The sequence below is a fragment of the Girardinichthys multiradiatus genome, chromosome 9, assembly GCF_021462225.1.
Source record: "Girardinichthys multiradiatus isolate DD_20200921_A chromosome 9, DD_fGirMul_XY1, whole genome shotgun sequence".
NCBI classification, from domain to species: Eukaryota; Metazoa; Chordata; class Actinopteri; order Cyprinodontiformes; family Goodeidae; genus Girardinichthys; species Girardinichthys multiradiatus.
This window is the reverse complement of record NC_061802.1, coordinates 21572076-21643316: the sequence shown is the minus strand read 5'-3', so window position 1 is coordinate 21643316 and position 71241 is coordinate 21572076. Positions and strand designations below refer to the sequence as shown.

Below are 71241 nucleotides of genomic sequence, written 5' to 3'. Positions count from 1 at the left end.
TTGTGTGAACACACATTAAGGACAGGAGGCACTGATTTGGTTAGATGTCTTGTTCAGGTATTTAAATTGCCGTTTATTGTTGCCTATTAAAAAAGAAAAAAAACTCTTCAGAAATAACTTCCTACGTTTATAGCTTGTCTTCCCAACACTAAAGATTGTTACAATCAAAGGTGTGGAGTCATTGTAGGAAGTAATTGTGTGTTCTTTAGCAAGTGGTGTTTTGCCACTGCTTTTATTTCTTTCAATTTCTTCAAAAACAGGATCAATTTTGAAATGTGCCAAGACCATTTTTTGTACCATTGTGGAATTTACAATGCATTTGAAAGGCATTCATACCCTTTGATTTTATTATAACCCACAACTTGAATGTGTGTTATGTCACAGAGCAACACCGAGTGGTATGTAGTTTATTGGTACTTGTGACCTTTATTGAACAGTAATTTGACAGGAAAGCGGGTGATGAGAGAAGGTGAAGACATGTCTCTGCACATGTTGCACCTGCTCTACCATCTGAGACATCCAGTAACCCTGTGGTGAATACTTTCTGAATTAATATTTCAATATTTGTTTTTTTCGAAGACTGTTCAAATTGTAATCTGAAGATTCAAAGTACAGTATCTTTTAGGGAATGTGTCCACATCTGAAGACGACATTTTTCCCCATTCTTCTTCATCAGATTGGATGGATGGTTTCAAGTCCTGCTACAGAGCCTCATTTGGATTTTGGTCTGGGCTTTCTAACACACAAACATGTTTTGATGAAACCGTTCCATTGTAGCTCTGGCTGTATTTTTACTGTAATTGACCTGCAGAGAGGTGAAACTCCACCCCAGTCTCATGTCTTTTTTGCCCCTAATAAGTTTGCTTTCAGTAATGACTTGTATTTAGTTCCAACCATCTCCCCATAAACCCTGACCTGCTGCCACATCCCTGCTCAAGAAAAGCATCCACACAGCATGATGCAGTTTGGTCAGAGCTTCTTCTATATGCTTGGTGTAAAGGGGACTTCTTTCTTACAGCATTGTTTTTTTCCTGCCACCATTCAATAAAGGTCAGATTTGGTTACCCTATTCTGGTTACCCTGGATTGTTTATGGGTATCAGTGAAGAGGGCTAATATACAGATTTACACCACACTTTTCATTAAAAAAATCTTGAAACTTGTATGCCTTTCCTTTCATTTCACAATTATGCACTACTTTGTATTGGTCCATCACATAAAATCCCATTAGAACACATGGAAGATTGCGGTTGTGAAATCTATCGCCATGGATAATTAGAAGAGGAGGATGTTGCTGTGTCATGGTATCTTGCTGTTTTTTACGTCTTTCCTTTGTTAAAAAAAAATCTCACAGTGAAAGTTATCAAGTGAGTCACCATAGTGAATCATAGTTGATCCAGAGAATAAACAAACAACTGATTAGAGGCAAACTTTTTCCAACTGGATCTTGTGAGGGTGAGAACGTTGAGTGGGGGGACCACCTCTGCATGTAATAATTGTAATTTGGCCTTAAGTAGCTTAGCCAGCAAGGAGATGGAAAGGGAGCGGCGTGCTGGAAATAAGGAGCAGCAAGGGGGAAGGAATACAACAGATTATCAGTTTGGAGTGTGCACCCTCTCCTTCTCTCTTCACCCCCTGCCTTGACAGTCTTTCACCCAAATCAAAGCCAACATTCACCTCAGGTCAGCCATATCTAATGTTACCAGACCCTTCCTGGCACAGAGTTACCGAATAAAGGTGCACCTCCCCATTCATGCTGCCTGCACTCTCTGTAGGTGTGCTAATGAACATTACCGACTGGTTCACTGAAAGGCTGCGGACACTAGCTGCTGGCATTCATCCTTCCCCAGCCCCTGCAGTTTCCCTATGGGCTGAAAAACCTCATGGAAAGTGTTTTCTTTTACAGGCCTGTGCCTTTTTAGGTGTGTACTCTTTTCGCCTAAGAAACAGGAAATAACTTTGCTCTTAATGTGTGTTACGTACCCATGTGTTAGGCAGCAGATCAGGGTTTTTATGTGATAGACCAGCACAAAGTAGTGCATAATTGTGAAGTGAAAGAAAAAACATACAGTTTTCATTATTTTTAAAAATTAAATCGCAGAAAACTTTGCCTGCATATGCATTTAGCCTTATTTAATCTGACACCCGTAAATTAAAAATACGATGCAGCCAATTGCCTTCAGGCATCACCTAATTGCTACATAGAGTCCACCTATGTGTGATATGATCTCAGTATAAATACATCAGTTTTGTTAAGAAACATTAATTTACAAACAGCCTCATGAACTCTGAAGGAGCTGCAGAAAAAGATTTGTTGACAGAACACCTATTAGTCAGACACGCCACAAATCTGGCCAAAATTGCTTGTAAACATTTTGGTTTACATGCAGGATGCTTCATGTTCCAAAGAAGTAATACTTTACATCACCCTAAACATCCCTATTTTGAAACATAGTTTTTTAATCTACTGGAACTGGGAAAGTGTTTAGAGTTAATGGGAAGAAGGATGGAGTTACATGGACAGAAAATCGTGCAAGGAAACTTGTTAAAGGTGGCAAACTTAAATCTGGGGCTCACCTACTTAAAAGACGACGGCACTAAACAAGCAGCCAACAGTGGAGTGGTTGAAATCAAAGCATTTACATGTATCATAATGAGGCAGTCAACATCCAGACGAAAATCCAGTTGAGAATCCGTATCAACACATGAAAATGATGTTTACAGATTATATTGATCCAATATGACTGAGCCTGATGTGTTTTGTAAGTAAACGATGGGCACAATCTTTAGTTTTTAGAAAACCTGGAAGAGACATGCAACTGTAATCACTGTCAAATGTGGATCTGCAAAATACTACTGAATACAAATGCATGCGTTGTAATGTGCCAAAAAGTTCAATAGATATGAATACTTTTGCAAGATCATGTATCATTTCCTCACTTTAAAAAAGTCTTGCTTTAAAATGTTTTTCATCGATAGTTCTTCTGAATTTCAAAAACCTTTTCTTTGGATTTATTTTATCCAGTCCAGAAAACCTGGAAGACTGTTGATGAAAACCACTTAAAAAGATGACAAGAAAGTAAAACATAAAGAAATAAAGCACAAAGCTGTATGTATGCAATTTGACTGTGTCTGACCTGTGAAAACTCATCCTACCATGAAGATGCTGAATGTACAAGAAAACCTGAAACTCCTCTGCCTGCTCAGACAATAATATCACTCGAACTTGATCCAAGCACGAATGTGCCTAGTTGTGTCACTTCTAAAACTTCCTGAAGGAAATCTAACCCGAGTTATACATTTGTTGTGGTCGTGACTTTTCAGGATGTGGCTTTTCTGGGAGATCTGGATCTCAGATGAGACACCTAGCCAAAGCCAGTCTTTGTTTGTTATTAGGCCTGCTTTCTTTGATGGGTTTCAAACGTTCTGCATTTTCATGTTTCGATGTGAAACTATATGGTTATCCCAGTTATGTTAAAAGCAGCTATTGATATGACTATATTGGTAGGAGCTGAGCTAAAGCACATGTGAGTGTAGCAAGAGACAGATGGATCAGCACACAGGGGAAGTGTAAGTTACACACTCCAAAGATTTTTCAGACAATGTGCTACTGGATGTTTTGGCTTGACGACAGTCTGCTGAAGATTCACCGCAGGCATGTCTATATGCATCTGCATGTGTGGGCGTATGTGTCTGGATGATGTGTCTCCATGGTAAGCATGGTTTGACAAAGCCCCCCATTGCCGGCATGCAGGAACATGACACATAGTTCCTCCAGCATATCCTCACAAACCACAAAGACACAGCATTAATGATAAGCACCTGGATTCCCACAAGCTCCCAGTTAGCTCCAATTGGCAGTAACTGATAAATTGGGATGAGTGGGAATTAGACTGCGGGGCCTCAGTGAAAGAACCCTTTTCACTTCAGGATGGAAGAGAGAGGCTGCAAAGAGAGATGAAGAGAGCCTTTATGTTGGCTGTGTTCACATGAGAGCAGACCGCACGCTTCAGAAGGAAGCAGATAGAAGAGCAGAGAGAGGGACAGTGTCTTTCCCAGACAGCGCATAAGAATTCAATCCACTCCCACACGTCTCTGCTGGTGTGTGGCCTCCACACACACACACACACGCTACATGTGTCCATGTTCTTTCCCTCATCATAACATCAACTCTTCACTTTCCCAATCTGGGACACGCTCCCCGCCGACTTTGATGCATTTCATTGCTCGATCTGTTCGACAATAATCTTTTTCACCCCTCAGAAGGAGTGGGCCATGGGAAGAAAGACCCCTGCTCTCCAGGCTTTTGCTTCATCTCTACTGCCCCAACTCTTCATTGAGACCAAATTGCTTTGCTGGCACCAAGGCGCAGATCAGCTCCGGCTGAACGGAGATGGGGGACCAAATCCCTCTCATGCGCAACAAAACAACACTGTAGCCTTTTCACTTTGACTGCCCATAAGGAAAGGCCTTTTTCTTGGCCGTGGTGGACACAGAGTCCATCTATCCATGGGCTACCCCACAGATGTTGACACTGGTTGTTGTGGGTTAAGATGCCCCTCTAAAGACCATTGTTTCCCTTGTGTCTTCTCTGTTATTGAGTTTTTTTCCTCTCCTCATAGATGGCAGCCGGAGCTGGAGAAGGCAGAATGCGGTGAAAGACCTCCAGATAGCCGTCAGCGCTCCAGGGGGCTTTCTGCCCAGAGAGACCCCAGCAAAGGACTTAATTGTGGGTAGCAGCAGGCAGCCACAAAGTGCTATATGCTGGGGTATTGTGTGGCTGGATAGACCCGAGTTCCTCTCCCAAACAGGGTCAAAGGTTAGCCCCCCTGTTGCTGCTCCATACCTGCCCTGGCCGGTCCCCCCCCTTCCACTTTCACAGGCCTGGAGAGACGGAGGCTCAAACAATAGAAACCAGTCACCACACTACCGTGGAGACTCTTAGGGACGAGAGGTAGCAGAGCGAAGAGACTAATTCAGTGCACTATCCACTTGTCGATGAATAGGTAATTCAATTAATGAACACATGAGAGAGTAACAGGTCAGGTCGATTAGAGGCTCCTCTCTGCTTTTCACAGGGCCACATCTCAGCACTTAAGTGTGATAAGAATCTTATAACACGCTCACAACAAAAACCCTTTTGATTACATCTCCACTATCAGCACTGTGAATGTGGGTTAGGATCATAAAGGTGGTGTACGTGTGTGCGGGTGGCTGTGCGTGTGCGGCGAGTCTGCTGAGCCAGGCATCACCCCTATTGACGTGTTTTGAAATCCTCGTGGATTCAGGGAATGTTCAGGCATGTATGCTCCGTCAGCACATAGATTTTCAGTTTTGCCAAATGCTGACATTGCCTAGTACTTTTTCCATGTTTTTTCATTTAATGTATTTAAGCACTACAATAGTAATATAACTAGGGCAGATTGTACAGTACTCTGTCTATGAAACATGTTATACAATAAAAACCATCAGAAGTAGAGAAATATATAGTTTATCACTGAAGCTATGACTGCCATGTAAACAAGCAGCAGCCATATTAGATACTGAGATCAGTTATATGACAAGCCTCCGACTGTTCCACTTTGAATTTTGACTGCAGCACATTTTGCAGGATGCTGGTACTTAAACTTAAACTCTGAGAAACAGTGGTTGAGGTAAAATCAATTTCATGTGTTAAAATGGCCCAGTCAAAGTCCTAAATAAAATTGAGAATCTGTAGCAAGACTTGAAAAGTTATAATTACAGAAACTCTCCATCCAATCTGACTGAGGTTGAGCTATTTTTCAAAGCTCAACCTGGGCAGAAATCAGCATCTACATTTCCACAGCTGGTAGAGACATACCCCAAAAAGACTTGCAGCTGGAGTTGTAGTGAAAGGTACAAAGTATTTACTCAGAAGGTGTGATAGAATACAAATGCATACCACATTTTTCATTTCAAAGCAATTGTCACAATTGTGCACTTTTTAGTGTTGCATATCATGCTAATAAAATACAGTTTTTGTTTGAAACAGGACAAAATGTGAAAACATTCAATAGGTGTTAGTGGGAATCTATAATCAAGGTAAAAATAAAATAAAATTGATGATTAATATGAATAAAGGTGGTTTTATACTGCCTCAGAGTTAATAAGCAAGCACAATTAAACACAAACCAAACTAAGCTAACCTTTCTGTTTCACATGATGCCTTCCTGCTGAACTGTATACACTTTCTCAATATAAACAGCAATTACTATTGTTGAAAATTAAACAAAATCCCCTCCTCTATTTCAGTGGGTAATTAAAATTGAAATTTTATGACAAGTTAGATCCCTGCTGTAATTCCAAAATGAGACAAAAAATATAAACAGATTGATGAAAACCCCTCAATGGTTCTTTGATATTGGTTAAACCACCTGCCTGACTCAGTGAGGGTGAAGACTTGCCCTCCCATGGACGAAGCGACCATACAGCGTTTCTGACAGGGAAGGTTGGTGCTGTCAGTAGTGATGTATGACAGAAAGCGGCATCTCTGACCTCACTTTAACAGTAGATTAACCCGCTCCCCAGGCAGGGCCGGACGGGCTCTTAAAGTCTGACCCCTGTCCTCCGACACCACCACATGGGGCCTCTTTCACTTCTAAACTCTTCAGAATGCCACAGTGCATCCATCCCCCCAACCCCTTCACTAAATTTTATGCATTCTCTATCGCCTTGTTCGACAGGCCTGAGTGTCCAGTTAGAGTTTTCTCTAATAGGGGAGCTTGATCTGGAGTTGCAAGTAGCTTTCCCTGCCGCCTCCTCCAGCGTCCCACTGCTAGAAATTTGTAGCCTCCCTCCGGGTGTCTCTTTGGGAGTGTCAGCGATGGGGCCCCTGATGGGAGATTTGTTGATATGATAACTCGATTAGGCCTCAGGATGGATGACGTTTTGGCAGAAAGCCCGTCAGCCTCACCCAGGGAGCCACTGGCTCGTCTCCTTAACCTCTCCTCAGGAGGCAGCAATTAGAGGTAGTAATTGGTGAATTAACAACACTGCTAGATGTTTTCCCTGCTTTCTCTCACTTTCTGTGGCTTGTGGGTGGAACTGAAGTCAAGACAATGAAGACTAGCACCTGAATGAATTACTTTTGCTTTGTTGAAACCTTTCCACCCGCTGTGAAAACACAGAGTTACTTCTTGCAGATGAGAAGGTTGGCAATGGTTGCTGGGTTTTCTTATTGCTTTATTTTATGTGACTGCATGCCTGGAGTTCAGAGAGGATAATTCAATTAACGTGGCCAAGGCCATCAATTCAAAACCTGGCCATTTTATCTCCGACATTTGCATCATAAAACGTCACCAGACAGCCGAAGGTCCTCTGATGTTTTAGGCTTTTAAAAATATTACGACTGCATTTTCAAACAAGGCCATTACCTCGACAACATAGCGTCGTCTTTGTATTCTCGTCAAAATAGTTGGCTTAATAGATGACTTATTGTCAGCTCATTGCAAAATGTAAGCTGAGTCTGTCAGTATTTTAAAAATGTGTTTTCATCTCTAAATAATAAAGAGTTTACAGAATAGGTCTGAGGTTATTCACTTATACGGTGAGAGAAATTTCATACAAATAATAAAATAACGAATATTTAAATTTTGCTTTGTTGTTTTCTGCCTAAAACATCCAATTGCATAAAAGTAGGCCAGGTTGTGTATTTTGAGGTATTTTTCATTTTTCCCTTTTTTTATCTTAAGTTGTCAGTGGGTTTTTTTCTGCATGTCTTGCCATTGACTCCCTTTCAACGCATTTTTGAAAACATTACAAATGCTATTTGATTTTTGCTTTTAGTTTTCAATTCTTTGTATTGAAATCCCTTCAGATTTTGTGGTTTTACCGTGACTGCACCTCCCCCATAGAACCACAAAGGAGGGGTCCACCCTTCGCCTGCTCCCTTATTCAGGGGTCACCACAGCAAGTCAAGACAACTTGCAAACAGACTTGGCAGAATTGTACGCAGAATGCCCCAGCTGACGCAACTGGGAATCAAACTCGTGTTCCCTGTATCAAGACACGGATTTATCCTGCTAAGAGAGCCTTAAACATAACATATACCAGTTATATATATACGGTATAACTGTATAGCCGGAATCCCCCTAGATGCCAGAAAATGTGACAATATTTTTATGTATGTACAAAATAAAACGACACCAGAGGGATACACTTTTATTTTGCAAATTTTATTTTAATCAAAGTTTCTAGATTTTCATATTGATAATAATAGAAATCAGTCTGACATAAGTATAGTTTTAATACTAAATGAAATTTGACACATGAAGTTACTCGTTGATATAAAAATGTATTCTCCAGAGAAGCATCAATCAGGCTTTTTCTGGTCGATACTGATTTCCGGTTTTCTGTGAAGTAAAAAAGAGAAAGATTGAGTCATGGATTCATTGAGAGAGGCAGCAGTTTTGAATTTAACAAAAAATGAAATTAAAACATTTGCCCCTAACCTTTATCTGATTTTTGTTAAACTCAAAATGTGCATCACAGGACATGCTGTTGGTTGAAACATTAATTAATCAATATTTATGGGAGTTTTGATGCAATTGTTCAGCAGAAAAAAAGCTGACTTTTTAATATTTTACCTACCGATTACCGATCAGAGCCAATTAGAAGAAAGTGCGTTAATTCTGGTCTCTGATCAACTGAATGGTGCATCTCGATCATTTCCCCTCTTCTTAATAAGCTGTTTATAGTTCTTCATGTCTTAGCTGCTTGCTTTCTTGGCCTTTTGAGGTCCTGCAGTTATCTTCCTCCACTTGACTCCACAGAGCTTGTCCTCCCTGCTGACCCCCTGACCCTTCACATACTGTGGGTTTACTCTTACATATTGAAGGTGTAACCATTTGTGCCCCCCACCGCCTCAGTCCCCAACCCTTACTTTCTTTAGGAACAAGCTGTACGTGTCTGGGCCCGCTGGGCTGGAACAGTTGCTTACAGTGGACTGTTTGTTTTGATTTGTAAACGTCTAACCCCAGGAGAAATGTTGGAAGAGAAGGACTCCTGGAGGACACCTTTCTTTTTCTTTCTTTCTTTTCTGATGATCCTTGCTTCAGTGAGCTGCAGTTCTGTGCTCCTACAACTTTTAACACAATGAGCTTTGAGGATTTATGTGTCTAATCAAAACCAACTCTGTTTAAATGCTTTAGTCCTAATTTGTGCTGTGAAAATCACAGGCACCGAAAATGTAGGCTTCTATTCCTTAGACAGATTACCTCTCTGTATATTGCAAACTATTACAATTCAAATTTTTGTTTTGACCAAAAAATATGCTTGTATTGACATTGGAGCACTGGTTGGGGATGAAGCCTGTGTGTAATTCTTTAAATTACCAAAAATTAATTAATTTAGGGAGTAAGGTACTTTGTTCTGTTTTTTATAGCTTGTCATTTTGTGACCAATTAAATGATGCCAGAGAAAGTGACGCAGTGACCAAATTTTTCTGTCTGGAGCACATAATAACTCAGCACTGTCCATCTTCTACCTGTTGCTATGTACTGCTGCTCAGCTGGCTGAAAGAAGGCTCCTGCTACTACTTTCAAAAGGCTAACAAGGAAGACAAATTTTTGTTTGTACATCTTTGCAATTGCAAAAAACAGACAGTCCTGGTCTGAAAACTGATTCAGAAAAGCATTTCATTAGAGCTTTAATTTTCTTCTTTCCTGTATTTTAAAGTACATGTTGCATAAATCCCATGTTGCAAAAGTCTTGGCTCCCCTGCACTAGTTGCCAGTCAATTTTGAATTTCATTTAAAAAGCTTTTTGGGCCTTAGATGGTCAATCTACTCAGTATCTCTCTGATCAGCTGAAACATTGCTCTGCCTTAAGGGATACCTTTGGTCCCACACATTAAACGTTTGACTCATGGGGATTAATCCTTCCACTCTGTGACACTTGGGATCGACATCCACTGTTTATTTGCTACATATTGTTTCCTTTAAAAACTACCTGAAGGCTCTTTTATGTACATGAGCATTAATTAAAAGTTTTAATTCTATATTTTTCCATGCATTTTACAGTATCTGATAAACTTTGATGTGTAATTTTATTCATTTCTATATTATTTTTATCATGTTGCTCTAGTGTTTTAGCTCTAACTGATAAGCACTTTGGGAATACTTAGTGAAACGTTCTTTTTAAATAAACTTTACTTACTAAATTTCTCTTATTACGGTAGCATTGTTTTAAAACTACAGTTGGCAATCTACTAGTAGCATGTCTGTTAAGCGGCGGACTGCCGGCCAGCTACCCAATCAGTTAGCCAGCTAACTAGCTTATGTAAGATTGTTTTAACTCCTTTAATACAAATAAATTCCAATTTCACAAAAAGCTATATTAAGCTTGAAAACTACTACTAAATTCAGCTGACGTTTTTTTATTTGTGAAGTTTATGTATTAACATCAAAATTATGATAAACAGATGTTGTAGATAACATATAACTGTGATAATCAATGTGTTAAATTATTTACTTTACTTATTATTTAGCAGATATTGTGAAACTGTAGTATTTTTATCAAACTGTGAGTATGTCATGCCGGTTCATGGCTATTTTTTTCAGTGCAGCTTTTGGCATTGTGAACTGAGGTTTGAAGATATTCCTCCAAGCCGTTCCTTATTGTCCATTAAATTTTCTCTTTAGCTGTCTGCTGTGCGTGTGCAGCGTCAGCTCTCTCATCACTTTAGCTGTAGCCGAGCTGATGTGCATCACAACTGACTTACAGACTTCAACATCTCAACGGCTTCGCCACAGAGAACCAAATGCACATGGGAAGTTGCCTACGTTAGTCTGCAGACATTTCACCGACACTCAAGGTAGAACATTAAACTGAAGAAGATCTTTTGATGGGAATTCAGTGACGTTTGTGCGGTTTGAATGCCGTCTGGCATTCAGTGTACAAATCAACAGCTTGGCCAGCTAACGCATGTCCCGAAGCCTTCACAGATGGTGCTGTGGTGTCCTTACACTCAGGATGTTCTCTGACACCCGTGACTCAGTCTGTAGTAATGACACCACATAGAAAAAAAGATGAGCTGGCTCACACTTGTTGGGAGTCCGTTTCACTCATATTCAATATTTCCTCTTCCAGAGGAACCTGTTTTGGTTTAAAGGGATTAAGGTGAGCCAGTGATGTTGCTTGTTCCACTTTTCCATTTCCTGAGCTCTAACATGGGATGAAATGTTTGAGATAAATGCAACAACCTGTGGTGCTTGATCCTAAAATGTCAAGGACTTTGCTTGGCAGGGAAAAAATACTCTAAATAGAGAAATGCTTCCATCTAGTGGATTATCTGTGCTAAAACATATACTGCTCAATATTTAATTCATTTTGACTGTGACTTTAATCCTGTCATCTGAATTCTGTAGTTGCTCCTAAAGCCTACAAAGTAAGCATGTTTTAAAGCTGTTTTATCTATTTATTATGCAGAAAAGAAAAAAACATAGCTTGGCTTAAAAATAATATGAAACAAACGTCCATAGATCACAACGCTACTGCGAACCTGTGGTCAGATCTGAAAAAGCAGGTGAAACTTCACAAGACATCAACCTGTAATCAACTACATGCACTACAAATTAATACAGAATAGGTCACCATGTCAGGACTTGTCCCACTAGTCAATATCAAGGGTTCTTATGACAGAACTGCAGTGAGGACAGCTCACAACTGTTAATGTAAACTATTTATATATATTTATTTACTCTTAAAAGACTTTGAAACAAATTAAATGTTTTAACGTGTTTTCTCATATATAGAGGAACATTTACAATCTAAAACTGCTGCTGTGACTAATCTGTGTCCCTTGGACGTGCTGAGCAGGCATTATTCTTAAAGTTGTTTTATATTTAAAATGTTAGAATACATGGGCATCATTAAGAATAAAAAGAAATTAGGGGGAAAAACATGCTTTTTACTCTTCAAACCTGCCCTCAAATCGAAATTACATTGAAAACACAGAAAAGGAGATTGGCTTTTGTTTAAACAATGTCACAATGATGTTGAAAAGTTAAAAGCTTTCTATATTAGGTTGAAAGGTTGTCAGTGATGAAGAAATGAGCTAACCCAGCCAATGGACTAGAAAAGTTACATTTCGAAATTAGTTTTTAGAGTTAAATAAAGAGGACAGCTTTATCTGACAATAACCATAAAAAATGTAACCATAGATGTTGAATATTTGTGGGGACAGCTGCAGATAGCACTAGTCCTATATTTAAATGTTTCAGATGGAGTATTCTCCAATGTTTCGATGTGAACCGTTTTCAAAACAGTCAAAACCTGTTTGAAATGTTACACCCAGTATTCTGAGTCAATGTTTTGTCTAAAAGTGGGGCACTAAACACAATGTTTCTTCCCAGGAACACTTTTCCATCGTTGCATTAGCTTTTCTCACTATGACAAAGAGCACATTTTGCTTCAGGGATTTAAAGCACTGGCTCTTTATGCTGCTTTTTGGAGCTATGTTTGTCAGTAAGTAATCCTCACTACTAAATCAACTAAATATTATCAGAAACAATATGTCAGAAAATGTTACAGTGACTAATTTTTGTCCAAACTGCCTGTGTCGATGAAATGTGCGAAATATGTCCCAGTTTCCACAAGATATGAATGTAAGAGTTAGTTTTTTGGTGCGATAGCTTAGATTATGATTTTTCTAAACAATTTTGTTAAAGAAAAGTGACTTAATCAAGTTCAGATGCCTTATTTGATCTGTTCACTGTAACATTTGCATGTCAAGTCTGTGAAGCTCAGAGGTTTGCATCAGTTTTCCTGGCTCTTAACAAGTCATGCCAGTAAAAAGCTATTTAATGTCTGACACAGTAAGATTTTGTGAGGAGTCAAATCGACTGGAGGGTCAAACTGCCTACAAGATGCTCCTGGGCTTTACCTACTCTTAAAGTTTCACAAAGAAAACAGAGAAAACCCACATTTAAACCATGAAAAAAATCTTCATGTCATTCAGAGAATAAAGCCCCTTCTATTAGCATCTCTTAGCTACTAAAAAGTTACCAAAAAATTATTAAATAACCAGATGTGCTCTTGTTGCTTTATTTTATCAGACATAATGATTTTACTTAGAAATATTTCTATAATGTCACTAATGTGTGGCGCCCGGGGAGCATTCAGGGGCTAAGGGTCTTGTTCAGGAACCCACAGTGGCAGGCAGTGGGATTCAAACCAGGGTACTTGTGGGCTTTCCGGGACGTAAATGCCCTGCTCTCTAACCAGTAGGCCACCACTCCCCTAATCCTTTTTATCTTCTGAGGTGGAAAATAGACCCCTGATCAAACTGCAAATGTAAATTACAAGTATTTATATTTTGTGCCTGTGGATTGTAACCAGATTGTAAATGTAGCTTCAAAATGTAATGAAACAGGAGCGAGAGACAACACAAATAGAGGAGGCAAATTATTGGCTATGGTTTTAAACTATACAGCCCAAACAGCCATAAAAAGTCAAAATCTGGGCATTATTTTTTTTCTCAGACATTTACATTAAATGACCCCCTGATGACAAAGGAAACCAGTGTTTGAAGGTGACAGGCTTTCTATAGGATCCTGAGGGTTACAACAGTTGAGTGGTAAACCCAAAACATTTTCACTTCCACTGAGCCAGAGGATCCGATTTTAAGATTATGATCAGGACTGTACATCAAAGTAAAATTTCAAAAGCCTTTGTCCTACATTTAACTTTGTTAAAACAAAAGAGCACAACTAAATTACGTTTTTCCTCTTCTTTATGCATTCACAGCAATGCTCACACCACTTGAGGTTCCACAGAAGATGAAGAATAATGCTCAGAGAACAAGAAGAAGCTCTGCAGACGCTGGAGGCTCTGTGAAAACTCTCACAGCCGCTCATCTCTCCGCTCTCAGAGATCTGTTATTAGACAAGAAAATCACCGGTAATGCTAGAAAAAATCCTCACTCAGCCTCTGCTTCCTATCTAAAAGCAGGCTAAAATAGAAAAATGAAGTCCTAAATGAAGATAAATTCAGGTGGACCAACATTCGTTAAAACTAAATAAAACAAGGGGACACTAAATGCATATTAGGTAGATTCACACACTATCTGACATTTAATCATCTGTGTGAATGTTTCCCACTTAGCTGAAAGTTCAATAATTCAATTTCAATTCAATTCAATTCAGTTTTATTTGTATAGCGTCAATTCACAACACATGTTGTCTCAAGGCACTTCACAAAAGTCGGGTACATACATTCCAATTAATCCTAAACCATTGAACAGTGCAGTCAGATTCTGTTATTTATTCAAATTGGATAAAAAGTTTTTCTATCTAAGGAAACCCAGCAGATTGCATCCAGTCAGTGACTTGCAGCATTCCCTCCTCCTGGATGAGCATGTAGAGACAGTGGACAGTCACTGGCGTTGACTTTGCAGCAATCCCTCATACTGAACATGCATGTAGCGACAGTGGAGAGGAAAAACTCCCTTTTAACAGCAGAACCAGGCTCAGTGTGAGCGGCCATCTGCCACGACCGACTGGGGGTTTGAGAGAACAGAGCAGAGATACAAAGAGAACAAAGAAGCACTGATCCAGGAGTACTTTCTATGGGAAGGAAAAGTAAATGTTAATGGATGTAGCTCCTTTAGTCGTTTCACCTAGAAAGAAAAAACAGATAAACTCTGAGCCAGTTTTCAAGGTTAGAGTCTGAAAGAGAGCACATATAATTAGTCACAGTTAAGCTCAGTCAATTTCCATGTCTAGGAGAGAGAAACGGTTAAACACTGAAAGACAGGGCCATGTGGATCATTGGTAGAGGGTGAGCATTAAGATCAACTGCAGTGATTCTTGTCTTTTATCAGGCTGGTGTTAAAGTATCCAGCCACCAGATGGCAGCAAAACACAACATTTCAGGAATGCCAAGACGAGTGTCCCAAATTTGGGTTTTAATACAGAACGAATGTTTGCATGCTTATTTTTAACCATCCAAAGTGTTGCAGTTTGACCCTATTCGCTGATTAACAGTCTCCTTAAGCCATTAAATTTGGGCAGTTTGTCTGTCATAATAACTCAACGTCATAGTTCTGCCATACTCTTTCCTATCTCAGATGATGGATTACACAGTGGTCTCTTAAAATGTTCAAAGTTTAGGATACTTTTTATAATCCAGACCGACTTTAAACTTCTCAGCGACTTTGTCCCTAACCTGTCTGCTGCGTCCTGTGGTCTTCATGCTGCTGTTTGTCACTAATGTTCTCTAAACTGTCACAGGACAGCTGGATTTATACCGAAGGGGGACTAATTAGGTGACGTCTGAAGGTTGGTTGATACTAGATTTTATTCAAGGGTATAGGAGTAAAGGGGAAGAAATACCAATGCAGACCACACATTTTGTTCTTTGTGTTATTTTATACCATTTAGTCCAAATAAATGCATCAAATTTTGTCATTTTAACATCTGTCTAGTATGCTGATTTGCATAATGCTTTTGCTCTGTCTCTAAACAGATAAATGATCAGTGTGAGTGTATCAAAGGCTGTGCATTAGAAATATTTAACAGGTTAACATAAATGTTCACGCTGTGTCGAATTAACATAAGCATAAGTCTCTGAAAGTACTAAAGCATAAAAGAGAGTCACAGCCAACTACATTCCTGGAGTCAGAAGATTAAAAAAATAAGAAATTAACAAATAAATAGTATTTAGTGCCTTTTACTCCCCCTAAATAAAAAAAAGATGTTGTGGGGTGGGGCGGTAGCCAGTGTTAGGCTAATGTAAAATATAATTTATCACAATAAATTTAAGATCCAAGAGTACTATTTTTTTTTTGTGAGTCCATTTTTTTCATATACATATCTATTATTCTATCTTTATGTGTCCTTCATCGCTGCTGTCCGACAGAAACCTCGTATTCCCCAAAATAGAACCTGCTTGTAAATGTAAATTCATGCTGTTTGGTCAAAGTTATGCTCTTATTGATTCTTTTCACTGGACGTGTATCAGTGAAACCCCAGGCAGATGTGAAGGCTCAATAGAGTTGATTATAACAAGAAAACAAAAATGACTAAAAATGGAGATCCAAGATTTTTAAGTGGCATTCCCACACTCCCACAGCGACTTTATAAAAGTCCCGAAATTCTGTTCTGTCTGGGAAAAAAGGCATAATTTATGCAGTCTCTGCTTTTTCCATGAGGTAGGATGAAAATGCTTTCAATCTATTACAATGGTTTTCTATTACATTTTAAGATAACATATTACTTCAAAATATTGCTTAATAAGGATAATTTTCAGTCATAATTTTCAGTGACACATGGAAGTAAACTAATGCATTTCCTAGTTTTTGAACCACGAAATGTTCTTCATCACATTTAAGATAAACAATATGATTGTAAATGTTCATTATTTGTTGAAGTCCAGTAAATATAGAGGTCAGTTCAGTGTGACCCAGCTTTAAACAGCCTTCACCAAGTCAAAAGATAAAATGTTATTTCAAATGTTTGTCCTCTTTTATATTCTCTATATGACTAAAATAACACACAGTTAAAAATGTGAGCTTAAGCTTTTCTCTCATTATTTATCAAATGTACTTCTTTACAGTTCGCTTAGGCTTCCGTGTTTCTTTAATTGGACCAAGTGAGATTCTGGAGTCTCAGATGCTTCTTCTTCTCAAAGAGGTCAGTATGTAATAAAAAAGGATTTGCCTCCTCACACATTTCTTCTGACTTGACACACTTAAATGTTTCAGATCATCAAACTAAGTTTATATGGAAGAATATAATGGTCCACTAAAAACAATCAATTACCTCTGATTGACAACATTTCAGGGTCAGTTTTAATATTTCTACTCAGGCGTGAATACTGCCAGACCGCTACAAGAAAAGAAATCCATTAAAAAAACCTGAAAACAAGAAGTAAGATCTAAAAGGGTAACACTTGATTGCTTGATCTAAAGAAATGCTTTAAAGCTGCAGGACACATAGTGAGTTATTATCCACAAATGGACAAAGAGATGGAACAGTGGTGAATCTTCCCAGGAGTGGTAGACCTACTCAACCCAGGCCTGGCTTGCATCAGTTAACGACCGTGTTAAAGATTCAACAATAAGAAAGAGAAATCAGGATCCATTGGAGAGTTACAAAGTGAAAACCACGGCTCACCCAAAAGAAGACGATGACCGCTTTACATTTGCCCCAAAAACATCTTCATGACTCCCAACACTTTTGGGAAAGTGTTTTGTGGACTGAAAAGACAACAGTGGAACTTTCCGAAAGATGTGAGTCACATTATATCTGAAACTGTGTTTCAGATAAAGATCATCATACCTACCGTAAAACAAGTTGGTAGTAGTGTAATGGTCTGGGGCTGCCTTGCTGCTCAAGGACCTGGATAATTTGTCATAATTGATGCATCCATGACCTAAAGGTCACACATGACCTTTAGCAGAAAATTCTCATCATCTTAAGCTCTAACAAACTTTCATGTGCAGCCGGACAATAACCCAAAACACATCAGCAAGTCCCCCTTCAAACGGCTCAAAAAACATGAAGGTTTTTTTAGTGGCCTAATCAAAGTCCAGACTTAAATCCGATTCAGATAATATGGTATGAGCTTAAACAGGCAGCTCATACTGGACAACCCTCCAATGTGGCTAAATTAAAAACATTCTGTGAAAAAAGTGGGTAAAAATTCCTCCACAGCGAATTAAAAGACTCATCGCCAGTTATGTCAAACTCTTGATGCCACTTTTTGCTGCCAAAAGTGGCAGAACCAGTTATTAGGTTTAGTAAGCATGACATCATTTTTGACACTGATCTGACCCACATACAGAAAGAAGACAAGCAGAGATAATCTCACGGTGAAAAGAAGTTTATTATTTCCTAAATCCCACAAGGAAGTGACAGGAGTCTGGTCTCTCAAACTGTGCGGGGAAAAGTCACAGCACTCGTACTCTCCGTGGGAAGTGAGTGGAGGGTGAACAGGTCTGCAGGAGGAGTACCCTTATCGTAGTGTAGCATAGGTCCAGTAGAAGATGAAGAATGCTCGGTCCTGGAGTGTATGCAGAATCCAGACAGGTAATCCAAAAGGCTCCAAGCGCTAGAGGAACGATGATAGGATCGTCGCACACACAGGTTACAGTTTCCTAAGGCGAAAACACAAGTCAGAACAGACCGAAAACAAAACTGATCAAAACCAGAAAGCTGGCTTGAGCTGGTTACCACATAGGCTCAACAATCAGGCGACGAGTAGCAGGCAGCCACGGCTTAAGTAGCGTTCACAGCAATCAGAAGATGGAAAACACCTGTCCACGTTCCTCCTGTAGCTTCGACACCCTCTGCTGGACGAATAAGGTTAGCAGCAAGCAAAAAAACAGACAGGCTCCCAGATCCCAACAAAGCAATTACTTTTTCACATATTGTCACGTTGGTTTGATAGCTTTATCCCTTAAGAATTGAAATCCACATTTAAAAACGGAGTTTTCTATTTAGTCGGGTTATCTTTGCCTGATTTTAAAATTTGCTTGATGACCTGAAACATTTTCGTGTGACCAAAAGGTAAAAACTGAAGAAATCTGTAAGGGGCAAATACCTTTTTTTTTCACAGCACTTTTCACAGTTCTCTTTTTAGGTTGCGTAGGTGTAATAAAATAAGCACATAAGATTTTGTTGACAGAACTAGAAACAACCCTTGCAGCACCCAACCAATCAAAGTTTGCCTGGTCCAAAGGCCAAAAGCCGGCACCTTTGAGTTAGTTTGAGTCAAACTTTACCTTTTATCATTTGTTCATTAGTAAACAATTACGAAACAGACAAACATGTGTACTCTGAAGATGCAGTAACCTCATGTGGTTTTTTCACATAAACAGCCCAGTTGTATTTTAGAGTGACATGACCATTTAATTACAGATCTGGCATGAGTGGATTAAAAGATTAGAGTCAGGAGAACTCGGCAAGCGTTCAGGTTCAACAGCTTTTTGATCTCACAGTAAAGTGAAACATTTCAGAGAGTGTTTTAACAAAAAGCAGGTGAAAGTTCTTGCATTGTGTGCTCACGATAACTGTCGTGTTTGTGTCTCTTCTTTCTTTTGAGAACTCTGATATCTACAACACAGGACAGAAATCAGGACTCTTCACCATGAGAGTTGTAAGACTAAAGAAAGTGAACACCCAGAGATTTCATCATCCAGCACCAGCCGTCCCACAAGATTAAAGAATGTCCCAGAAATTCATGTAAAAACACTCAGATTCTTTCCTTTTTTATTCGTTTTTTGGACAGTATTAGAATCACCTAGAGCCATGGTTCTCAAACTCTATTCACTGGTGGTACTTTGGCTGCTTTTAGAGGTGTTTAGAATGCAGAATTACTTGGGTGAATATTAGAATTACATCCTAAGTAAAAACATATGTATTTACTGTGGTATAGTGCACAGCAGTGAACCAGGAAGTGCTTGAGGCTGCTTGTGCCTAGTTTCATTAACCTCTGCTGTCCCCGATACCGTCTAGTGATGACATCACAACCCACTTTAGCAACATTCCAGATCCAAGTTGGAAAACCAGTCGGATTTGCTTATTGGTGTGCTCAGAGACTGGGCGAACTGCTTTAAGCACTACAAGAAGATATTTCTCTGACACTGTCGCTGTGTTCTCAGACAGAGGTTGTTAGTTCAGCTATTACTATGTAATGTTAAACAAATTGGTTGGTGGAAAACCACAGATTTTGTCTCCTAAGAATCTTTCTGTTAATTTTTCCCAACTTTACCCTTTTGAATAAAAACTAAACTGCATCCTTTAACCAAGCATGTGTGACTAAACACAAAAAACTGAAAACTACAGGTCTTGTTGTATTTCTGTTTTACAAAATGTCATGAAATGTTTTTTGTAAAACTTCATATGTACAGGCACAGCTCAGTTTTTACAGCAATTCAATTCAAAAAGTGACGCATTGTAACGCATGTTTTTCTTTATTTTTAAATTATTACAAATTATTACACAATCATGGGGAAGTCTGTACGGTGTCAGTTTTCCAGCAGACAGCTGACACCCTACAAAAGGAGGGTAAGTCGCAGGGGGTCATTGCTAAAAAACAAATGGCTGTCCACAGAGTGCTGTATCCAAACATTTTAATGGAAAGCTGAGTGGTAGGAAAAAATCTGCCAGAAAAAAATCCAATCAATGACATGGGCTACAAGTGTCACATTTTTGCATTAAGCCCCTTCTGAACTGAAAACACTGTCAGAAGGATCTTACTTTGCTTGATGGTGCAAAGTTCTCATATTTAATTTGGAAGTCAAAGTCCAGGAATCTGGGAGAAGAGGGGACAGGCACAGAATTCAAGCTGCTCGGAGCCCAGTATGAAGTTTTCAGTCAGTAAGCAGTTTTGGAGCCAAGTCATCAGCTGGTGTTGGTTCACTGTTCTTTAATTGATCCAAAGTCAGTGCAACCGTCTTTGTTTTTCTCTTTTGTAATATTCAAATGTTCTGAGAGCCTGGATTTGGGGTTTCCACGAGCTATATGCCATAGAAAATGACTAAATTAAGCACAAAAAATATGCTTCTCTATGTGCAATGAATGTATGTAATATGAGTTTCACCTTTTCAGCAGAATTAATTAACTTTTCAATGAAATTCTAATTTACCGAGGTGCATTTTAGGTGGTGCTCGTGATAAAACACGAGAGTTACAGCCTTAGAAGTATTTTGTGTAAATATGACTTTTAAACAACTGTATTTGGTCTCCCATTAAAGATTAACTTCCTCAACCTTCGATCGAGCGACTGCACTATTAGCCCCGCCCTCTGATTACATTAACCAATAGAAACGCGCAGCGACTCTTCACCTTCACCCTCCTCATTGGTGCTCGGTGTGACCGTGGAAGGAAGTTCCTCCTGGAGCAGATTTGTCCGGATTCGATGCCTTACTTTATTTAAAAAGAAAAACAATCCGCGCAGCCGTGATTGCGCATAAAATGTCCCGCATGGAGTGTCTGCCTGAGGATGAGAGGGAGTTTCAAAAGGTTCTGGCTCAGATCGGAGGAAAGGAGAGGATACATCTGGTCAGCGATGTCTGTGGAAGTAAGGAGGTGGACGAAGATCACGTTGGGATATTTCAGGAGTTCATACGTGACATGTTTCACAACAGCAACCCTGAGACCAGCGAAAGGCAGCCTTCATGCCATGCCATGGGCGATCATCATGGCGATCCTGAGAGCGAGGCAGAGACCGGCACAAGCAACGAGATACCGCTCACGGTGAAGAGCGAGGGTTCGGAGGAGGACGGGGAGAAGGAGAAGCGGCCGAAGAGCAACCCTCAGAGAACCGCAACCAGGAGGGCCAATATTTACAGTTCCAAGCGGGCCATTGATTCCCCGGTCATCGTGTTCATCTTCAAACAGACGTTCATCTGCAAAGCCTCAAACGAGCTGTGTCTGCTGGAGATCCTGAAGGACGTAAAGGCGCGCACGAAGCGTGGCTCGGTCCCCCGGCCTGCTCTGATTGGATTAATACGCACAACGCAGGACGGCGCTGAGACGCAGCGGTGTGCGCAAGTCCTGGAGCGTGTGATGCGCTTCGTGTTCCGCAAACACTCGCTAGAAACGATATGGGTCGGTTGTTTTATCCCCAAAACAGAAGACAGAGTCCTGAGCGTCAAGAAAAACGTCTGCAGAGCTGTTTACGCTGCATCTCAAACAGCAGGTGCAATAACTGTCAGTGTTGGAGTGGTTTACATGTGGGGAAATGTTTGTGCGGTCGCGTTAAAAAATGTAGAAGTCAAATTTCAATCAGATGCACCGGGACACATTCGCTGTTGCTTATTTGCATGTCAGTTCAACATGGAGCTGGCAGGATGTGTTGTGTAATACACTGCAGTTGGCCAGTGTCTGGTCTGCAGCTTTAGGTTCAGCGTCAAGTTAAAAGGGCAATTTCACTGTTTGTTTTGTAAATTCGTTTTTTAACTATACTTGACAGTATCTTTATATAGAAGAGTCTAACCTGAATTTCATTAGAGTTGATCATATAGGATAACCAGGCCTGACTTATATCTTTTTATTGGCTAAATTTGGGCAGGACCTTTGCCCCCAAAAAGGCCAGTTTTCAACATATTTCTAAAAATGGATTTCAAAATCACTTGCTCCTGGCCCTGCCCCATGTGTTTGACAACGGTCTACTAAAAAGTCTTTATATTCTATTATTGGTTTTGGTTTGGTTAGGAATGTCGTCCTATTATCTTTGGCCACACTTTTGGAAAACTTGGGAGCCGCCCCTGATTACAGCTACATGCGTTTAGGTTAATGTTTCACTCATGATTTAAAAACGTGCTTAGGATTAGGATAAGAGTGAAACATTCCTGCAGTGCTCCCTGGGGAGGGCTTACCAGGACAGTAGCTCAGCACCATGAGGCTTTGTGGAGTCCCTAAGTAGTCCCTTTTTTTTTGAATGGATATTTTGGAAACACAAGAAAACATATAAGCCCACATTAGGTGATGTGTTTGAATTTGTTAGATATTCGTTTGTACAACAATTTAGAAAATTTCATAGCCCCAAGCAGACAACAGCAAGACATGCCAGGCAAAAAAATCTTGAATGTCATGTGTACCTAGCAATCTATTTCAGACTATTGTAATTTAAATGTCTAAAAGAAACTTGCATGGGTCTGGACCAAGACTCGTTCCGGCCACAGGGGCCCCACATCCTCCTAACTTGGGACCAGAGTGCACTGTGACATGTGGGTCAATCTGTGACATTCACAAGACCACACATTTTTGTACACATTCTTTTCCCCTCCCAGGCATAGTTGAAACAAAGGCTGGATTCATAAAACAATTGGGTTCTTACATGTACTGCCAGACCATTAAATGCTTATTATTACTTTTCAGATAATGCCGGGGACAGAGGGAGCCTGCTTCGGTGGCCAATCCAGTGTTGTTCCAGGCCTCCGAGGGGAGAGGCCACAAGACAGACCAACAGCAAATCTTCAAACTGCAGACAAAAAGGTGTCGGCAACCTCATCCACACTTCAGTCAGAGTTAGACTCCCTACTTTTATCAAGATATGTTTTATTTCAAATCTTTATTATGTTCTTTTTTCATGTCAGTGTACACTATTCAGGGTTGTCTTGACTGTTACGTTTCAGATATAGACTGCCTTGCAGTCGCATACATTGCCATTAACTTTTGAATATTTTGTCAAGGAACAACAACAGACTTCAGTCTATTTTGCTAGGATTTATGTCACAGACCAACAGAAAAGAGCACATAATTGGGAAATGGGAAAAATAACATGGTTTAAGAATAAAGGCCTGCATGCATTTGTACTCAGCCCCACTGAGTCCGCTCTTTGTGGAATCCCTTTCCACTGCAGTTACAGTTGCTTTAGGGGTATGTCTCTACCAGCTAAGGTGGGAATTTTTGCCCATTCTTGTTTGTAATAAAGCTCTAGCTCCACCAGATTGGATAGGGAGCTTTTGTAAACATCTATTTTTCAATCTTGGCATATTTTCTCAATTAGCATTCGGTTTGGACTTTGACTGGGCTGTTGAAAAACACTAACATACTTTGATATCAACAATCCCATAGTAGCTCTGAGTGTTTAGGGTTACTGTCCTTCTGGAAGGTAAACCTCAGCCCAGACTTGGGTATCTTGCAGCCTGTAGCTGGTTTTCTTTCAGGATTGCCCTGTATTTGGCTCCATCCATCATTCCAACAACGCTGGCCTACCTCCCTGTCCCTGCTAGAGAAAACCAGCTCCACAGGATGATGTTGCAACCACTATGCAGAGGAGGGTAAGGGCAGGGTGATTTGTGCAACAACCCCAGCACTACCTGGGAATGTGCTAGTGATGTGTTTTCTGCCACGCACAGTGTTTTGCATGGCCTACAGCAATCTAAGAATAGGACTACTTTGTTGTTTGTTGGTTTGTATTTACAATGGATTTATTTTGGCCACTCCTTCATAAATGCCAGATTTGTGAAGTGCTCAAACATGAGCTCTGGGTTTTTGCAGCTCCTCCAGAGTTAGCATTACCCTCTTGGCTGCTTCTCTGATTAATGCTCTTCTTCCCTCGCCTGTCAGTTTACACGGGTGATAGATTTTTTTCAGATAATAGATTAAACAGAACTTTGTGAGATGTTTAAGCTTGGAATATTGTTTCACAACCTAAACTTGCTTTAAAATTCCCAATAACCTCTTTAGGGGCATCATAGTAAAGTACAGTAAATCCAATCTACATTTTTCTGATCTTAGATATTAAAACATTATTGTTTTCCTCCCACTTCACAATTATGCACCACTTTGTGTTGGTCCATCATACCAAGCCCTGATAAAATGTGTTGAAGCCTGTGGTTGTAATGTGACGGATAAATACCTTTTTTCATTCAGTGTATAACCACGACATGCAGTGCGTCTGAAATTCTTTGACAGATAAACAAATGAAAACATTTCAACTGAACCGTACAAACATGCTTGTTCTTTTGTTCCCAGTTCTTTGCTTCTATTCTGCTTTTTTCTAGCATGAAGTAAAGCTGAATCAAATAAAACAGATAGAAACTATGCTGGAATAACAACTAAATACTTAAAAACACGATGATGACTTTTTTTTTTTTTTGGTCTAATAGCAAATCTTGTTTGGTGTAAATGAACATTTCAGGTGAAGATGGAAGCCCAGAGGAAGGACTCCCTCTGAAAACCGGCACCCTGTCTTCTGAACCTCATGTGAAAGCTGGAGTGGACCACTGATGTCAGGATATGTGACTAACTGTCGACCTATCACTGTGGACACTCACATCCTCTCTGGATGTTTAAAAAACACCTGAGGTGGTGTGACAGGATGGTTATTTCATGGTGCTGAAAATCTCACCTCTGAGTCATCTAGATTTCTATCCTGGAAGCTGCTGCCTGACACCTTGTTCTTATGCTTAGCAACAAGGCAATTTACTGTATCTTTGTAGAATTACTGTAATATTGACAGGGCATTATGATCTACTGAGATGTGATGCATTATTAAGCACAGAACTGTAAAGAAGAGCAACAGAATAGCTGCTCATTGGTATAATAGTGTCAGATCTTATTTAAACAGCCTTGAGCCGAAGTGAGCTTTCTTCGTTAAATATTTTTTGTTATGTGATACTTTAAAAACTTAAACAAGCTAGGTCTTTATATGTTATTCTATATTGTTTTTAGTTTTAGTTGCACTGTCTTAGGTGATACTGTGACCCAGAAGTGCTCTAGCTGCTGCACAGAAACTATATTACCCACAGATCTTAAAGAGCTTATTTTGTATGCAGTGAAGCAACGTGATTTTGTTTACATTTTCACTTTCATTTTAGGAGAATTATGTGCCTTAGAAAAGTACTGTTGGAACTACTGTTTATCTCATGAACTTAATGCAACTGTTTAAAGTTTTTAAGTATTTATTTAGCTGTCAGTTTGACTGCCTGTATGAATAAACACATGTTAACATGGATCAATATGCTTATTTTTGTAAAATTGTGTTAATTGCATAGATAAGTAATTGCCCCCCTTGTTGAATCATGAATTACATGTGAGTAAACTACATGTCTTAGATAGCTGAGCTTAATTTCCCAAGCCAAACCCAGGAGTGATTATTACCTGATCTGCACATATAATTAACCATTTAAATAGCAGCTCTCTGATGCCTGAACAATCCTAAAAAGCAACACATAATATAAAAAAAATGCGTGTAGAGAAACAAAGTCAATATTTCTCAGTCTGGAAAGAGTTACAAAGGTATTTCTAAGACTTCGGGATGCCAGGAAACCAAAGAGAGAACCATAATCCAAAACTGGAGAAATCATGTAGCACTGGTGGACATTCCCAAGAGAGGTCAGTCAACTAAAATAATTCAACCCAGAACAACATCTGAAGCACTGCAGGCCCCACTTGCCTCAGTTAAGGTCAGTATTCAAGATTTAACAGTAACAAATAAAGAGACTGAGCCAAATGACCTCCATGGGAGAGTTCCAAGTCCAAAACCACAGCTGACCAAAGAGAACATAAAGACCCATCTCACATTTGGCAAGAAACAGCTTGATTATCCCCAAGACTAATCTGAAAATACTCAGTGGACTGATGAGACAAAAACTGAACTTTTGGGAAGGTGTGTGTCATATTACATCTGAGCTAAAAATCTTGAAGTCGGTTCTCTACCAGAAAATCCTGCAGGAAAATGTCCAGCTGTCAGGACAGGGCCTTACGCCAAATCATACTTTGGTTATGTAGTAGGACAATGATCCAAAGCACAGTAGCAAGGCCTCCTCTGAATTACTCCAAAAATCTAAATTAAGTTTTGGAATGGTCAAGGCAAGGTCTGGACTTAAATCCAATTCAGATACTGTATTATGACCTAAAATACACCATTCATACTCAAAAATCCTTCTGACGTGGCTGTATTAAAAGATCAAAAGAAATTTCTCAGTGGCTCTTTGCCGATAGATAGATAGATAGATAGATAGATAGATAGATAGATAGATAGATAGATAGATAGATAGATAGATAGATAGATAGATAGATAGATAGATAGATAGATAGATAGATAGATAGATAGATAGATAGATAGATAGATGTGATGTAATCAATTGACTGTGCCAACGTGTTCAGCATTCATCCACGATGATGCATACCAAATTTGAAGTGGATCCGATGATGTATGAGAGAGATACAGCGATTAAAGTTTCCTTGGGGTCGCCGTTGATCGAAATTCCAATGTAATGCAATAGATCTGTTTGGGGGTTAACAAGGACCAACTATATTCAGTTTGGAGTAAATCGGATCCTGCGTGTCTGATTTACAGGCAAACGTATTCCAATGGCGAGATGTAAGAATTCGCCATGCCGCTACTCCCACTCAATCCAGCCAACAGTCACTGATCCCAGTAGGATTCAACATCAGTTTGTTCTATGTGATCACATTGTGCTTGTAACTGTCAGACTCTAAAAGGACATCCACACGCCCACATGCCTTCATGCAGCAAAAAGCTTTTGATAACTTTTGATCCCCAGTGCCTTAAGAGCATACTGAGTGATGTTGATGCATGTAAGTGAAAAGCTGTAGAAGGAGTTCGCTCAGATACGACGTGTGTAATTGAGAGAAAATGGTGGGTTTGATCCAAAATGGCCGATTTCCTGCAAGGTTTGGACAATGGATCCAAGAGTCTTTTTTGTAGGCCGTGAGAAGTTAGGTGAATTTAAGTGTAGTGAATTTCAAAATCCTCAGTGAAAGCATGGCTTGGGGCTGATTGATTAGGGGCTTCTAGGGGGCGCTGTGGAGAAATTATGCCATGCTTGCCAAATTTTTAACTATATATCTTAACTATATGTTTTGGGGGCTGGACTAAAATTGGTCATATAGAATTTGTTGCTGATCAGATGATCTGATGATATATGTGGGAATTAGAGCCAAACGTATGGCAACAGTGTGACGTCGACTTCGCCACGCCGCCATGGCCACACCTTCCAGTGTATACTCGCTGTGTTCCAAACAAAGTTGGACCAACTTTTTATCTGTCTTCTGACACACTTTCAAGCTGATTAGGTCAAGAGGGTCAGAGAGGGACCCTCTCTGTTTTCCTGTTCATTGGGGGCGTGGCTTTTGATGTCATCATTTGACCACATAGGATTGTTTTCATTTGAGAAGGATCAATAATACCAGGTTTTGTGTATTTCAAGCTATTTATGTGAAAGTTATAGCTGCTTGAAAATTTTGGCAAACTTTGATGCCCGGCCCCGCCCCTTCAGCAGGTTTAAGAACTCACGATTTTGATAACTTTTAATCCCCCATGCCTTAACTGCATATCGACCAAATATGAAGCCAATAGCTCAAAATCCCTAGGAGGAGTTTGTTAAAGTTTGACCTGTATGAAAAGTCAAAAACGGGCAAAAATGTCCCTTTGACCCAAAATGGCCGACTTCCTGTTAGTTTTAGGGGATACCCCCAAGAACCTTTTTTTCATGATTTAGAGGGATCTACCTGTGTACCAATTTCAAATCTGTAGCACCTACCAGTTGGCCAGTCTGACTTTAGGAGGCGCTGTAGAGCCGTTTTGCCACGCCCATTTTCAGTTGCATTAAAATACGTAAATTTCACGCGGGGTACATTTTTCAGTGGTCTGGTGAGTTTTTGAATATGTTTAGGGCTCCAAAAAGGCAATTCATTTTCCAGGAGAATAATATTAAACAGCGCTTTGCTGCTTGGGCCTAATTAGCATAATTTATGTATTATTGGAAAGAGGATGAACCATATCGAACAAAATAGATCGCCTTTAAAATGCCTTTCCATAAACGATTTACACCCAAATGCAATAAAATAAAAAATAAACAAACCGTAACTGAGACTATACTATTATGCATTTTTATTTACTGATAATTGTTGTAAATGTTTGGCATTTGCTGAATAATGTAATATTTCTATGTGCATTTATAATCAGGCGAAAGAGAGGCCAGCTAACCCAAAGGTCCTTTACAAGGGGCTTGCGGTATTGCTGAACAAAAAAAAAAAACTTTAGCTGGCGCTGATCCTTCACACATACAACAAATCTTATACATTCTCCCCAGAAATACATCACGAAGTCCACATTTTAATCGGAACCGGAGCCGGAGGATTATTAGAAGCAGTCATGATAACATCTGCCGGTGAGTCTCAGAAGAGTGGTTTTATTTTAGTAGGTTTAACTTTAGCTAGCTGCCATTGAATTAGCTGAGTCACACAGTGCTAACAGTCGGTGACAGCGGAGAAAACAATCTAACTGTAGTGGTTTTAATTGTAACGGAGAAACATAGTCATACCTGTATCTAAAACTACTAAGATATAAAAACTGAAACAAATTATAGCAATGTGATTGCCAAAAGTCGAAAATCACTCTCATCCTAATTCTGGCTCTGCGTTGGTTGTAAAACCAAATGTCATTTTCTGTTTTATTATACTTAGTTTACATAGTTTGGGCTTCGGTGTATGTGATGGCGTATCAATTTATGGACCCAAAAGTCTAAACTCTGTCAGCTTTAAGCGGAAAACATGTTTCCATCATCGCATCAGTCCTTCATGAGTAAAACTTTTAACAGCTAATGTTGGATCATTACATCTTGTGCAACATTTATTCTAATTTCATTGGAATAAAAGTTGCAAGTGTTGTACTACTTATGTTCTTTAGAGTGTTTCTGAAACTCTTTTAAAACAACACCCCCCTCAATAAACACTAATATCTACAGGCACCACAATGCTGTGAAGACATTTTAAAACGGGGCTACTAAAAGACTTGAGCCTTTTTCCAATTGTTTTGTCACAAGAGATAAATCATTCTTATTCATTTTTATTCCCTTTTTGAAGTAAAGATTTACACATTTCAAGATGGAAAAATGAAGAGAAAGGCCCGCTGAAGTCAGAATTTCATTAGGCAAAGAGAGAGGTTTTCTCACCAAATCAAGTATGGCTGCTGCACATTTTAATATATGGTGAAAGTTGGAGTACTAAGAGTTTATCTGCATTTTTGGCAACCTCACTCAGTAACAGCTTAGAAACCGAAGAGTGTTGTTTTTAATGTGACCTGTTAGTGCTTGTATTTAGCGGTTCTTACCCACTCGTCACCAGTCTGATTCCAGTCGCCACAGCCAGTTTCTAGGAGCATCTCTAGCTTTATGTTTATTTTTGCATCTGCAAAAGTTTGATGATGTTATATTAAGTTTTGTTTTGTTTTTGTCTTTTCCGAAGCTGGGATCATTTCCCTTCTTGATGAGGAGCAGCCACAGCTGAAGGTAAATATTATTTGCACAGTAATCAGCCAGGTGTATTAAAATGGTAAAACATTAAAACATTTAGGACATAACTTTTTTATAATAAACTAAATAAGAAAAGATTTCCTAGTTATTGTTTAAAGATGTAAAATATGTAAATAAAGTTGTAAGCAATGCTTTGTTTTACTTGCAGGAGTTTGCTCTGCATAAACTAGACTCCATTGTGAACGACTTCTGGGCTGAGATTTCCGGATCTGTAGATAAAATGTAAGCATAATCTAATAAGTTTGAACGTGATATCTGATACGAAAAAAGGACATTAGAGCAGCATAAGTGTACAATTAGAGTAATCGTTCACAGAAAGGTCAGTTAGATATAACTAGTTCTCTTTTATTCACAGTGAGGTCTTATATGAGGATGAATCTTTTCGGAGCCGAGAATTTGCTGCCCTGGTGGCCTCAAAGGTTTTCTACCACCTCGGAGCCTTTGAAGAATCTCTGAATTATGCTCTTGGAGCTGGGGACCTTTTCAGTGTTACAGATGACTCAGAATATGTGGAGACCATCATCGGTGAGTGACAAAACAAGACTACTGCTGTAAAAGTTAGACATAGAAAAGACTGGAGACAATCACTTTCACTTATGTTAATATTTGCTCACCATCGTTTTTCTAGCGGAAGTGAAAATCATTTATCAATGCTCTCCAGACAGAATTAACAGCTTTACCTCCTTTTCTGTGTTCAGCCAAGTGCATCGATCACTACACCAAGCTGAGGGTGGAAAATGCAGAGCTGTCAGAGGATGAGGAGAAGAAGAGTATCGACCATCGCCTTGAGGGCATCGTCAACAAGATGTTTCTGCGGTGCTTAGATGACCACAAGTACAAACAGGCTATTGGCATTGCCTTGGAGACCAGACGTCTTGACATTTTTGAGAAGACGATTCTCGAATCGGTCAGTGTCTTCTGTTATTCACTAAAATAGTTAGTGATATTTATTGCCAATATTTGATACCTTTCCAAATAGCTCTAGATCTTGTGCAAATATATTGCTTTTTTTAGATGAGAGACTCAACTATTCAAATCAGATTTGTTCTGCAAATTTTGACAGATTTTATCAAATCGTATTTTTCTTAGATATAGTTGTTTTTTGTTGGTTTTTCTTTTTAATGTTCCTAAATTTGTTGGTAATTATTTTGGTTCTCCGTTTCAGAATGATGTGAGCGGCCTCCTCGCTTACAGCCTAAAGGTCTGCATGTCCCTAATGCAGAACAAGAAGTTCCGTAACGAGGTGCTGCGCGTGCTGGTCAAACTGTACATGAACCTGGAGAAGCCAGATTTCATCAACGTTTGTCAGGTAAGTGCTGAGAAGCTGTCTTTGAACATGAACCCAATAATAATACAGCTGTTATCTTGAGTTACATTTCTGAGACCTAAAACCTTTATGCACAGAAAGTTAAAAGATGGAACTTGTACAACATATTTTAGACTTTGTGATTTATTTTGTGTATGTTGGAAAAACTGTTACCTTTTATGTATCGCAGATGGTTTTGGATGTTGGCGTGCTCACAGTAGATTGTGTATATGGCCTGTTTTATTTTAGAACCATTAAATCCATCGGCAATGTAAGAAGTTGTCCTGGTCTGGTGAGACATGTTTTCTGTAACATCTTGTTGATTGTTGGGTGTATCTGCACCCCTTACCTTGGAGACATACAGCACCATGTAGATACATGGGGAGAAGGTGTGGCTGCTTTGTGTAATGTCCTGCTGGGAAGCCTTATGTCTTGCCATCTATGTAGATGTTACTTTGACATATTACACCTGTGTAAACATTTTTGCAGAAGACGTACAGTACAGACCAAAAGTTTGGACACACCTTCTCATTCAAAGAGTTTTCTTTATTTTCATGACTATGAATATTGTAGCTTCACACTGAAGGCATCAAAACTATGAATTAACACATGTGGAATTATATACTGAACAAAAAAGTTTCAAACAACTGAAAATATGTCTTATATTCTAGGTTCTTCAAAGTAGCCACCTTTTGCTTTGATTACTGCTCCGCACACTCTTGGTATTTTGTTGATGAGCTTCAAGAGGTAGTCATCTGAAATGGTTTTCCAACAGTCTTGAAGGAGTTCCTAGAGATGCTTAGCACTTGTTGGTCCTTTTGCCTTCACTCTGCGGTCCAGCTCACCTCAAACCATCTTGATTGGGTTCAGGTCTGGTGACTGTGGAGGCCAGGTCATCTGGCGCAGCACCCCTTCACTCTCCTTCTTGGTCAAATAGCCCTTACACAACCTGGAGGTGTGTTTGGAGTCATTGTCCTGTTGAAAAATAAATGATGGTCCAACTAAATGCAAACAGGATGAAATAGCATGCCGCTGCAAGATGCTGTGGTAGCCATGCTGGTTCAGTATGCCTTCAATTTTGAATAAATCCCCAACATTGTCACCAGCAAAGCACCCCCACACCATCACACCTCCTCCTCCATGCTTCACGGTGGGAACCAGGCATGTAGAGTCCATCCGTTCACCTCTTCTGCGCCGCACAAAGACACGGTGGTTGGAACCAAAGATCTCAAACTTGGACTCATCAGACCAAAGCACAGATTTCCACTGGTTTAATGTCCATTCCTTGTGTTCTTTAGCCCAAACAAATCTCTTCTGCTTGTTGCCTGTCCTCAGCAGTGGTTTCCTAGCAGCTATTTTACCATGAAGGCCTGATTCACACAGTCTCCTCTTAACAGTTGTTCTAGAGATGTGTCTGCTGCTAGAACTCTGTGTGGCATTGACCTGTTCTCTAATCTGAGCTGCTGTTAACCTGCGATTTCTGAGGCTGGTGACTCGGATGAACTTATCGTCCACAGCAGAGGTGACTCTTGGTCTTCCTTTCCTGGGGCGGTCTTCATGTGAGCCAGTTTCTTTGTAGCGCTTGATGGTTTTTGCGACTGCACTTGGGGACACTTTCAAAATTTTCCCAAATGTTCGGACTGACTGACCTTCATTTCTTAAAGTAATTATGGCCACTCATTTTTCTTTACTTAGCTGCTTTTTTCTTGCCATAATACAAATTCTAACAGTCTATTCAGTAGGACTATCAGCTGTGTACTGTATCCACCTCCTGCACAACACAACTGAGGGTCCCAACCCCATTTATAAGGCTTGAAATCCCACTTATTGAACCTGACAGGGCACACCTGTGAAGTGAAAACCATTTCAGGTGACTTCCTCTTGAAGCTCATCAACAGAATACCAAGAGTGTGCGGAGCAGTAATCAAAGTAAAAGGTGGCTACTTTGAAGAACATAGAATATAAGACATATTTTCAGTTGTTTCACACTTTTTTGTTCAGTATATAATTCCACATGTGTTAATTCATAGTTTTGATGCCTTCAGTGTGAAGCTATAATATTCATAGTCATGAAAATAAAGAAAACTCTTTGAATGAGAAGGTGTGTCCTAACTTTTGGTCTGTACTGTAGACCCTTTTTATGAAAACGGTGTTCCCTGGTGTCTGTGACCTCTTTGAGCAGGATAATGCCACAAAGTACAAATGGTTGAGGAAAGGTTTGAGAATTGCAGCAAAGAGTTTGAGGTGTGATTTGTCCTCCAGATTCCCCAGATCTCAATCCATTTGATCATCTTAGGAATGTATGGAACTAACAGCTCTGATCTGTGGGGTCTGAACATCACAGTTTACAGGGCTTAAAGGATCTACCGCTAACATCTTGGTGACAGATACAACAGAACACCTTAAGGGGTCGAGTGGAGTCCATGCCTCCAAATATCAAGCATTTTTCTTTTTTTTTGCAGTAAAAGCACAAGGAGTTTTTTGTTATGCCTGACCATTTACAAAACACAGTCTGTGTGCTGCTGTTTTGGGCTCTTGCACAGATGTGCATGTTTGAACATGTTTACTCTCGCCTCTTTAATTTAGACATATTTAAGGTATACTTGGACTAAGCCTAATGTATAAAATAGTAGTTGTATTTGGCAGCTTTGTAGAAAATGGATAAAAATTGATCCAGAAATAATTTTTAGCAGAAATGTTCTGACATATAATTCTTATAAAGGCCTGTTATTACATTAGGATGCAATTATGATTTTCTTGTTTAAACACAAAAAAAAAATCCCATATCGCTGCCTAATAAAACTCTTAATCTTCACTGTGTTTGGCTCCATTAAAAATATCTAAACTTTGCCAACTTGTGTTTCATTTTTCTGCTTACTTTCTTCCCTGTAGTGCCTCATTTTCCTGGATGACCCGCAGGCTGTTAGCGACATCCTAGAGAAGCTGGTAAAAGAGGACAACCTCCTAATGGCCTACCAGATCTGCTTTGACCTCTACGAAAGCGCCAGCCAACAATTCCTCTCCTCCGTCATTCAGAACCTGCACACCGTAGGAACGCCCATCCCTGCGGTGCCTGGCTCCACAAACACAGGCACTGTTCCCGCAGCAGACAAGGACAGGTACAAATGGCTAAAGATATTTTGGTTAACTTTTTTTTTTTTCTGTCGATTTGACCAATCAGTTGTAAACCCAAGGCAACTGTAATGAATTCTGTCTTCTTATTCAAATGTTTCTTCATGGTGTCACAGTGAAGCAATGGAGACTGATGAAAAGGCTGGAAGCTCACCAGCTGGAAAGGCTGTAGAAACTGTAAGCATTTTAAGTTGATTAACGATGCTGTTTTTTTCTGTCTAAATAATGAAAACTGTTACTTTGGTAACTCCTCGTGGTTTTTGTGATTTTTCGTGTAGAAGGAAGAACCGAAAGACCAGAATGCCAAAATGATCAAAATCCTTAGCGGGGAGATGACCATAGAGCTGCACCTGCAGTTCCTCATCCGAAATAACAACACAGATCTGATGATTCTGAAAAACACAAAGGTAGTACGTGCTAGAAGAAATGCAGAAACAATCGTGAATTTGTTCAGATGATTGTTTGAAGTTCCTTAATGTTGTTTGATACTTTGGTCTTCAGGACGCAGTTCGAAATTCGGTGTGTCACACAGCCACAGTTATAGCCAACTCCTTTATGCACACAGGAACCACAAGTGATCAGTTCCTCAGGTAAAAATAATCATCAAAAAGACAGTTTAATATATACAGCACATCATTTTGAACAAGTTTACCTTTTTTCTTACAGAGAAAACTTAGAGTGGCTAGCAAGAGCCACTAACTGGGCAAAGTTTACAGCCACAGCAAGCCTGGGTGTCATTCATAAGGTGAAACTTGATCACTGCAAAGCTAACTGTGAAACAATGACTAATAAAAAACGTATTATTGTGTGTTTAAATTTGTGATTTTGTTTTGAATCTTAGGGTCATGAGAAAGAGGCGCTCCAGTTGATGGCCACATATTTGCCTAAAGACATCTCCCCAGGCTCTGCCTACCAGGAAGGGGGAGGCCTGTATGCTCTGGGCCTCATTCATGCCAATCATGGTGGGGACATCATTGATTATCTCCTCGGTCAACTCAAGAATGCAAGCAATGATGTAAGTTTTTCCTTTTTTTTTGGGTATTTCATGTCAAAATTTTAATATATCATTTTGCTTAAGGAACGTTCTTTCTAATTGTCTGCATTTCTTTGTGGTGTTTTTGCAGATTGTCCGTCACGGCGGAGCCCTTGGGCTGGGTTTAGCTGCTCTGGGCACAGCCAGGCAGGATGTTTATGACCTGCTAAAGTCCAACCTTTACCAAGATGATGCTGTCACTGGTAAGCTGCTGAAATCATCAAACAGGCGTCCAGAGATCTGCAGTAGATATCTAGTTTGTCCTTGTCTCTGCTAACAGCAATTCAATGCAAACCTGTTATGGCTGCCTCTAACAGCTACTTTATTATTAATCTGTTTTTCTGTTGTTGTTGTTTTTTTTTTTTTCAAATGATCTAAATCACAGATTTTCCTTAAAAATGAAAATAATTTTTATTTTATTTTATTTTTTAGCACCAAACTTTGACATTTGTTGCATGCTACAAAAAAACGAAACACATGCTTGAGATGCAATTAAGGTACAAAATAGGCCATTGGTGTAGAGTCCCACCTCCAGCTTTCCATCATTAATGTATTTAAAAATAAAAAGAGGGAACTTTCAGCACGTTGGAAATGTTAAATATGATGAGACTGAACTGGAACTAAGCAAAAACAATCTGCATGTTAGGCATCATTGGAATTTTATTTTTATTTGGGAGTATCTCTAATTTAAAATGTTATTTCTAGAGATATTAATATTATCTACACACTTTAATCTGTGTTAAAAGAACAGAAGTAAAATGGATGAGGTAGGCTGCCTATAGTCTGCACATAAACACACAGCCACATGCAGGCATGGGCCCAGATATTAGTTGAGACCTTTCCTCGAACATTTATTCAGTCAAATGTAGACAGACAGACAACACTTCTCACTTTATTTAAAAAAACAACCGTATATGGTGGCTTTATCTTTCCTGTCAGCTCATTAGTAGTGTCTCATGGTCATACATTATGCTACTGATGAGCTGACATCCGTAGCACCAGTGAGCCTTGGAGAGCTTTCAGACCTTCTGTTCGTCACTCGTCTTTAAAAACTGCAAAAGAAATGTTCAAACCTGGCTAATCTCTTACTTAAGCAGACCATTAATTTGCTGTGACTGTTTTGAAAGTGCAGTTCAGAGACAACCGATGTCTGAAGCCGAACTCCACGAATGCATCCAGCTCAGACACGCAGGATGCATGCGGGCTGCACAAACAGGGCGGTGTGGAGAAAAACAACTGCTTTTCATTTAAAAACTCAGTTACATTTATAAATATAATATGCTGACTAATAATATTGATTTCAACAGATTAGTATTCTCTACATCGGTGATGATAATGAGTCGCAGCAGCCCTAAAACTGATTCAATCTTTTTATACAAATATGTATTTTATGTTGTTCAGTGATGAAACATTCAAAACGAAGCATGATGACGATGATTTAATGTGAACTCCCAGGTGAAGCTGCGGGCTTGGCTCTGGGTCTGGTCATGCTGGGCTCCAAGTCGGCCCAGGCGATTGAGGACATGGTGGGCTACGCTCAGGAGACTCAGCACGAGAAGATCTTACGTGGCCTTGCAGTGGGGATTGCCCTGGTCATGTACGGTTGCATGGAGGAGGCTGACACCCTCATTGAGAGCCTCTGCAGAGACAAGGTGTGACGTAGAGCCTTGCTTGTCCACTAAGACCATAACAAACTTAACCCTTCGTCAGAGAAGGAAATGGGCAGGGTATAAAACTATTTCAGAAAAACCTAATAGCCGTTGTTCTTTATTAGGCTATTGTAGTGCACATATGTTTGATGTATTGAGCACTCTGTAGCAGACTGTTTATTTTACGTCACATGAGGCTTCTCTGTACTCGGTGCCAGGATTCGTTCTGTTAAAGTTAGCTGTGGGAAGTGACTCAAACCCAAACAAACACAGCTCGACTCCCTGCTTTCTCTCATTGTTTGATAGGACCCCATCTTGAGGCGATCTGGTATGTACACTGTTGGCATGGCGTACTGCGGCTCTGGGAACAACAAGGCCATCCGACGCCTGCTACATGTTGCTGTGAGTTTCACCTGCCTGGCCCTGAAGCACTAATACTGACAGGTTTATCCACCTGGCTGTAAGGAAATGGCTTTGTAGCTTTTTAAAATGAATACTTCAAATTTTTGTACCGTAATGAGGATTATTAATTTCTGTTAGATGTGAAAACCATTTCTATAGAATTTTTAGGATTTCTTTTTGATGGTTCGAAAGCTTTTAGCTTCAAGAACAAAATGTAGGTTGTAAGAAGTGTACATAGCAGCAGAAATCAGTACACCTATATTTTAATAACTTGTTGCCCTGTAGGGGGTGCTATCTGCAAGCTAAATTTACATTGAGGGGTGATGGTGGAAGTGCTTTTCCACATCATTAAACATAGTTTAGGATGTAAGGTCAGTTTTTTCCCTTTATCTAATTGCTCTACTTGTTTTAATGAAGGTGAGTGACGTGAACGATGACGTTAGAAGAGCTGCTGTTGAGTCCATTGGCTTTATCCTTTTCAGGTAGGATCCAATCTTAATTCTTTTAGTTTTAACCAGTGTGCCTTTTTATTTTTCACCAAAGCCTTTTTCAGCCCAAGGATTTCGGTGTAGCTTAACTGTTGCAGTGGGTTTCAAAGTTAAGTTTAAATTAAGTTTTGTTTAAGTAAAAAGTATTTTTGGTATAATGATTGGCACCAGGGTGAGAATAAGTTTCCAATTTTTTAAATTTTTTTTTTTTTTTGTGATTTCTTTTCTACAGTGTAAATAAAGTAGAGATATTTTATATTATCCCACACAGTGACAGTAATATAGATTTTATTTTCCTTTGACATATGCCAGGTAGATCCGGTACAGTTGTGGAGGTGTGATTTTACAGCTGAAAGTTGTTATTGTTTGTGGAGGGGGGTCTCCTGCAACTCCTCGTGTTTGTCTCATAACTAGTGTCTTGCAAAAGTATTCACACCCCCTCAACTTCACAAACATCAATGTTTATTGAGATTCTTTACTGATAGACCAACACACAGTTGTGCATAAATGTTAAGTGGAAAGAAAATTATGCAGTGTTCTCAGTTTTTGTTACAAATTAAAAACACAAGCGTTCCATATTTATTCTGATACCCCAACATAAAATCCAGGCAACCAAATGCGTTTAGATGTCACCTAATTAACTAATGGAGCCGGTCTGTGTCTTATTCAATCTCAGTATTTCTTCAGCAGGGACAAGGAAGCTGGTCAGAGTTGATGAACATATGCATGGAGCTAAATCGAGTTCAGTACTGGAAGAAAACTTTAAAAGGCTTGTGGTGGAGCTCCACCTTCCAGCTGGACTACAAACATCCTGTTAGAGCTATAGAGGAATGATTTAAATTAAAGCATATTAACGTGTCAGAGTGGGCCTTTTAAAGTCCAGAAACAAATAATCTGTGGAAAAATTTGAAAATTGCTTTTCACAGATGTTCTCTACCTAACTGAACTTGAGCTACTTTATATAGAAGAATAGATGTTCAAAGCTAGTTGAGACATAACGCTAAAGACCTGCAGCTGTAATTTGGGGATGAATATTTATGCACTTATCAGATATTTATTTGAAGAAAATGAATATCATGAACTCTGTTCTGTTGGTCTGTCACATAAAATCCCAACCAAACCCACTGAGGCCTACGTTGTCACGATCATAAATGCAACAAAATATGAAAATAATAAAGGGCTGTGAATACTTTGCTAGGCACTCCATTTACAGAGACTTTTCTCTCTTACATTAATATCAATCTAATCATTAAAACCAAGCATTGTTTAATGGCACATCAAATAAAAATCAGTGTGTACACATTGAAGTCCAAAAAAGGCTCTGAATGGTGTATGTGATCAGTTTGCAGCTAGAAGGACCCTCCATAAATCTCCTTTGTTTAGAAAGACTCATGAACCGCAGGATTACACTTTGTCCACACTTTTCCAACCCCAATGACTCATTTAGTGCATGCGTACTACCAAGCTATCAGGTCAACTCCAAGTTTGAGTCTATCGTGTTTCTCTTTTTCATTATAAATAAATAGAGCTCTTGTAAGGAGTCACTGGCCTAAGCTAAAATAAATCTGTCTCACACTTTGATGGCAAAGCTTCTTTAGCTCTGTGCTATTCTGGTATTTCTTGCTCCTTTAATCATATTTTCTAAATGATCTAAGCTAGATCTGTTAATACATAGCCATTATCTGATGTATGAACACAAAAAGGAGTGGCAGCTGAACAATGTATTGCGAATATATGGCCATCGCAATATAAATGTGAGCAATATTCAGTAATTATCGGCTAATATATTCGATTTATACATTATTGAACATGCTAATGTAATATTTAGCCAGACTATGTTCCTGTTCCCCTCAAACTTTGTTTCTTTAGTTATTTAAAAAAAAAAAAGACAATATCTTTCTATGTTGGGAAGTTTTTTTTTTTTTAAAGGAAGAATTACAAGATAATATTCTGCATTAAATAAAAGAACATCAAAGCTTAGAACTGCACTGGACTCAAAACAAAGAGCTTTATTTAAAACATTCAGGTCTCCGTTTTTTCTCCTAGTTCGTTCATATAGAATGTACTGATCTTCCAAAACCCTTCTTAACATGTCAAACCAGCAGGCTGCAATACACATACAAGATTTCCAATCATTCAGCAAATTAAAAAAGTATATTTTTAAGAGTGCAAAGAATTTGCCCTTTTACAGTCAGTTTTGTCTTAAAATGTAAGCATGCATGTGCATGCATGTGGTCTGAGAGTGCTTGCTGCATATTTAGACAGTCCAAATTGAAGGATCAGAATAGGAATATGATTTTATTATATACAGCATTCAGCGATTTTTGCAGGTTGTCATAACTTTTGGCCTAAATTTGGTGGAATGGGTTCCTATTCAGTACATTCTCTTCGTTTAGTGAAACTGGTGCAGCTTATTTTCAGCTCTTCTCTGAATGCCGTCTGGAAACTGAAACACTTTCTCCATGTATATTAACAAATTACCTTAGAAACATTAGCCGTGTTCAAAGGTCTGCTGAGCAACAGTCTACAAAGATGATGCAAATGTTGTTTTATGGATTTAAAAGTAGGAGACAGATTTGACTCTGATTAAATCGGCAACTTTAGACAACAACAAGGTACAATGGCTTGCAAACGTTTTTCAACCCCTTGATGTTTTTTTTTTGTCAAGTTACAACCTCAAAATTAAATGTTCTGTATTCGGGATTTAATGTGATAAATAATGTGAGCAAACGGCATCATGAAGACAGGTCAGGAAGAAAGTTGTGGAGAAATCTAAAGTAGGGTTGGGGTATAAAACAATATTGCAAGCTATGGACATCTCACTGAGCCCTGTTCAGTCTGAGAGTGGAAACTGTATGGCGAAACTACCACAGTACCAAGATATGGCCGTCTATCTTAACTGACAGCCCAGGCAAGGAGAGTATTAATCAGAGAAGTGACAGCAACCATGTGGAAGAAGGAGCTCTGCTCAAATCAGACCAATGTTGAATTTTTAGGCCTACCTTCCAAACACCATTTGTAACAGAAAACTAAGACTGTACATGACCCTGAACACACCATTCTCAGGGTGCAACGTGATGGGGGTATTGCTATGTTTTGGGGACACGTCTTCAACAGAAAGAGCGAAGCTGATTTGAAGCTTTTAAGAGGCTGCGAAAGACATGGGTCTGTTAGGTTCACCTTCCAGCGGTGCAACGACTAAACCTGCAGCCTGAGCTACGACCGTTCAGATCAAAGCATATTTATGTTAGCATGTTTTACCACCGTGCTTTATTTGAAGTGCACGCCTGGCATAAAGTGCCAGGTGAATTTGAGTTTTGGCTTCAATACAAGGACACTAACCACCATGATTGATTTTTCTTTTCCTCTCCACTTCACGCTCTGAGCTATTTAAAAATTAACTTGACTGTCGGTGGAAGGGGGGTCTACCTCGCCCTTTCAATAAAGCTACCAGGGGAACACTGGCGTTTAGCTTTGTTCTCCCCCTCCCTGCTCCGTGTGTGTGTCTGCACCTAGCAGCCTTGCATCAAGACTTATGTTGGAAACAACATAGTTCCTCTCCCACCGCGGTAAACTGGTAACTTGTGAGTTGTAACAAGACAAAATGTTAAAGGGGTAGGAACACTTTTGCAAGGCTCTGCAAGGTTTTGTTCTTGTCCAGGCATCATTATGTCACATCGTTGCAGGTTGACTGCTTCTTTTTATTGGCAAGCCTTTGTCTTTGAGATTGAATATGCGCCATAAAACCCATCCACGTTATATTTAATTTAGTTCATCTTTGTGTTATACACAGCTTACATGTTCTTCCTGCTTAAAATCGTCATTTTCAGTCAAAAGAATTGTGTTCAACAGAACCTCCCCTGGTGACTGCACAGCTTGCTGGCACCTTCGAGGGCTTTGGTAGCTCATTCTTCCAATGCCGTTCTTCATTCCCTGCTTCATGAACAGTTTTGAGTTCTCTGCCATGGAAGATTTAAATGAAATGCTTGTAAGGGTCCAGTCTGCAGCGGCTGAGCCAAGCTGCCGTCCCGGCCTATCTCTCGCACAGCTTTTGTATTTGCAGATGATGTAACGTGTGAACGCTTCCCTGAAGGTTTTATTAAAAAGTGTGTAGACCAGGGGATTAATCCCTGATGACACGTAACCAACCCATACAAAGATCTCCATCAGACGGGAAATGACTTTCTCAACACAGCTGGAGCACAGTGCTGAGGTGATGTTTGTTATGAAGAAAGGGCACCACATGACGACAAACAGGAGGAAGACTATGCCCAACACCTTTGAGGCGCGCTGCTCGTTGCTCAGAGTCTGCATTGACTTCTTGCCCATCGTCGACATTCTGCGAAAGGATATTTCATTCTCCGTGGAAGCGTTCATCATCCCACCGTTTGCTTTTTCTTGAAGCCTGGAAAGTCTGATATCCAGCATGTTCATTTGCTCAGCTTGTGGAGAAGCTGAGGCCGGGTCGCCTTGGAAAACCGTGGAGATTGGCGAGGAGCTTAAGCGCTGAGTTACCTTTGACCGGAGCAAATAAACCTTTTTGCGCAGCACTTGCACAGTGAGAAGGTAGATGATCATCATGATGGCCAAAGGGATGAAGAATGCGGTCAGGGAGCCGAAGATGATGAACTCTGAGAAGGTGTCTGGCTTCAGTAAGCATGTATGGTTACTGTTGAAGGTGATGTTATTGTGAAGATTCCTCAGCCCCTTTATTGGGATTGGGATCGCAATACCTGCAAAATGAAAAAGGCAGTTAATACTGGCAGAACGCAGTACTAAAAACAACAGTAATTATTTTGTTTTAATCATCCTGAACAGATTTGTTTCTTTTAAAATGTTTTCAAATGCATAAAATCAGTAAAATTATATTTAAGGGGTGATTTCAAAGGTGATTGATCTCTTTCACATTTGCAAAAACAGCTGGCTTTCACTGAGGTCATTTTAACAGTCTATTATAAGCTTTTAAGTCCAAGAGATTATGGTATGTTTGTGGTCAAGCACACCTCTGTTGTTTTTGTTGGCGTATCAGTTTTATTTCCCAGTAAGTCCAAACACAGCATAGGTTAGTCACAGTACAACCTTCCATCACATTTACTCACCTACCCCATGTCTTTACCATTTATGTAAGATTTTCTTTTAGGGCAATAGATATTTGGCTCCTGACCTGAGCGGCCAAAAATCTTAAATCAATAGCTTTGTTCTTAAGGGGGAAAAAACCGTAAAAAAGGTGACTAATACATGATGCAGGGGTGAGCAATTCATTTTCCTGAAAGGCCGCATGAGTAACTATGATTGGCATCACTGGCTGAGCTCAATTATTCCAAAAAAGTAGAGTTAATATTAATCTCTAGATCTAATTGAAACATAAAAATAAAATATGCATTACTGACTTACTGAAAAATAATTGTCTTTCAGACGCATTAAAACAAGCTGTAATCTTAGAGAACAACAGTCTGTTCTCCATAAGCCGAGCCACCTTACGTTCAATCGGTACCATATTAGGAGTTCTGTATTATTGTTTGCAGTGCTTTCTGGGACTATTAAAACGTTGGCCTCAATCTTCTGTTCCCAGTGTGGGCATCTAATGTAGTAAGACTCCAACCAACAGGCTGAATATCTAACTGGGATGCAACGTTTGAGTCCAACATTTAAGTGTGATTAAAAATGCAAAAAAGGGGGGCAAAAACATCTTCACAACACTGTGTGTGCACCGAGGTTGGGTCAAATTCAGAAAAAGAGACAATACTTGGACCTCCATGTATCGTCTCTGGTTTGAGTGCTATAACATTAGGAATGGCTTTGTAGCCCTTTCCAGACTGATGGATCAGTTTTTGTGTTTCTTGTTGAGATGTTTTAGCCTACTTCGTGTTGTCAGACGGGTTTTATTAGGTGATCTTTGTTCTGAAGGTCAGGCAGTTATCAGGCTTGGGTGTGGCTAGTGAAACTGAACCAAAATAAACGTGGTTAATCATAATTGATGTATAATGTAAGAAAGACGTTATATTTTCTACATAGGTTTAGGGTGGTTTGAATAGCTTTTTTTTTTTTTTTTTTCTTGCATGTCCTCAGGTTTGATATTACAATTGCTTTTAATAATCTGAAAAACGGACAAAAATGGAAAAACAGCAGAAATCTGTTAGGGTGCAAATACTTATTCATGGCACTGTGCAAGCTAGCTAACAAGGCGGACCAAACAGAGAAACAGAGGTCCTCCTCACAGGTCAGTCTGGGACATCTAAAAGACAGGATATGGTCCGGAGGTTGTAAAATACAGAGTTCTTTACTTGGAGGAAGGATAATTAATATGCTTACAAATGGATATGAGCCAAACGAGTGCGATCTTGGCCAGTGCCTTGGCTCTGGATTTGTACTGGCTGTGTTGGATCGGCCTCTTGATGGCGATGTAGCGATCCAGTGAGATGGCACATAGGTGCATAATGGACGCTGTAGAGAAGAGCACATCAAGAAAGAGCCAGATTGGGCAGAGAAAATCCGGCAGGGGCCACCTAGAGTCTGAAGAGAAGATGAGATGAAGGTTAATAGTAAATCTGAACTAGTGGTTATCACTCGTTTGATAATGTCTTTAAAATTAGCAGCTAAATTAATGAGCCTGCTGGGGTTTTCTCATTTTCTTTCCAAGAAAAGTGTGTTCTCATCATCATTATTATTATTATTATTATTATGGGACATTCAACACTGCTAAAGAGATTACAAGTATCATTCATGCAAAAAATTGATGTTTGTTTATGCTTGTGAGGAATGTCTTTACTGGAAACTGAGGGTTCACTGACTGTTTATGGAGCTAAAAGTTCTTCATGTAGATTGTGGCTTTGACTCCGCTCAACAGTAGTGTTTATTTTGACTTCCAGGCATAAAACTGGCAAGAAATTTGTTCTGGCTTTTGTCTCCCACCCCATTAACTTTACAAAAGACTGTTTGTGGAAATGTTTCTTATGTTTTTTTTTCTTCTGATGATTATGTCCACTTCATGTATGGTTCAAACTGGGGGGGAATTTTTGACTCACAGCTTTGGTCAGTTTGGGAGGACTTCATTGACAAATCTTTCCCTCTGAGTTGATGCTCTCTGGTAGTTTTGTGAATTGTTCATTAAATCTGTCAAGAGAATAAACAGAATAGGCTGAGAAAATCAGCTTGCTACTTTTAAATTGAAATAGGAATGTCTGAATCATAAAACTTTGGTATAATATTTGACTTTCTCAGCAGGCGGCTGCTTAGTTGTGGTCTTTTACAGAAGCCTTAAAACATTTTCTGTGTTCATTTAAAAGCGGTTTATTTTTTTGCCTTTGTTCTTGATATATATTTTTTCTTTTACTATCACTGATTATTATTTATTCCAGCATTTTCTGCTCCCCTCTGTGTTCATTAAGAATTACAGTGCTCTGAAAGTTACAGTTTTTCATGTCATTTGGAAATTTTAGAAAGTTAGAAAATTTAGAAAACTACAAAACAACAATAGAAACTTAAACAACATATTTTTTATGTGGAATTACTATCTTGATCTTAACGGAAGGCCTTAACATGCACACACAGGCTTTGTGTGAGGTCTTTAAAAAGTCAGAATAGGTCTTAAAATTATTGTATGTAATTTTAAGCCTTAAAAAAAAACCTTAAATTCACCCAAATCAGTTCATGGTCCTAAACTCTTTTTGTAAAATGTTTAATTTGTACATTTGTGATTAAAAATAAATAAATAAGACAATAAGATGAACAACTAACCTATTAAAACTTAAGCAGTATATTCATTTTGTTTGTTTTATTTTTATTTCTTAACGTTTTCGTGTTAGAGATGCACTGGCAGCGTTCACTTGTTCGCTGTTTTGTACTTCTGGCTGAGGAATATAGGAGGCATTATGCTGTGTCCATACTACAAGCCCCATGATGCTTTGAGGCAATAAGTCTTGATTCAGCTGTCCTCACAAACCCAGTTCAGGCTATTAAAATCAACAGTTTCTTGTTACATTGTTCACTCCCAGCTCCTTCATCCTGTTGATGTGTATTTCTAAAGAGTTAGCATTAAAACAGTGATGAAGCTGGCTAAATCCTTTTTTAATAACCATTATGAAGCTTATTATAGGTATTTTATTAAATGCTGCGATCTAATAGCCTATATGTAAAGGCAGTCAGGTCGCAAACCAAAAACATGTCTTTAGGCTAATGAAGTAAAATTTTTACTTGTCTTTGTTTTAAGGTTAGCTAAATTTAAGTTAATGGGTAAGTTTTAACTTGATGATTTTCACTATCCACACCGGTCCTAAAACCTTGCAGAAACTCTAATATAAATTGTTTCGGTATGCAGTTCCCACTGCATACCGAAACAATTTTCCCACTGGGTTAAATGGGTTGAACAGAGTTGGGAACAGTTTATGGTTTTAGCAGAAAGCTGAAGAACATTTCTAGAATACCTGTCTGGATGTATGTTGCACACACAAAGCATCAGTCGACCTGTCTGTTTATTTTTTACCACTTGGCCGGCGTTGCTTTTAGCATTGTTTAAATATCTGAATGACATCCCGTCCAGACAAGTCTGACCCACCTGCTTTGATTTACAGCGATTCTTCTTATTTTAAGTTGTTTTAGATACTGTGAAATGTTTGTTACTAACAGCAGGTCATCACTGCTTGTGAGGGTACAGCGTCCTGTGCTTTATGACTCAGGGTTTCTTACGTCTCCCTCTGGTTTGGTGTGAGGTGCTGAACCTCCTCCTGGCAGTTTCACATTGTTCAGTCAGCTCTGTTATGCCTCACCCCAGCCTCATGTACACATTATATGTCCCTGTTTACGTCTCCCTGACCTCCCCCAGCACACTTCAGCTCTCTGCGCTGCATCTGTGCTGAATGGAGGCCAACGGCAGCTGTCTGGGTCTGTAAAGATCCCAGGCATGTAAAGAGGTTTCCTCTTTATAGTGATGCTAAAGGTGAAAACCACCTTTACAACAGCAGTAATAAAATTAAAGTTGTCATTACCACATCAAAGAAAATGTTGAATCTGTACTCATGAATTTAGTTGAATATAATTCCATAAAGCTTTTTATTTTCATTGGCCTTTTGTGGTTTTTCTTGTCATCCTGGTGTCCTTTAGGTCTAATCCTTTTCTTTCTGCTTCAGAAACGCTTAAAACTAACTTTATTTTAATTAAATACATATAAAATGTATATATATATATATAAAATTGGCACAACTACAGATTAATGTCAAGGCTCTTGTTAATTATGATGGAGAAAATGGAACCCAAGCAGGGTCTGTATCGAGGCAGACACATCCAGCCTTATTTGAAAACCATTATGGAGGAGGAAGCCTTGTGTAACACCACCTTCCACCCGTGTGTGTGTGTGTGTGTGTGAGACACATAATTACTTTCTGGCCCATTACCAGATTAATTGAATTAATGAAGAACAGCTTCATCACAGCATGGGTTGTTGTGCTAGAGGACGTGGAATCGAGGTGTAAATTGGTCGACGTACAGCTGTTTTTATTCAGAATAGAAGTTATTATTTCCTTTTTTGTTTTTTTTATAGCGTGTCATAAAAATCCCAGAGAGCTCAGCTCAGGCCGTGCAGCTTGAACCACAGAGGAAATTGGATTTATTGTTCAGTCTTTTATTGTCGCTCATCTGAACTTTGTGTTTAGTACCTCTAAAAAATAAACTTTACTCTGAGTTCGCTTGGTGCAATCTTAGAGTGACTTATTGATCTTTTGTGATGTGTATTTCAGTATTTTCTTCTCCCGCAGCTACACCACTGTTACTCCTACTTTTAAGTATTTCTGAGTCATTAACAAATTTTATTTGTCAGGGTTTCCCTTTTCATTTAGTAAATTACTGTTTAATCCATACAAGTTAATAGTTGGATTTGATCAAGATTGGATTGGAAAAAAGAATACTTGACATTGAAGTTGGAAATTTAACTTTCCAGTTTGTATTGCTTTGGTGTAGCAGATGTTTGTCTTCACAAGACATTTGAACATTATTGTGTCTACTTACTGTAAAGAATAGTGACGAGTGCGATGGGCATCACTAGAAGTCCCACCAGCAGATCAGCGACGGCAAGCGACATCAGAAAGTAGTTGGTGGCATTTTGCAACTTTCTTTCAAGCGACACGGCCAGAATGACCAGTATGTTTCCTCCGATGGGGGGGATGATGACCATGACGATGAGCAGGGCGGCCCATCTTAGCTGGAGCTCAGGTGCCTCGTCTGCGTGTGAACTGTTATTGACCGGTTGAGACATGTTGCTGCTGGTACCACAGCGGGCCTGAGCGTGGGCGGTGGCTCTGATCTCTCTGCTTTGGGACACTCGGTCAGCATGGTCACTGGGTCCCACGAGCACAGGCGCAGGATCTGCTGGGGCCACTCAGGGTCGGTGCACAAGACACATCGTCCCTTGAGCAGAATGAAAAGTCTTATGAAATGATGATCAGTGAAAGATTTAGGGTGCAAAGTTAGCAGGATCGCTGCAGTAAACGCCAGTGCTGGAATAATCCCATCACGTGTAGAACCTCCACAGCAAGACGTTCACAGAGGTCCTGACTTTCCCACGCAGCCGATTCTCCTGTCATCCACTTCAATAAAGAGAAAAAGTTTTACCTTTTGTTTGAATCATAGGTTTTATTTCAATATTAGGATACATAATTTCTTGGTGTAGTTTCTGTCTCCTATAATATATTCTAACTTCCTAAAATATCCAGTTGATTTCCGTTTCTGAAAATTATTGAATTTAATTTTTGAGGAATGAGTCAGTATCATAAACACGAACATTTCTTACCCTTTTCCCTGGACGGCGCGTATTGAGCCCCTTTTTGCATTTCAGTCCTTTAAGTATCTTCCGAAGCTGCTGCGGAAAATACTGCAGCTCGATGCCAAATGCATTTCAATCTTGGCTACGTATGTGTATATTCTTCCACAGCTTTTATCGCTTCCCTTTACTTCAACGTTTTCCACATAAGGATGAAGCCGAACGCTCTGCCGCAGCAGTTAAATCCGTCCCGGACTGTAGCGATCCATGATGTGGACTTGGCTTTCCTTCCACACGTTGGAAGAAACTCCAGGCTTGCTTTGCATCACCTAAAGCGATCAGAGGTTTAAAACTTTCAGATGTTGCGGCCCCGCTGCCTCCCTCCCTCACTGGTTGTGGTTCGCAGTCTGTAATCGGCTCGCGCTCTCTCTTGTCTCATTCGCTGTCTCACTCCCCCCCCCACACACACACACACACACTTCCCCACCCTCCCCTTCATCTCGCGAGCCAGACTCTATACGAAACAGATGAATGTCCTGTCGCTGGCCACATGCCAGTGGTTCAGGGAGGTAATTTCCCTCAACACAGCCGTCCCACTGTTTATATTTGCCACTCTATGTTCTCTCTCCCACTCGAAACGCTCAGTGACCTGGGGGGGGGGGAGGTGGCAGTGGTTTATGGGGAGAACCTTTTTCTGTTGTCGTTGCATTGTAAAGCTTTTTTTTTTTTTTTTTTCGCCTTTTGTCCTCGGTGGACTCATATTTTCAAGCCTTGAGAGTCAGACCCAGACCTCTTTGTTAGTCATGCTTGATGAGAGATGGACCATCACTATGTTTTCCTAACTGAGATGGATGTAGATTTAAAAGCAAAATGGTGAAAACCTTATGTTTATGGTGCACAAATAACCCAATTACTCCTGCCAAAGAAAAGAAATTGAAATATTAAGATACTTGAAGTTTAGAACACACTTAAAAATACAAAAAAGACAAATACGTCTAAATGTATTATGATTTTATTTCCACCATTTTTGCACGTATTCCTTTGCTTGTACAAAGGAATACAGGAACCTTTTAGTTAACTGTAGAAATGGGTAAATTAGGAATATTTAATTCTCATAATTACAGAAAACTCACTATTATGTGCAATAAATGAAGATGCCTTTAAAGCTCCTAACCAATAGTCATATAATTGGTAAAGTAGTTTTTATTGTGCTGCAAAGCATTATTTCTGTTTTTCCAACCATGCTTTATGATATGAATAGTTTGAAGTAAAACCCTATTTCATATTTCTAGTGTATTACTTTTGTTGGTTTTTGAGGGCATACTGACCAAAGTATATCCATCCCTTTTTATGATTTATGATTAAACATGCTTTTGACTTACTGGACATGGGCTGAACTTTAATTAAATATAAGTGTCAACAAGGAAATCCTCCCTGGTTTATTAGCTTTCTGATATACCCTAGTTTCTTTATTATGTGTTTAAATGAGTGCTTGTAAGGGACACAAGCACATTACCCAGCAAAATGTTGACCCTTTTATATAGCTTGTGTTCCTGCTTCCCTTTCAGTGCATCTGTTGCCTCTAATCACACTTAAACAAGAGCGAAACATTTACTAAGCTAGTTAAAAACATTTGTTTTGGTACTTTTTCAATTCATTTTGAGGTTTAATCCAACATTTTATCAAGTTTTTGTTTCAGTAATAATTCAGTAAATGCCTTTCTTTTAGGCGAATGTTTTAAATGATCTCAGTCTTGAAATGATTGAAACATGTATAATTTTAGGTAAGTGGTTAGTTTTCTCTTCAACAGCTTTCGCTTCAATGAACTTATTTGTTTTTAATTGCAAGTTCAGTTTCTGGGCGGTTAGTATGGAAAGCCAATGATTCAGAAATTTCCCAGTTGTTGTGTTGGGATTTTGGTGCGGAGCAGAATCTTCCAGGATGGGGGGAACCATGATGTCCTTCAGTCATACTGGAAGTTGGTCGTCCTTCCAGAAACTAGCCATTAAATTATATACAAAAAAACTAAATCAATCAATTAAAAAATGCCGTTTTATCTTTTCCATCATGCAAACAAGTGGTTTCCCAGAGAAGCTGTTTATTGTTCCTATTATTTTTTTATTCCATCTAGGGCTGAAACAGTTAGTTGGATTAATTGTGATTATTATTGAAATAATGGTCAACTAATTTAGTAATCGTATAATCATTTACTGGAGGTAATGGACTAAAACTTTTGCTCAAAGAAAAACCCACTCAGAGCAGTAATTAGACCAAAACTGTACAAATATATACACATTTTGCATTTAAGATGAAAAACCTTGTTTGTCTGTAAATATGCTCTATCCAGAACTCCTCGAGTGGCTTAGCTTTAGCTTCAACTAGTTCATCTGCTGTAAAAAAAAATATCTCCAATTAAGAATCTTTTGCTATCCGGTTATTAATCGAAAAAATATTCCACAGATTAATCGATTAGCAAAATAATCGTTAGTTGCATTATTTCAATGCCTCTATTCTCTTGGAATTCACTATAATTTTGAGTGGGGGTTCATGTTTTGGTTTGTAACAGATTGTTTTGAACTTAAATCTTTAAATAAATGGACTTGAGATTCTTCTCCTTTTAATTCTTGCTGTCCTTGTCTTTTTCTCACCAGGACTCCGGAGCAGTGCCCCAGTGTGGTGTCTCTTCTGTCGGAAAGCTACAATCCTCACGTGCGCTGCGGGGCTGCCATGGCTCTGGGCATCTGCTGCGCTGGGACAGGCAACAAAGTAAGTACATCCCTCTCTCAAATATCTGTTTCTTCAAGGTTAACCGGTTGCTTCACATCCTGTTCATCGATTCTGATTCACTGCTGTTTATAGAACTCTACAGATTTATTGGTAATTCATCATTGTTTCATTTTAAAAAGCTGTGTTTTCTTTGTGTTTGCTGCCCATTTTTTACACCACAGGTCCTTATGCTTCCATTTCATCTTTCTTTCCTCCTGGCACCACGTGTGCGTCACCGATATAAAGATAATCCATGCTGAATGAAGACTTCATTTAAGCAGCTGGGTCAGAGCTCATTTATAAAACTTATGCAACAGAAAACGTCTCCCTATGTGACCCCCTGCAGAAGAGGAACCTGTCAAAACATCTAACTTCGCTTTGTGCACTTTGGTTGCTGTGTTCAGTTATTGTGACTTTTATTTTTGATCCGTTGAAGGTATAATGGAAAGCCAGCACGGAAAAACTCAAATGTGAAAAGTTCATCGCGGATTAGCGTCTAAAATGATCTGAGTCGGCACTCTGTCGTTTGGCTTTACTCTGTCCTTGTGATCGGGTTCTCTAAAGTCCAAAAAGGAGAGTGAGGAAGGTAGATACAAGGGCCAGTTCCTGGTTGTCTAATTATGCGGGCTGAAAAATCAGGGGAAAAGCTGATTTTGTGCCCTCTTTCAGCTTGTACTGCAAATTGGAGGGAAAATTTCATTGTTTTTGTGCTCTATCACAAGATACTGTTTTTACAAATTTGTATAAATAGGGAAATTATATTGTGGTTAAATGAGTTATGCTGTGATCAAGTTGTTTATAAGCTTCCAGATGGCTTTTACAAATATTGAACTTTAATGTTTCAAGGACCAAAACCTGGAGGAAACAGCCCAGCAGTGCGCATCGATTAATGTGTCCTTTAAGCTGCCAACTTGGGTTGCTGATCGCCCCCCCACCCACCCGCATAACACAGCATCACTTGTTGTCCCATAGCGTGGCCGTCTCAGCCAGTTAGGCCGAGAGCAGATTAAACGTAGTTTATTTTACCTCCACTGTCATCATCCTGGTTTGTTTCTCTTTCCTCTGCGGGCCCGACACCTCCCTCTGAGCCTGCTGGTGTTAGTTTCAGCCATAACTGCTCAAGAGAAATAAAAGCTCTAATGATGGACTGGCTGCAGAGCAGAGGGGAGCGCAGGAATAAGAGAAGAGGTTGTCCTCCATCATTCACTCCCTCCTTTGCAGCACTCATGGGAAGAGAGTAATTGTTAACTGTGTTGTCCAGGGAAACCAGATATGGATGACACTAATGTCATTAATTTGTGAGGTCTGTTTGCCTCCGCTGATAATGTCTTTTCCTGTATTTAACCAAACAAAAGTGCCAGTGTTGGAGTGATCTGTTCGTCGTGAAGGAAAAAGGTTGAAAACATATCAAAACAAAAAATGTAATTCTTAGTTGAATTGTTTTGCACAGCTGGAAAACTGGGTTTCCTGCCAGTGCTTAGTGATGGAATAACAGAGAGTACAGTTAACTTTTTTAAGGTCTGATATATACATAAACTCAGCATATTTGTGTTAAAAATTCCTATCATGCCTGTTTTTTTTTTTTTTTGTTTCTACTAAAAACAAATTATGTATTCCCACTTTCATCACTTTCAAACAAGGAAAATCACTTAAAATCAGAAAAAAACAAAGCTTTGAAAATCGAGTCTGCTGTGGTCTCAAGACCGGTTCGGTCTCAGTTCCTACTGCATGTTTACTCGGTCTTGTTTCAGTCTTGGATGTGTTGGACCGCCTTCAAAATGCAATAAAGGTTTTCACTTTGAAAATGTCAACGTGCTTCCATGTACCAAGGACAAGGGGGGGAAAAAACGACAGAAATATTTTCCGGTGCAAATATATGGATGTTTATCAGGCTGTGCCACATGGAAAAAAAAACATGAAAGCTACATGAGCAAAGTCTGCAGTTATTGTTTGGCTGGTTGCAATGCCTGTCTGGTTTGTCTCTTTAATTTGTTTCCAGCTTGTCGGGTTTATTGGAGTGCGGCAGGTAGTTGAGGCTCTGCTTACATCCAAGTTTGGTTTCACCTAAATGTTGTTGCTGTGCAGCTAATTGAAACAAGTTAGGCCAGTGCAACCAGTTAGTGTGGAGCTCGGCTACAGGTTAGTTTGCTCATGAGCTGCCAAATGCAGATTTTCATTAAACGTTTGCAGCAACAACTCTTATAACAGCTAGACCCTTAAAAACGACCTCTCATTGGTTTTGTCTTGGTCTCCCCTTCCTAGACGTCTTGGTCCTGTCTAGTCCTTCAACTCCTTCATGGAATAAATCCATTAATTAAATATTGATTATTTACATTCAGTGCATTAAGCCCGCAAATTACAATCTGGAAGTTTATTTGATGATTGATTTTTCAAGGTTTAAGACACCGTTTTCTACCTTTCCTTCACAGGAGGCTATCAATCTGCTGGAGCCAATGACCAATGATCCAGTGAACTACGTGAGACAAGGTGCCCTCATTGCCTCTGGCCTCATTATGATCCAGCAGACTGAGGTTACCTGTCCCAAGGTGAGTGTATAGGCAAACAGGCTTTATTGTGTGCAGCCAGGATCATTCAGTTTGTGACCCCTCTGTTGAGCAGCAGAGGAATTACCTTTTGAGCTCAAATCAGTCTATAAGAAATGAAAAGCTACTAAACCAAACCAGTAGGTAAGAAAAATACAGTTGGAAAAGAAAACCCGGAGAAAGTGAAATGCATCAGGATTGTACAGAGGAGAGAAGCCGTTTGGGAAGACATAGAGAGTCTATTACTGGCATAACTGCACACACTCAGCCTTGAGGCACCCCATCCTTTGTCACTGACTGTTAAGAAATGCCAGACACATTTTCAGAGACCTCTCATCTGCACAGCAACAGATCTAAAGACTCGAGCTGGTATGCAGGATTGTACAGGGAACGCTTTTCTTTCTTTTAAGTTTCAAACAGCTGAACATCAAAGGGTTTCCCCCGGCCTTTTTGTTTTACCGCTCTGCGCCATATTAATACGCATCTGGTTTACAGTTCATCAGACAGAAAAGCAAAACTAAGATCTGTCCATCCTGCTTTTGCCACATTGGTCATTTCGCCCAAGTGGTTAAAAGGCCTTGCAAAAAACGCTTCATTTGTTGAACATGTCATCCCGTGACAACTTCAGATTTCAAACATGTTGCAGTTTGATGTATTCACAAAATTCAAAACGTGTTGGTTTTATTTTTAGGTGAACCAGTTCAGGCAGCTTTACGCCAAAGTGATCAACGACAAGCACGACGACGTTATGGCGAAGTTCGGCGCCATCCTGGCCCAGGGAATCCTCGATGCAGGTCAGTCTCCAAACAGAGCGGCTGCGGGTTTACCCTCATCTCTCACTGAGTGGGAGATTAAACGGGTTGGTGCCTCATGCGGTCTAACCCCTCGGAGGGAACAAAAAGCTCTACATTGTTTAATTGCACGGTATACCAGGCAAACTGCTCTAAATGCCTTGTGGTTTCTGTGTGCCTTTTACGCCCAACACAAAGCTCCCCTCTTGGTGCTGACCACCCGTGCACTCGGTCTCTGGAACAGATCAGGCTAAGGTGCATTAGCGCCTGGGGGTCCTGCTCTGCTCGCTGCCACGTGGCCCGTTGGCGTCCACCTGGTGGTTACTGCTTGCCTCATATTCTCTGTGTTTGTATGTCTGTGTGAGTGTTTGTGGACACAAGTGAGCAGTCAGTGTGTGTGTGTGTGTGTGTGTGTGAGGTCCATGTGAGTTGTGTACATCATCATATAAGAAGCTTCAAAGAAATCCCACAAACCCTCACTTTTCTCCTACACTGAATGAAAGCAACACTCTGTAGGCACTCCTTGTTTTCAGACAGGAACATACTTATTTTATTTGTAATAAACATGTTTGTTGAAGGCAGTAAACTAACTGCCTTCAACAAGGGGGGCCATTTTCTTTTCCCCACAGATTCAAGTATTTCACCACAGAACCAATCAGGACGAAATAGAAATTTGAAATGGAAAAACATTTGAATGAAGGCCAGAGACTAAGAGATTTCAGTTTCCCAACAAAATAAGTAAAAACAGAAAAGGAAAAGCATTTTTTACTCTGCCTCAGACACATCAAAAGAACAATGCTGCATGGTTTGTCCAGATGACTGCAGATAATGGGCAGATTAAGCCGTCTCTTACTCCAAACCCTGTCAGAGGAGCTGGCTGTGGTTGCAGCCGGGCATTTAGAGAAAATGCCACATATGATGAGGCTTTTCTCCGATTTGGCCAACAGATATAAAGACCAGATATCAGGGTTGAGCTTTGAGAGGCTGAGATTGCTAAAACCGTAAATAGGCAATTGTCTGGTGCCAAATGTTTTATCTTTATATAGAGATTAGGAGATAAGTGAACAGTTTCTGATCCAAATGCATGAATGCAGCATTTGCAACCGTACATGGGTTACTAAAGAAGGTCACAGACACACAATCTAGTCCATAATATTTCAATCATCTACAGCAACTTGCAAATGTATCCATACTCTTTGTAGATTTCCACATTTTTTCCAATTGCAACTTAACGCTGATGCCCCTAAGGAAAATCCAGTAATCTAGTTGCCGACAGATGTCTTTGGTTTCATGGGAAGATGATTAGTTCTTAATGCAGGACAATCCTGGAAGAAAACTTGTTAGAAGCTGCAAAAGATGCAAGACTGGACTGGAGGTTCACCCTGCAGTGGATCAGAGCGTGTTTGTGTGCCAGAAATGGCCCACGCAAGTCCAGTTCAGGGTCTGTGGCAAGAGTTGGAAAGTGTTAAAAGACTTCCACCTTTAAAAATCATTTTCCTCCCATGTAATAATAATCAACTACTCTGTGTTGGTCTCTCACATAAAATCCCAAAGAGTTTATTGATCCTGCTTACAAAGAAATAAACAACTTCTGCCTCTCACATAAACATGGCTGAAGCTGTTGATTGTTTGCATTTTTTATTTTACTAGTTTCCACATTTCCTCTTGAATCCCTCTGTCTGTCTTGTTTTAGTCCATGATGGTGACACGTCATGTGTCAAATCGGCACCATGAACCCGTTTCCTTATGCGTTTCTTCTAGCTAAAGGTCCACTCTGAGTGGTTGCCGGTGTTTTCACTGCATTGTACTCTGCTGAATAATATTTAAATCCGTTCAGACAGGGAACATTTGCTCGAGCGGGTTCTGTTTGGATGTCAGGCATGTGCAGGCTCATGTGGTGTAAATGTTTAAGTGTTCTGGGTCTTGCAGGTCGTTAGTAGTGTTTGAGGTGCAGGGTAATTATATTTAATTTGACTGGCGGAAGCAATTAGAGCTCAGTTTCATGATGACTGGTCCTCATTAGGCAGGAAATGTCAGCCTCCAGCTCGTCCTTCCTCACTCTCCGTATCCAAGTCTTCACTTTCTCGCCTCAACAGGTTGAGCCTACACAGGCCGACTCTTCATCGTTATTGATACAGTCTATTAATTAGCTGTTTTTACTTGTGTTTGTACAGAAAAACATGCCCCGACTTTCTCTATCATACAACTGAGGGATTCTGTTTTCAGATGCCGGTTCTGGTCGTTCATACAGTCGGACTACATTTCTGAAGACTCACCGCCGTCCCAACACCCCTCCAACAACTCCCTGGAATGAAAATTGGCTCTTCAAACTGAGCGTTGGCAAAAACAGCGGGTGGAGACGGTGGGGGCTCCCCTTCAAGTACACTCATACTCTTAAGTATTTAAGAGACTTTTATATCTTTGGCACGGGGAACAGAGCTCATTAGTAATCCTGGCCATCGTTCAATCTGCTGCACTGGAAGGGGTTTTCAGCGCTGGTTCAGATGTCAAGATAAGGCTCTTGTGTTGAAGTCATCCCAGCGACCTCAGACCAGAATGGATGGCAGACGACAGCGCATGATTTAGGAGGTATTGTTTAAGATGAGTTCCTTTTTAGTTGGAGGAACGACTCCCTGACGAAGTGCACTCTGGGTAGAATATTTCTTCTCTCGCCCACATAGGATGACGGGTTCATCCTCTTGTTCTTCCCCTCCCTTTGTCTTCTGGACTTTTTTCTGTTTGTTCTGGACGCAGACTCGCTGTGGATTCCCGTTAACACTGTCGCAACTTTGACCGATGTTGTTCGGCTTTTCAGTTATCGCCAAAGATAAATGTGAAAGCATGTAAACACAGTGAGCCGTGCTTTTATGGAAAATCATTTTTCTTTTTTTTAAGCATTACAAAATAGTTTATCATATTAAATAAAATCACCAGATGAAAAGGTTTATAGAATTAACTAGAGCTGCAACTAATGATTATTTTGCTAATTGATTTATCTGTTGGCCTTTTTTTTTGATTAATCCATTAATAATCAGATAGCAAAAGGTGCTTAATAGAAGATTTTTAACAGAATTTTTACCAGGTGAAGCTAAAGCTAAACCACTGGAGTAGTTCTGGACAACGTATCAAAGAAGGCTTTTCTTCTTAAATGCAACATGTAGATATTATGCAGACTATAACATGGCATGTTATAGTCTGCATGCTCCAGTTAACGATTACTCAATGACTAAATTAGTTAACTATTTCAATAATCGATAATCGCGATGAATTCTTTCAGCCCTGGTATTAACTCATTTGTCTGAAGCATGAAGCTCACACTGAACTAAACTGGTAACAATACATCATTAAATGAAACTGTATGACATCCTGATAAAGTGTTATAAAGTTCACATTTGTTGCTTAAATCTAACCTTTTAATATTCTTATGTAGCTGCATCAAATAGAGTGGAAATACATCCAGTCAGCAAGGCTGCTTCACACTGTTTAATGTCTGGGAAACCATGGAGTTGATTTTAATTATAGTTCCATGTCTGGATGGAGGATGAAGAAAATCAGTGAATTTCCAGACTTGTCCCACTGTCAGTATGATTTAACTCACTGCAACCATTTGTTTTTCAATAAAAGATGCACACACATATCAGTCCATCTACGCAGCTATCATTCCTAAAGTCTGTTTTTTTTTGTTTTTTTTTTTCAAGTTTTACTATAAAAGCTTCATTGCTGTAGTAACATTTAAAACACATGGTAACCTTCACATTTGTACATAAGCAATGGTTTAAAAAATAATGGAGACCTCTGGAAATGAAAACAGTAGTTGGTGTAGGTAATGTGTAGCAACACTGATTGAAAAGGCCAGTTATCATTTCAACTAACGTTTGAAAGCAAAATTTGACATTTGTGTGCAGGTCAAGGCGGCACAATATAACACGAATTTACAGGCATTGCGATATCAGTGTGCTCACTATTAATGTCACAAAGAGCTGTAAAGAAAGCAGTAATTGTTGGCAGATGTGATCTAAGTGCCGTCAATCAACATAGTGGACAATGCATGTCTGAGTGTCTTTGTCAATTACGACAAAAACATAACAGAATGAAGCCAAAAGACGGCTATCTGTGGGTGGCTAACATCCTGGACAGGGCCCTTGTTAACCTCACAGTCCTTCATCTTGTCATTTAGAACATAATCAGTATTAAATGGTTCAGCAGAGATGAAATCTGTTTTAACTGTTAACCTTTTTTTGTTTACTGGCTCTCTGTCCCATTTAGCTTGTCTCTTAGTCATGAATACGTCTGACTTTCCTAAATCCTGTTTTAGCCTTTATCGGATTAATACGCCAGATGAGACTGTTTCTCACTTCTCTTCTCATCATTCTTTGTTACATAATCAGATAATATTCTGTTTCGCTGTCGGTTTTATTGACGTGCAACTGTGCACAGCTTGAAACCTCTCTGTCTTCCATTGTCCAGGTGGACGCAACATGAGCATCTCTCTGCAGTCCAGGACTGGTCACACCCACATGCCGTCGGTCGTCGGCCTGCTGGTCTTTACTCAGTTCTGGTTCTGGTTCCCTCTGTCGCACTTCCTGTCGTTGGCCTTCACACCGACCGCCATAATCGGCCTCAACAAGGACCTCAAGGTACTAAAACAGCTGTGGTCGCCGCCTCTGACAGGTCATCGAGGTGAAATTGGTCAAATAAATCGAACAGTCAAGTCAGAAGTTATGATTTTCTGCTTACAGCTAATGAAGAGATTAGAAAATCACATCAGACCAAAAAATACAAAATATTTTTAAAGACTCCCATGGAAACATTTGGTATCAACTTAATTTTTTAATGTGCACCATTGCTAATTACAATCATCTCCATACAAAATAAATATTCAAGAATTTCACTAACAAAAAAAAAACTGCATAGGAAACACCTGTTTATACCTCCTTTAACATATAATGATGTCATCGGTTTTACTTTTGTTCAGAGATTATTATTATTAATAATATTATTATTAGATGAAAAAGTCAGTGTTTATATCAAAGCTTTAAAGACTTACTGCCCGACTCCGTGTCCTGCCTTCATTAAAGATATAAATGTTCTGAAATCCTTGCAATCAGATTGTTTCCAGGCTTTACTGTTTGTTACCTTTTGTCGTTGAAGCAAAACTCTCATCATATTATCTTGATTTGAGCCAAATTAAAGCTAAATCACTGAAGATTGGTCTTGGATGGTTCTTAAAGACTGACAGTTGCCTAAAACATGCGGCCTGGGCTGGAAAGTGGAGGTTAGAGACACAGAGCCTCCCAGATCTCAGTCCTGCAGAACATCTGTGGAGGGAGATGATGCTTCGAGTTTTTAAGCTGCAGCCAAGAAATCTAAAGGCTGCAGATGGTTTCTGTAGAGAGGAATGGACCTGAATCCCTCCTGAGATGTCTTCAGACCTAAAATGCAGGAGCATTTGAGTGCTGTATCAGTACCAGCTCATGATTTGGTGATTATTTATCAGTTGAATACAAACCATTTTTTGCTTTTTTATTTAGTGTTTTTCATGGATTTACCAAATGAGCTCCTGGATGTTTTCATGTGCATCACCCCGTGTTTTATCCTGACATGAAAACGTATCCTGAAACTGCCAATCAGATCATCATCGTGGTCCTACGTGGTTTTGATTGAAATTTGCATTTTTAATCCCTTCAAGAAAAAGGACCTACAATTTGGAAACGGTCGGATATGTTTTATTTGTCACGAGGGTGTTAAAACCTTGCTGTTTGTCTTCTTCTTCTGTTCAGATGCCGAAGGTGCAGTACCGCTCCAACTGTAAGCCCTCCACCTTCGCCTACCCACCAGCTCTGGAGGTTCCCAAGGAGAAGGAGAAGGAGAAGGTGAGAACTAAGACGCCACAGCACATTTCTGAAATGTCTTTCCTGGGGAAAAAACAATCTCCCTTCATATTGATTTGTTAACGATTTCACACGCCCACTTCCAGTTTTCTCTCTCAGCATTTTCTCTCTCGTCATGTTTATTTTCCTAACATCTCTGGCCTGTTTTTCCCGGTTGCTCCGTGATGCTGGTGGAGATTGTAACGACAGATGTTTAGCTTGTGGTCAGCTAGTTTTTCTGCGTTTAAAGCAGTATTTGTAGAAGGTCTGAACTGTCTATGGTGTTGTCTTACCTCGTGGAAATGTCTCTGTCTGTCTGCGTGGCAGGTTTCCACCGCTGTTCTCTCCATCACAGCCAAAGCCAAGAAGAAGGAGAAGGAGAAGAAGGAGAAGGAGGAGGAGAAGATGGAAGTGGTGAGTAGAAACCTCTCTGAACACCTTCGTTTTCACTGGTCCTGATTTCTTGCTTTAGTTTTAATGGAGGGATTCTTTAATTGCTTTTCTGTGATAAACAACATCAGTTTGGGGAAACAAGCCTAATTGCATTAACGGTTTACAGGCCATTTTTGATATAGTAAAGTTTTGGGGGATAAACTGCAGGTTATTAACTGTGGATTCATTTTACCACTTTGTGAATCTCTTCTGGCTGTAGTTTGGCTTTGCTGCTGCTTGTTAATTCTGTATTTTTAGCCAGGAATACTTTATTACAGCCTTTACTGAATGCCCCTGGTATTCTAATAAAATAACTGTTAAATGGACTCTTATTGGGGTATCAGAAGCATGCATTCATTCTCCAGCCACTTAAGCTCTCTGAGTCCGAACACACACCTGGCTTCATTTCTTCTCTGCCTTTCTTGATCCTTGCTCTGAGACGGGCCAGAGCCAGTGTAGACGTTCGGCAGGTTTTCTTTGGGTGTGCGCTGCATGTTTGATTCGCTTTGCCACGCCGAATCTCAGGTCCGGTGCTGAGAGACGAGCCTGCAAACGTCTGGTCCGTTCACGTCTGAGGTTTTTAACTCCTGCTTGGCTTAATGTGACCTTTCTGCTGAAACCACCTTGACGTTCCTGCTGTTATGTTTATATTTTGAAGTTGCTGCTCTGCCTGAAAGCCGTCCGTTAATGTCTGTTCCTTATTATCAACAGAAAAAACTACAGAAGCGAACAACCGATGGTGCTCCAATGCATTACAGTTTCCTGTTTATTTTTTTCCTGTTCTAGGAAGTCCAGGAGGGTGAGAAGGAGAAGGAGAAGAAGGACGAGGAGAAGGAAAAAGAGAAGGAAAAAGAGAAGGAAAAAGAGAAGAAGAAAGAGGTAGAGCCCAACTTCCAGCTTTTGGAGAACCCGGCCAGAGTGATGCCGGCTCAGCTCAAAGTCCTGATGATGCCGGAGTCCTGCCGCTACCAGCCATTCAAACCGGTAACCACAGCATCCGTATTCATGTGTGAAAACAACAAAGTTTCCATATAATTTATAAACTACAGTATCTCAGAGAGGACATTTCCTCCCAAATAAACTGCTCACATCAAGTTCAAGTTTGTCGGCTTTTTAATCTTTTGATTATTATCTAAAACCTCCTCTCCGTGGCTGTAAAGCAGAGGCCTGCGGTCCGGCTGTAAATGTTGACATCTCTCTGCAGTAAATGGCAGGGCAGCATGCAGTCACCCAATAGGCACTCGCCCCAGCCCCATAAAGAGGAGGCGCTGTTTGATTCTGGTGTCCAGCAGGCAAAGCTTCAGAGTATCACGCTGTACGCAGCGCTGCGTCAAGTGCCAAAAGGTTGTCTTTGCTCGTCTAAAGTTCGGTTATGCCGCCTTCCTTTTAAGGGTTTGTTTTTGATTCAGCAGTCGGATTTAGGAAGTGGAGAAGTTTTACAGACTTAACTCGAAATCTGTTCAGTGTTACAGCATTTATTAAGAGATTTCCTGTTTAATTTTTTTTTTTCTGCTTGACCTTTTCAATTTTGTTCAGATCAAACTGGCTTCAAGCCACCATCTTTCTAAGGAGTTCAAAAAAAGGATTATTTGACCCGAGATTATCTAAAAAAAAAAAAACACTCAGCATTTAACCTTTTGTTCTTATCTCTCTGTTACCAGCTTCACACAGGGGGGATCATCATCCTGAGGGACACCAGCGAGGAGGAAGAGGAGCTGGTGGAACCCGTCTCAGCTCACGGACCCAAAATAGAAGAGGAAGAGCAGGAGCCAGAACCTCCTGAGCCTTTCGAGTACATTGACGAGTAGAAATGCTCTCCAAATAATGGTGTGTTCAAATGCGTACATGAGCCCTGTGATTGTTATTGAGGACCATACTGTGTTTCTTGCTGTTCTGGCCGCTCCTCTGGCCCAAAAAAGTTCCCGTATTTACTGGCACCTCTGGTAAAGATGTGCAGAAAGCTCTGAAATAAATGAATCTTTTATTGCAACAATTTTAATCTCACTCCTTTTAATTTTACTAAATAATTTTTCTTCTTTAGTGCTTTGTTTGTTAGAAACAATGCTATCAGAAGAGGTTTTACCTTGTGTTGCATTCAGGATTGCTAGCCAGATGCCAACTTGGTAGGACAAGGTAAAAACCAATAAGTGTAACTTATCCCTGTTACTAACTACCTTGGTTAAACATAAAATACATGAACTCAGAGGGGCACGAAAAAAGAAAATGTCTACATTACAATATTAAAAGATTACAATGCCTAAATATGTATAAAAAAAAACATTTACAAAATCTGTTTACCAGCTGAAAGTCGGTCAGCAGGTTTGGTTGATTCAGTGAGTTTTTCACCTTTAGAATCAGTTATTTATGAGTGTGCATCACTGAAAAACCCACTGGTGCCACAGTTATTGACAACAATACTTATAAATGTAGCTGAAGTTGATCAGCATCTCACAACCTTCAAATTGTAGTCTAGGAGTTTAATTGGTTTAAAATGATGAAATGACACAGAGGTCTGTTTCTCTCAGCCAGTCAAGTAAGGCAGATGTCTGTCGATCTTCATGAATTTTCAAGAAAGCAAGATGAGGGCTTCGCAGCTAAACTCGTCCAAATCCCAAAGTCAGAGCAATCATTAAAGAAAAACCACTGGGGCTGAGACACACGAGGCTAGAAGGGGGGACCCCAGTGTGTCTTGCCATCAGATGCAGTGAGAAGGATGTTCAGGGATGTTTAAAGAACCTTCAAAGCCCACTGTTGGAAAAGTGCAGCAAATATTGATATCTAGGGTTCACTGTAGCAACCATTCAATGTCGTCAGATATGTCCGAGGCTGAAACTCATTTCACCTCTTCGCCCTTATCCTTACATGTCTGAGGGGTCGAGGAGTGGGAGCTCCAGTCAAAATATTCTTTCAATTAACCTGTTTTTAATTTCACAATAATCACTTTAATGTCTATTTTAAGGTGTTCCAATGTACATTTTGTTTAATATCATGGCTAATTATAGTTAATGATTGGAAAAGCTAGCAGAGATCAACTATTTCTTAAAATGAAACGTTTTACCACAACCAAATGTGTCGTTTAATGCCTGCCAGAGATTTTCTTCTCAACAAGCAAAAGATATAAAAAACAGAGCAACATTTCTTTAAAGTATATTCCTGCAAGAGCAAAAATGGGGAAAACTTTTATTTATTTCGTTTTATGTGTTTTGATGGATTACCCCGGCGAAACATTACAAAGGTCAAATATATAAGATTTTGGCCCAATTTAGAGTATGTTGAGTCAGACTGATCATCAGTATACTTGAACATTACTTTACTTATTTAAGTCTGCTGTTCTGAAGTAACAGTATACAAAGTACCTGTAGTATATGTTTGTGAGTATATTGCAATGCATTATTGAAAATCAAAATATTGTAAAGCAGATCTTCTCAACAAGGAGCACAATTTGGCATTAGTTTTGTTCCTTCTTCATTAACATACAAATATGGGGGGGGCTGCAGAAAACCAGACTTAATATCTAGAAAAATACCTCATGCCCACTGTTAAGTATGGTAGAGGATCTGTGATGCTGTGGGCCTGCTTCTCTTCTAAACGCTCTGGGATTCTGGTTGGAGTGCACGGCATCATGAAGGCTTTAATAAAAATGTGGCAGCCTCTGGCAAGCAACTGAAAATGGCTGACCTCGTGGGTTTACTGGGTCCTTCAACAGAATGATCCACAAACAGATGACCAACACTTGGTCATATTAGTCCCAAGAACATCCTGAGGGAGACGAGCGGGTTGAGAGCATTAGGGAGGACTCGGGATTCTGGATGATCTATAAAGATCCCTCTCTCTGTTTGCTCCAGCCATGTGAAGTTTGAGGAAAAGACTGTTTTTATAAAGTACGCAAAAGTATTAGCTGCAAAATAATTACCTGCAAGGCTGCCAATAAATGTGCTTATATGCGGGGAATAAAATCCCATGGTGGTTGTTGTGGCTTTAGCACACTGTCACATTGCAGTGGAGCCTGATGCAGCATAATGTGCTGTCTGATCTGTTTGCTGAATGCCTAACTGGTTTTCACCCACCGCCAGAGGAACGTAAACTCCTCCATCATCTTCAAACGGCAGCTGGCAGGAGAAACCTTCTCATAAACTCATCAAATGCCATGATGATTCCTGGCTGCTACCTACGTTTCTCTTGGAGTGGCCACTGCCTGCCTCCCAGGTGGGAGTTCACCGTTGCGTGTGACGAGACCGATGAGCTGTCAATGAACAGATTAGGTCCTCGGTCCGTACCGTATGGGTTCTCCACGAGGTGGAGGCGGCGTGGCAGATTAGTGGCTGCAGAGAGGAGAGTCAGGCTGACCTCATGGGTTTGGTTTGGATGGTGCGAACAGAACAAAGAGCCAAGAGGTGATGGTGGATGAAAGTTTAGTAAGGTGGAGCTTAAATGTCCAGAACATGTTCAGTCAGTGTCCTGACCACTGCCTGGTCCAAAAGGTGCTCAAGCTTCTCTTTTGAACTTTAGTGGTCAGTTTTCATCAGTAAATTGAAGATATTTCTTCAGAACAACAAAATAGTGGATGTAGTTTCCTGATATTTGTTCTACTCTACAAGGTTAATTTGGTTAAATTTGTGTTTCTTTGTTTTTCTCTCCTCAGACACGAGAAGACGTCTGATAGCAACACTTCACTTCGCTCTGCTGTGTGTGTGTGTGTGTGTGTGTGTGTGTGTGTGTGTGTGTGTGTGTGTGTGTGTGTGTGTGTGTGTGTGTGTGTGTGTGTGTGTTTGTCTTATCCGTTCATATCCCTGCTTTCCTTCTTCTTTTACACGTTCCTTTCCTGTTGTGGCTGCTCATTGGCTACTCAAGAAATATACCACATCATTTTTTTCTGGTTTCTGTTCAATAAAGAAAAACAGGACATAATGAAGACTGAAGAGTGTTTATTTCACCGCCTGTGTTCTGAGGGAGCCACAAACTGGGCTCTATAAGCTAATCCTCACATATCTGAAATATGTAGGCATGGAGAGCGAAGAGCTCTTCTGTGTGTTGGACTCAGTGATGTCATACAGAAATATTAGGTTGTATACAGTGTGTGCAAATCCAGTTGCACCCCTTTGGTCTCATTACAGCCACAAACCTTGATGATTCTCACCAAATCCTGCATTAAACATTTTAAACATAACTTTTATGGTAAAAAACCAATAGAATAGTTAATTTAGAAGTTAAACACATTTTTAAAGATATTTAAAAAATAAAGACCTCAACCTGAGCATTTACAAAATTCTGTAAGATACATTTTTAAATGCAATTAACATTCAAGTGCGTTTGTTTGAAAATCTGAAGTGATTAGTTTTATTCAGATGGTTTATTCGTCATAACTGCAACCAGTTCCACTGTTTTAAACTGATTTATATTTGCTTGTTTGAGATAAAATCAATCAATTTCTGTGGACAAAAAAAAAAAAAAAAAAAGTACAAAATGTAATACAGGTGATAATTCTTAACCTAAACCAACATATTGATTCTAACGGGTTGATTATGACCGGCTTCAGATGGAGCATATAGGGTCCAGTCACTCATACAACACTACATGAATTATCTGTTGCAGTGATGATGAATAAAACAAGTCAAGTTGATTTACTCTAAGAATGAATGAGATATTTTATAATAATGTTAGTAATAATGGTCAGTCCGCTGTGCATGCATGACTCAAAGACAGAACATAAACAGTCGTGCGGAGGGTGTGTTCAGGTTGATTTGCATTGTTGGTTTTCTGCAACACAAAATGTTTTTCATGTAGGCCAAAATATTTGGTTATGGTCTCATCTGACCAGCTTTCTTTGGGGCTTCATTTGGGGATTAAACAATTTTTTGCTGGTCCTGTTGACAAATGATCTCACCTGAGCTGTGGATCTCTGCAGCTCCTCCGAAGTCGACTGAGACTAGCTGGTTCCTATAAGATGGTGCAGAGTATAATGCTTTGATCACTTCTATGTTTTTATTTTCATAAATCAGTTTCTAGGTAAAAGCCATTAAAAGAATCTTATAAATACCATAAACTCCTCAGCGATTGTAAAAGTATTTTCCTTTTCCTGTTACAGACATATTTCCCAAGAATCAATCGGCAATGAAGCCTTTAGTTCAAACCCTCCATCTTGTAAAAGGACTCTTCACAGTAGAGGAATTTATGCTATTATTTCATTGTGGTTTTACTGGTTTTCGTCACAGGATCGAGTTTCCCAGGCTTGGGATATGGTCTCATTTGGTTAAACAAAGCTTCCTGTGTAAAAGTGGTTTGGAAAGGTTGTAGGAAACAACGGCACCGGCAGTTGTTTTCTGCATCATATGTTGGAATGGCACACGTTTGACTTTCAGTGTGGATAAAAAAGTGAGCAGCCTTCAGATGTGATTTGCTGCTTGTCGGCTCTCATCACGGAACAAACCCATGTGAGCTTCTGGCCAGACTTATTAAGGTCTCCTCTTCACATTCCTGCACACTCTTGTCACGGCAAACGGTTTAACAAGCTTCAGTGTTTCCTCATCTCCAGGAACAAAGCTCTGATGCAGAGCCCAGCGGGCTGCTCTGAGCTCTCAGCTTGAACTTCAGTGTCAAATCTGACATCCTTGCCACCCTGCTCCCAGCACATCCGCAAGCTTGCTGCTGCACATTCCAGAAGGTGTGGTCATCCAAACAGAAGGGAGCCTTTAGTCAAGCTTCAAATCCCATCCAAGATGAGCTGATGTCCGCCCTCACCTTCACGTCCAGTAGATCTCCATAAATCACCGCTGGGATTAGCTGCAGGTATGTGGAACATCTGCCTCTGTTCAAAGCCACACTTCATATTTCCTCTGTGATGAGGTCGACCACTTCCTCTTTATCATCCTCTCACCTAAGAATGTGTGAAAGCTCTCCTCCTGTTTTAGATGGTTCATAAAGGAAGGCCTGGTATCTTCATGTAAGCTGTAATCAATGCTTGGATGTCTGGTGCAGTTGTCACACCCTGAGGATAAGTTACACCAGTCAGAAAAAAAGAAGAAACTATAAAAACAGCAGAAACATAAAAAAAAACAATGACAAATAAAATGTTCCTAAAGAAATAAATGACAGAATACAAACAAAGAGACACAGAAGTTCAATATCAAAGATGATCAGAGTAAATAAAAAATGCTGTTTTCAAATTAGTATAGTAAGGAAAAAAGCCTGCTCTAATCAGCGTAAGGCAGTTAATACGTTTTTGACATAAAGTAAACTTTTAAAGCTAATACCGTTGTTTGCAATGTATATATAACTTCATACTGAGGTGTCCAAATTACCTTTTTTTTACCTGGAAATTAGGTCTAATGTCCTACTTATTGTTTCCACTAAACATAAAACACTGTAAAAAATTAAAATTTAAAGCCTACTAGTTAAACATTTTCACATCTTTGTCACATTAACAGCAAACTTCTGTTTTTTATTGCAATTTTATGAGAAAGACCAACGCAAAACAGTGTGTTACTGTGAAGAAAAAATTCCATGTTTCCTAAAATTGTTTTACAAATAAAAATCTGGAAATCTGTGATGTTTATATTCTGCCCCACAGCGTCTACACCTTTCACTGCAGTAACCGCTGCAAGTTTTTGGGGTACAGCTCTACCAGCTTTGCACACGTGGGGACTGAACTGTTGGGGATATTCTTCCTTCCAAGGTAGGCCAAATGAGTGATTTTAAAGGTTCTGCTGCATTTTGGACCGGGTTTTGGCTGAGAAACAATGTGTGGTGCTCAAATGTCCTGAAGCAGTAAATGCAACACCTGCAAAGCTGCAGGCACTATGGACTGGGTGGATGGGCAGAGACTTGAGAGGACATGCAGAGCTTTGGATGAAAACCACTTCAGGTAAACCAAAATAAAAATGACTTTAAGTAATCCTGAACCTCACACTGGGCTCGCCAGGCAGGCGGACACTGGATGGAGCTGTATGGAAGCTGCTTCCAGGAGGTCTAATAGCATGGAAAGCAGGGTAAGATAACCATACCACTGTTCTCTGTAGCTTGCCCAAACCAGGAGGCTTAGTTTTCAGTCTGTTGGTTTCTCTACACTCATTCAACTTGATTGCTGCTTTATTCTGCATCTGTTAGCTTCTAACACTCAGTCAGGTAGGAAGGAGAGTCTGTTAAATCGCTCACACATGAATATGCTTTGATCTGAACCGCTGTGTTGTAGTTCTAACTATATATTTAGTCCCATCGTCCTTTCTGACAGGTTTTCTTTCAGGATTTCCGTGCTTCTTCCCATCAACTCTGACCAGCTTTCTCTTTCCTTAATGAGGAAAAGCATCCCCACAGCATGGTGCTGCCACCACCATGTTTCACCATGGGGATGTAGTTTTCTGCCACACTTAGCATTTGGCATGTAGGCTGAAAAGTATAATTTTGATATCATCTGACTGGAGCTTCTTCTACATGTCAGCCTAGTCCCCTACATGACTTGTGGCAAACGGTTTATGGATTTTTTCTAACTACCCTTCCATTAAGGCCAGGTTTGTGGAGTGAATGGTTGTGTGGCGCTGGATTTTATTTGGGAATACCAAAGAAAAGGGGTCCGAATATAAGTGCTCACCACCATTTTCAGATTATTATTTGGAAAATATTTTGTTGACCTGTCACATAAAAATCCATTCAAACAAATAGTTTGTGGTTGTAATGTGAAAATGTGAGTTCAAGGCACCCCCGAAGCCCCCTAACAAGGCCTACAAATCTCCTTACAAGGTAAAAGTGATGCAGTGGAGAGGAGCTAAACTCTGTCCATGAACTGGTGTAGCCAGCTGTTGAGAAGACAGAGCGGGCCCAGCAGACGGAGCATGTAGTCACCGTCTGTGGATGCAGTGATGGTGGCGAGTTGATGACAGGGAGCAGGGTCAGCATCTCGGTTAAAGCAAACAACTCGACCCACCAGAGAGCTCGACCTGGTTCCACCAGGCCAAGGTCTCACAAACCTTCTGGCAGGACTCTAGGGCCAACGAGTGATGTGCAGATGGTCCATGAAGGAGTTCTGGATGTTCTCGGTGGTTACATAAAAAAAAACAAAAAACAGGATAATGTGGATTTTGGCCTCAGCGGATAGCAGCTCCTAAATTTTCTCTAATATCTGATGAACATAAAGACCTACAACAAAGTATTTTGAAGACAGATAAAATACACTCCAGCTGTGATTTCTTTTTAGGCAATTTTTGTAGCCCTACTGCTTTTTAGGGACAGTTGAGCTGAAAGCTTTATCAATTCAGAAGAAAAAACTTGGTGACTCGATGACATCTGAACAGTTGACATCTGACAAGCACAAACTAGGAATTGATTTATGACTCGGCTCATCACATCCACACAGACACGAGTTTTCAGTGGATTTAGTGTCAAAATAATATATCTTCCGAGCTTTAAAGAAGTCTTCATACCTCTAGATCTTTTCCTCGTTTTGACACATTGCAACCGCAGACTTGAACGAGTCAGGAGCAGGTTTAAGGAGGACAAAGAATGTACAGACAGGGTCGTGACATCAACCATCCCGACTCAACGCTTTATAGAACCACGGTTGCCTGCCGTTACAGCTGCACGTCTTTTAGGTCATGTCTCTACCAGCGATATGCATTCAGAGACTGAAGGTTCTGCCCATTCTTCTGTTCAGAAAAGTTCAAGCTCAGTCAGATTGGACGCAATGTCTGAGAACAGATTCTTATTTGGTTTTATGTCTGGACTTTGACTGGGCCATTCTAAAATGTTTTAATTTAAACCATTGCATTGTAGCTCTGGCAGAATGTTTAGGGTCATTGTCCTATTAGGTTTTCTTCCAGGATTGTCCCGTATTTAGCTCCATACATCTTCCTATCAACTCTGGACAGCTTTCCTGTCCTTGCTGAAGAAAAAGAATCCCCACAGTAGTGTGCTGCCACCACCATGCTTTATAGTGGGGATGTTGTTTTCAGTTTAATGTGCAGTGTTTATTTAAAAAGCACACATTGTTTGTTCTTTTTATTTTTATTTTTGTCTTATCTGACAAGATTATTTTTCCTTGTGGCAAACTTTAAATAGGACTCCTGGCTTTTAACAGTGGCTTTCTACATACTTGTCACCATAAATGCTAAATTTGTGAAGTGCATTACTAATAGCTGTCCTATGCTCCTCACCACTTTGTTTCACAATGTGGATGGTGTGTTCAGGTTGATGTGCAGTGTTAGCCCCGCAGCATTTTGCTTGTAGGGCAGAAAGTTACATATTGGTCTCATCTGGTCAGAGTGCCTTCTTCCACCTGTTTGCTGAGTCCCTTACATGGAAACTGCAAACTGGACCTCTGATCTGGTTCTTGCC

At 39.9% G+C, this 71241-nt stretch overlaps 3 protein-coding genes and 1 long non-coding RNA gene across 8 annotated transcripts; 2 read left to right on the top strand and 2 right to left on the bottom strand.

The window, feature by feature from the left end:
* Nucleotides 1–17827: 17827 nt before the first annotated feature.
* On the bottom strand, nt 17828–18846 carry LOC124873544. The gene is made up of 2 exons (XR_007039566.1): nt 18194–18846; nt 17828–18117 (listed from the first exon to the last, which is right to left on the bottom strand). It is a non-coding gene; the product is annotated as an uncharacterized LOC124873544 (long non-coding RNA).
* Nucleotides 18847–19907: 1061 nt separating this feature from the next.
* On the top strand, nt 19908–25429 carry LOC124873379. The gene is made up of 3 exons (XM_047373995.1): nt 19908–21664; nt 22846–22962; nt 24614–25429. Exons 1-3 carry the CDS (start codon nt 20938–20940, stop codon nt 24700–24702), a joined length of 933 nt encoding a protein of 310 aa, XP_047229951.1. The 5' UTR covers nt 19908–20937; the 3' UTR covers nt 24703–25429.
* Nucleotides 25430–28456: 3027 nt separating this feature from the next.
* Nucleotides 28457–65826, top strand: psmd1 (proteasome 26S subunit, non-ATPase 1). Of its 5 annotated transcripts, none has more exons than XR_007039641.1 (26): nt 28457–28613; nt 29689–29732; nt 29905–29978; nt 30112–30281; nt 30455–30663; nt 30922–31065; nt 33955–34181; nt 34311–34371; nt 34473–34601; nt 34696–34784; nt 34861–34939; nt 35036–35209; nt 35319–35430; nt 36683–36879; nt 37183–37278; nt 37696–37760; nt 51168–51282; nt 53712–53828; nt 54517–54619; nt 59084–59253; nt 60397–60489; nt 60814–60900; nt 61705–61902; nt 62580–62745; nt 65561–65602; nt 65653–65826. XR_007039641.1 is itself a non-coding variant. In XM_047374795.1 (25 exons), exons 1-24 carry the CDS (start codon nt 28598–28600, stop codon nt 62724–62726), a joined length of 2916 nt encoding a protein of 971 aa, XP_047230751.1. In that variant the 5' UTR covers nt 28457–28597; the 3' UTR covers nt 62727–62745; nt 65561–65826. The 5 variants fall into 5 exon arrangements, 1 of the variants encoding a protein (XP_047230751.1); XR_007039642.1 differs by having other exon boundaries at nt 65643–65826; XR_007039640.1 differs by having other exon boundaries at nt 65561–65621; nt 65672–65826.
* htr2b (5-hydroxytryptamine (serotonin) receptor 2B, G protein-coupled) lies at nt 38038–48888 on the bottom strand. The gene is made up of 4 exons (XM_047374796.1): nt 48547–48888; nt 47766–48343; nt 44079–44279; nt 38038–42499 (listed from the first exon to the last, which is right to left on the bottom strand). The coding sequence occupies exons 2-4, from the start codon at nt 48010–48012 to the stop codon at nt 41550–41552; spliced, it is 1398 nt and encodes a 465-aa protein (XP_047230752.1). The 5' UTR covers nt 48013–48343; nt 48547–48888; the 3' UTR covers nt 38038–41549.
* Nucleotides 65827–71241: the final 5415 nt, after the last annotated feature.

What these genes read in the sequence shown, in the direction of transcription:
- htr2b (XM_047374796.1), bottom strand. Translation starts at nt 48,012, where the DNA reads ATGTCTCAACCGGTCAATAACAGTTCACACGCAGACGAGGCACCTGAG. An exon ending in ACTCGTCACTATTCTTTACA is followed by an intron (nt 44,280 to 47,765) that starts GTAAGTAGACAC and finishes TCTTCTCTTCAG; the next exon opens with ACTCTAGGTGGCCCCTGCCG. An exon ending in CGTTTGGCTCATATCCATTT is followed by an intron (nt 42,500 to 44,078) that starts GTAAGCATATTA and finishes TTCATTTTGCAG; the next exon opens with GTATTGCGATCCCAATCCCA.
- LOC124873379 (XM_047373995.1), top strand. Translation starts at nt 20,938, where the DNA reads ATGTCCCGCATGGAGTGTCTGCCTGAGGATGAGAGGGAGTTTCAAAAG. An exon ending in CGCTGCATCTCAAACAGCAG is followed by an intron (nt 21,665 to 22,845) that starts GTGCAATAACTG and finishes ATTACTTTTCAG; the next exon opens with ATAATGCCGGGGACAGAGGG. An exon ending in TTCAAACTGCAGACAAAAAG is followed by an intron (nt 22,963 to 24,613) that starts GTGTCGGCAACC and finishes TGAACATTTCAG; the next exon opens with GTGAAGATGGAAGCCCAGAG.
- psmd1 (XM_047374795.1), top strand. An exon ending in GCCTGGGTGTCATTCATAAG is followed by an intron (nt 34,940 to 35,035) that starts GTGAAACTTGAT and finishes TTTGAATCTTAG; the next exon opens with GGTCATGAGAAAGAGGCGCT. An exon ending in GCGCTGGGACAGGCAACAAA is followed by an intron (nt 51,283 to 53,711) that starts GTAAGTACATCC and finishes TTTCCTTCACAG; the next exon opens with GAGGCTATCAATCTGCTGGA.